This window comes from Triticum aestivum, chromosome 4B (assembly GCF_018294505.1).
Source record: "Triticum aestivum cultivar Chinese Spring chromosome 4B, IWGSC CS RefSeq v2.1, whole genome shotgun sequence".
NCBI lineage: Eukaryota > Viridiplantae > Streptophyta > Magnoliopsida > Poales > Poaceae > Triticum > Triticum aestivum.
Window position 1 is genome coordinate 571,198,440 of NC_057804.1, and position 50,906 is coordinate 571,249,345.

General features: G+C 45.1%; 1 protein-coding gene across 3 annotated transcripts; it reads left to right on the forward strand.

Annotated features, from left to right (window-relative positions):
* Positions 1 to 24,279: 24,279 nt before the first annotated feature.
* Positions 24,280 to 28,867, forward strand: LOC123093320 (uncharacterized). Of its 3 annotated transcripts, none has more exons than XR_006445245.1 (4): positions 24,280 to 24,563; positions 25,578 to 25,738; positions 26,199 to 27,175; positions 27,895 to 27,978. XR_006445245.1 is itself a non-coding variant. In XM_044515250.1 (3 exons), the coding sequence occupies exons 1-3, from the start codon at positions 26,922 to 26,924 to the stop codon at positions 28,772 to 28,774; spliced, it is 402 nt and encodes a 133-aa protein (XP_044371185.1). In that variant the 5' UTR covers positions 25,747 to 26,921; the 3' UTR covers positions 28,775 to 28,801. The 3 variants fall into 3 exon arrangements, 1 of the variants encoding a protein (XP_044371185.1); XR_006445244.1 differs by lacking the exon at positions 24,280 to 24,563 and adding an exon at positions 28,706 to 28,867 and having other exon boundaries at positions 24,570 to 25,738; positions 27,895 to 27,973; XM_044515250.1 differs by lacking the exons at positions 24,280 to 24,563; positions 25,578 to 25,738 and adding an exon at positions 28,706 to 28,801 and having other exon boundaries at positions 25,747 to 27,175; positions 27,895 to 27,973.
* The last annotated feature ends 22,039 nt before the right edge of the window (positions 28,868 to 50,906 follow it).

A 50,906-nucleotide genomic window follows, 5' to 3' on the forward strand; every position in this document is an offset into this window, starting at 1 on the left:
TTCTTCATACATGTTTCCACCACTTAGCGTCTGCACACGACATGTGCTCGGCAGACTTCAAGCGAAAGCCGACGTGGGTGTAGACCACGACCTACCTAAACACCTAAGTCTCTAGTCCAAGTTTATCGCCTATCCAGGTTCCATCCGCAGGGAGTCCGGCTGAGGTTTCCCATACGGCCCCGAATGATGTGTACAGGGTTCCGTGACACCTAACGGGTGCCCGGTATTCCCGGCCACGTACCTACCGCATCACAGCCCACCCCTACGGTCAGCGCTGTCCACAGCCTCCAGTAGGCTACAAACACCAGAAACTACTTGCAACACCTGGACAGAGAACTAGGGTGAATAAGAAGTCGAGCGGGGTCATATTTCAGGGCCCAATGCATGGTAGTAGCTGTATCTTAAATCACACATACAGATCTCAGTGCTTAAGGTCGGCTTCAATGAAACAACCCACCATGTACTCCTACATGGCCTCTCATCGATACCTTTACCAAATCGTGTTCACCACATCACTCTCATTACCGACATAATCATTTCACTCTAGCCCATCACCCAGATGAACCAGACCTGACACGACTCTAAGCATAGCAGGCATAGCAAGGTAGGAACAACACATACATATGGCTCAATCAACTCCTACACATGCTAGTGGGTTTCATCTAGTTACTGTGGCAATGACAGGTCATGCAGAGGAAGTGGGTTCAACTACCGTAGCACACAGCAGTTTGAAACGCGTTGTCTTAATGCAGTAAAAGAGAGCAGGAGCGAGAACATGGGATTGTATCGATATGATCAAATGGTTGGTTGCTTGCCTGATGGTTCGATGCACTGATATGGTTCTTCGCTAGGGTAATCACGGTACTCCTCGGAGGCAGAACCTGCCGCAAAGAACACCGATACACAACCATCACCAAACAATGTGCGACAATATGATGCATGCATGAAACATGGCAATATGAGTGTGTTGGGCTAATGCAACTAAGACCAGAAGGGTTTGAACCAATTTGAACCAAAGATTCAAATTTCAAACTCATACATGGCCCTTTAAAGTGTTTTATCTTGTTCTGCATTAAACATCAAGTTAACTTGTTTAATCATGCATGAAAATAGTACAGATGGATAGATTGGATTTTTCTGATCATTTTTCATATATAACTTGTCTGATTTGGAGTTACAGATTAAAAGTTATGAATTTTTGAAGTTTAAACTATATTCTGGAATTTCCTATATTAGAATAAATCCAGAAATTAATTTATTGCGTCAGCCATGCGTCAGGATGACGTCAGGGTCAACGGGGACGTCCAGGTCAAACCTGACTGTGGGTCCAGGGTGTCAGGGTAATTAGATTAGTTAAAGTTTAATTAAAACTAAACCTATTTAGTTAACAGGGCTGGGCCCCACCTGTCATTGACTCATCGGAGTCAACCAGGGCCCACCCGCGGTCAAACCCAGGTCGGCTGCACCGGCGTTTAGCCGCCGGCGAGCCCGACGCGGCGGCGGAAGTGGTTTTGGCCGTTCCGGCAACCAAACGAGTCGCGGAGGCCATCGGAGTGGAGCTGAGGAGGAGCCGCAGCTCTTGGTGGAGTCCGTTGGGGTCGGGGTGGCCGGAGTTGGCGCCGGCGACGACTTTGGCGGCCACCGGAGTTCGGCCGAAGGCGAACTTGACGCTAGAGGGGTCGGTGAGGTGCGGGGAGTAGCTGGTTAGGTGCTACGTGACGTGGTGAGCATGATGGACACCAAGTTGTGGCCGGAGGGTGACCGGGAGCACGTCGGCGACGAGCTCCGCGGCGGTGGGTGCGGTTGAGCTCCGGGAGGTCACTACACAGCTCGGGAGCAAGAAAAGAAGGGAGGGGAAGATGGCTAAGCTCACGGGGAGTTCGACGAAGCACTTGGTGCGGCCGGGGACGGGCCGGAGCGACGACGGCGTTGAAGGGGATCTCCGGCGACGGCGGTTCGGTCGAGGTCGATGCGGTGGGCTCGGGCCTTGCGAGCGCTCGGGGCTCGGCTTGCTCGAAGGAGAGGAGGGTGGCGGAGCTCCTGGACACGGCGGCACGGCGTGGGGTTGACGGAGGGCGTGGCTACGGCGAGGGGGTGGCGGCGATGGCGTCGGCCATGGCGGGGGAGCGCGAGAGAGAGGAGTTGGGGGAGAATGGAGGTGTCCTGGGGGTTCACGGCGCGGCGTGGAGTTCATCCATCCAGCCACGAGGCGAGGAGGTGAAGCAGGGCGACGGCCAGCTGCGTGGCGCACGCTGCGGCCGCCGTCGGGCACCTGCCTGCCTGCCTGGCCGGCAAGCAGCTCGCTGGAGCGGCGCTGGGCTGGGCCGGCAGGTGGGCCGGGTGCTGGGCGCCAGGTAAGTTTTTGCTATTTCTCCTGTTTTCTGTTTTTTTAATACTTCTGCAACTTTGTTGAATTATTAAAAATACTTAGGCAACTCCTAAAATCACCAAACTACTCCTGGTCCATAGTTGGATTATTTCCAACATGAAACATTTTAGTTTGGAGATATTTGAGCATTTGAAATATTTTATATAATTTTAAATGCCCAAATTCAAATATCTATGATTTAATTCAAAGACCCTAAGATGACCTAGGAAAATGTGCATCACTTTTGGCAGAGGTTCTGAACCAAGACAAAAATGATGGGCATTTTAGAAGGGCATTTCAGGTTCATTGAAAAAGTTTTTAGTAAACCCTAGTTGGTTTCAGAGGGGGCTGGGGGTTCTGTCATCCCCATTTCAGGTTTCTGATGAAAGAATAGACATGATGCAACACTCTAATGCATGAACTAGCTAGGGTGTGACAACTCACCCCCACTCAAAAGAATCTCGTCCCGAGATTTGGGTTCCTCCGGAAGAAGGCGGGATACTCGAGTCGAAGACGATCCTCCCTTTCCCAAGTTGCTTCATCCTCAGAATGGTGCGACCATTGAACTTTGAGAAACTTGATATTATGACGTCGAGTGGTACGCTCGGCCTGATCGAGGATACGAATGGGGTACTCTCGATACGTGAGATTATCTTGGAGATCAAGCGTTTCGTGGTCCACTCCACGGATAGGATCCGAGAAGCAACGCCTGAGTTGAGAAACGTGGAAGACATCGTGGACTCTGGAGAGATGCGGAGGTAGTTCCAACTGGTAGGCAACTTCTCCTCGTTTAGCGAGAATACGAAAAGGTCCAATGTAACGGGGAGCCAATTTGCCTTTGATACCGAAACGATGGGTTCCCTTCAGAGGAGTAACCCGAAGGTAAGCCTTCTCGTCAACCTCGAAAGTCATAGCCTTATGTTTTCGGTCATATTGACTCTTTTGACGAGATTGGGTTGTTTTCAACTTTTCACGAACGATGCGAACTTGCTCTTCTGCTTCCTGGATCATATCCGGGCCAAAGAATTGTCTTTCCCCGGTTTCTGACCAATTAAGGGGTGTTCGACACCGTCGTCCATAGAGAACTTCAAAAGGGGCTTTACCCAAGCTAGATTGATAGCTGTTGTTGTAAGCAAATTCGGCAAATGGAAGGCATTTCTCCCACTCCATTCCGAATGAGATAACAGAGGCTCGAAGCATGTCTTCTAGGATCTGGTTGACACGTTCTACCTGACCACTCGATTGAGGGTGAAAAGCGGTGCTAAAGGAAAGGCGGGTTCCCATAGCATTTTGGAAACTTTCCCAAAATCGAGAGGTGAAAAGACTTCCTCGATCCGAGTTAATTTCCAAAGGAACACCATGGAGAGACACTATTCGGGAGATGTACAGGTCTGCTAACTGACTAGCAGTTATACTCTCACGAACAGGTAAGAAATGGGCTACCTTGGAAAGACGATCGACAACGACGAAGATAGCATTATTCCCTCTCTTGGTCCTGGGAAAACCGGTAATGAAATCCATACCAATTTTATCCCATTTCCATTCAGGAATAGCTAGGGGTTGAAGGGTGCCAGCAGGCCGTTGATGCTCTGCTTTTACACGACGGCAGACGTCGCAATTAGCAATATACTGAGCAATTTCTCTCTTCATCCTAGTCCACCAGAACCTCTGGCGTAGGTCCTGATACATCTTGGTACTACCGGGATGAATGGTGAGAGGAGATTCATGAGCCTCCTTAAGGATCAACTGCCGTAGATGCTGGTTCTTGGGAACCACTAAACGGTTCTCAAAGTACACAACACCATGATCATTTGTGGAGAAACAACTAGCACCTCCGCTAGCAATGTTCTCCTTGATCTTAGATATTCCCTTATCTCGCTTTTGGGCAGCGATAATTTGATCCGTAAGAGTAGGTTTCGCCACCAAGGTGGAAAGAAATCCTTGAGGAACAATGTGAAGGTTAAGCTTCCGAAATTCCTCATGGAGAAGCGGTTGACTTTGTTGTAACATCAGGTTGTTACAATAAGATTTACGACTTAGCGCATCAGCCATGACGTTGGCTTTCCCTGGGGTGTAAGTTATTCCTAAGTCGAAATCTGTGATCAACTCGACCCAACGTCTTTGCCTGAGATTCAAATCCGGTTGGGTGAAGATGTACTTCAGACTTTGGTGATCAGTGAATATTTCGCAACGATTACCGAGGAGGTAATGTCGCCAGGTTTTAAGTGCATAGACTACAGCTGCAAGCTCTAGATCATGAGTAGGATAATTCTCCTCATGTGGGTGCAATTGCCGTGAAGCGTAAGCAATTACGTGTCGATCTTGCATGAGAATGCAACCTAGTCCTTGTCGCGAGGCGTCGCAGTAGATAACAAAGTCCTTAGAGAAGTCTGGCGGTACCAGTACGGGAGCAGAGTCAGGCGTCTTTTCAGTTCCTGAAAGCTGTGCTCACATTGTGGAGTCCACTCGAACTTTTTATCTTTCTTGAGGAGTTCGGTTAGAGGTTTAGCAACTTTGGAGAAGTTCTCGACAAAGCGACGACAATAGCTCGCTAAGCCCAGGAAACTCCGAACTTGCTTGACCGATTCAGGTGGAGTCCAATTAAGGACGGCTTGAACTCGCTCAGGGTTAACAGCAATACCTTTACCAGATATTACATGACCCAGATAGGTCACTTCTGACAACCAAAATTCACATTTAGAAAATTTGGCATAAAGGCGATGCTCTCGAAGTTTCTTCAACACTAGCCTTAGATGTTCGGCATGTTCTTCCTCGTTCTTGGAGTAGATGAGTATATCATTGAGGTAAACCACGACGAATTTATCCAAATACTCCATGAAGATTGAGTTCATTAACCGAAAAAGGTGACTGGAGCGTTGGTTAAACCGAAGGACATGACGGTGTACTCGTATTGGCCATAACGAGTAACAAAGGCCGTTTTAGGAATGTCCCCGTTCCTGATTTTGATTTGATGGTAGCCCAACCTCAAATCCATTTTGGAGAAGACTGAGGATCCAGCGAGCTGATCATACAGGTCGTTGATCCTGGGGAGCGGATATTTGTTCTTGATTGTGACCAAATTGACAGGTCGATAATCTACAACCATCCGGTCCGTACCATCCTTCTTCTTGACGAAGAGGACGGGGCAAGCCCACGGAGATGAACTAGGTCGGATGAAACCCTTTTTCAAGGACTCATCGAGTTGTTTCTTAAGCTCGGCTAGTTCTAGTGGTGCCATCTTATAGGGTCTTCTAGCAATCGGGACGGTTCCTGGAATGAGGTCTATTACGAACTCAACATCCCTGTCAGGTGGAACACCTGGCAATTCCTCTGGGAAGACATCCGGAAAGTCACGGACTACCGGAACGTCCTCAAGGTCTGGCAAAGGGCTGGCGTTAAGAGAATATAACTGTCGCTTGGCTATTCGGGTCAAGACATTGACTATCTTCCCCGAAGGATGGGTGAGTTGAACAGTCCTAGAGAAGCAATCAATTTTGGCATGATGGGCTGACATCCAGTCCATACCCAAGATGATATTAATATCTGAAGATTTGAGAGCTATCAAAGATGCAAGGAAAACAAGTCTGTCGACTTGGATTTCATTTCCATGACTTACCCTGGAGGTTTGCCATCTAGAACCGGGAGTGGAAATTTCCATAGTGGATGGCATGTCACAGAATGCGGTGTTATGCAAGCGAGCATAGTTCTCGGATATAAATGAATGAGATGCTCCTGTATCGAAAAGAACAGATGCCGGGTGGCAATTAACAAGGAGCGTACCGAGAACGACGTTGGGATCCTCTTGAGCTTCTTCGGCAGAGATACAGTTGACATGGCCACGTGTAGCGGTGGCCGGCTTGGCGTGGAACACTTTCCCTGTCGGCTTGCCACGGCCAACAGCTTTAGCAGGTTGATTGGGGTTGGTCTGGGGACACTCGCGCATATAGTGGCCAGGTTCCCCACACTTAAAGCAAGTCACGGAACTGGTGCGTGGAGGAGCATTGTTGGTTGGACCACCATAGGGCTTGGCTGGTGCAAACTGTTGAACGGGGCGAGGCGCCTGGAAGGATGGCCTCGGTGTGAACCTGGGTGGCAGGGCAGTGTTAGGCACCCACACGCGGCGCTTCTGAGGACCAGCACCGGATGAGGAACCCACGTCACGGCCATGCTTGCGTGTTGCGTCATAATCAGTCTGACCAGTCTCAGCACTGATGGCCTTGTTAACAAGCTTCTGAAAAGATGTGCACTCATGCAGACGGAGGTCGCGGCGAAGCTCAGGACTAAGTCCCTTACGGAACCTTGCTTGCTTCTTGGCATCAGTAGAAACTTCCTCAGTTGCATATCGTGCGAGGTTACCGAACTCCCTGCTGTAAGCATCCACAGAGAGTCGGCCTTGAGTGAAACTGCAAAATTCCTCACGTTTACGGTCCATGAGACCCTCCGGAATGTGATGTTCACGGAAAGCCTCGCTGAATTCAGCCCAAGTAGTGACATGGCCCGCTGGGCGCATAGCTCCATAATTCTCCCACCATAGACTGGCGGGGCCTTCAAGATGATATGCAGCAAAGGTGACCTTGTCAGCCTCAGCTACTAGCGCGGAACGCAGTTTGTGAGAAATACTGCGAAGCCAGTCATCAGCGTCGAGAGGCTCGACGGAGTGGTGGAACGTGGGTGGATGTAACTTGATGAAATCACTGAGTGACACCAAGTTATTTCTCTGATGGTGTGCTGTGTTCTGTTCAATACGCTCCAACAAACGGTTGGTCTCCCGCTTGTTTCTCTCGGCTTCCAGCATAACCTCGGCTAGGGAAGGAGGATGAGGCAGATTTGCATTCCTGACTTCACTGCCTTCGGCCTGCTCTTGAGGAGCAGGGTTATTGCGCGTGTTGACCATCCTAGGTAAACAAGACAATGATTTAGTCAGAATGATAAGATTCCGACATAGGATACAGAATGTAAGGAATAACTCGGAATGCAAGATGATCATCCGTATGACATGGTAGATACAGAAACTGCTTCTTTTATTCCATCGTCATACACACCATACAAGGTTTAGTACAAGACCAAACAAGGTACTATTACGGTGAAAAGAAGATTACATCTCATCGGAGGCACTCCGAGCTCCTATACATTATTTTTCTACACCTCCGGAAAGCGGTACAAACTAGGTCATATCCCACGAGTCACGCAGGACGATAGACGACACAGCTAGTACGAACTAGTGATACTACCACTAACTCAGACCGATCCGTAGTAGTCCTCGTAGAAGTCACCTCCATAGCCTGGAAGCTCAACATGATCATCCGGGAACAGACGATCTCGCGGAGCTTGTGGACCATAGGGGCTAGGATGAGGTCTTGGACCAACAGACGGTGGCCTGCGGGGACCGCGAGGTGGGGTGATGCCTCCTACATCACGCCAACCCATCACGTCTGGCAGAGCAGATCTCACAGGATAGAGATCGCGCATATCCGAATATCCAGCTTGCACAGCCGGTGCAAACCGAGTCAAAGTGGCCCAATGGTCAGCACGGGTATTGAAAAGCTCTAGCCTCAAGGCCCGATTTTCACGGTCCTTATCCTCGAGCATCTCAGCAGTGGTGCGAGTCCGTGAATCCTCCTGAGTGGGGTCAGCATAGATAGCCTGGAGATACCCTTGTGCTCCCGGAAGTGATGCTGGCATATACCGGAAATCAGAGTCCCGAAATAGGCCAGTCCTGACTCGCATGATGGTCATCATAGAGTAGGCGGCATCCTGCACAGCCATCTCAATAGTAACCCCGAGTCCATAGGAGCAGTGAAGGGGCTCGGTGGATCCAGGATAAGATGGAAATATCCTGACAGTGCAGAGATACTGGCTTTGATTAAAGTCTCGAAATTGCTCTTCGACCGTGTACTCAGGATACCAACGGTATCCAGCCTCAGTCATTACCCTGACCAACATGGCAGTATGGCCGGGTACATCTAGGCATCGAGTCAGGCGAACCACTTGATTGAGGTCGCGAGTGGCCATCTGAAAGCACAACCATAATGCAAAGGCATTAGAATTTCTAGCAAAATTTCGACAGCATAACAGCTGTAAATGCTCAAAAAGGATTTTGAGACATTTGACAAAGGATTTCATACACACTCAACAACATCATATCAAAGTTCTGAGTCCATCCTAGCAACATAATGTGGTAGTAGAACTGAACTAGGCTTGTATCCATCAAACCTATAAGGTACTACTGATTAGTAACACGTGAACCTGATAGAGAGAAAAGATCCTAATTCCTTAACCCCCGGTGGAAGAATAGACTGACTCAGATCAGAATGTCATAAGATAAAGGAGTAAAAAGAGCCTTACGTTCCAACCCACAAACAATTCCCCTACATATAACTAAAGAATTTCTAGACTCAACATCGACCAGTTTGGCTTGGAGAACCTACAGGCAGTCCGGCTCTGATACCAACGCTGTCAGGACCCCGACTCGATGCCACATAGGTCTAGCATGTAACACCTCATATCACTTTGCGGCCTCACGCACGGTATTCCCACGGGTGTCGTCTTACCTTTGCCCGGGACCGTTTGCGCCTTTTGGCACACGTATATGATAGTGTCGCTAGCATCCATATGATAAGGAGCCCGGGCTGACATGGCTAGTCGTAAACCCAAAGTGGCACAGACTTACAGGGACAGGCATCCATGACCCAGCATCGAACGTGTCGGTCATCAGCAAGTGGGTCCGGGCTGTAGCACTGGGCTAGCAGGACTCCGGTAAACCGGGCTGTAGCGGGCTAACAGGACTCCGGTACTCAATGCGTGACATTTCCCCGAAGGGACAGACACAGGAACGAAGAAGGACACATGCCGGCCAGCCTAAGTGTTCCAGAGCAGTAGCAAGCTACCATGGCTCAGTGGTAACACTAGGAGACATTTCCCGGTAAGAGAGGCTACTAAAGATAAACAACTAGATAGTCAGATCCCACACATACCAAGCATTTCAATCATACACACAATATGCTCGATATGTGCAAATACAACAAGGCATCACAACATGACTCTACGACACAAGTACTTTATTTAAGGCTCAGAGAGCCATACATAACATACACATAGGTACGGGTCACACGACCCAGCATTCAAGTCATACAGTCATACAAACCAGCAGCGGAAGTAACTTGTCTGAGTACAGACAACTAGTAAAATAAAAGAGGCTTGGAAAGCCTAGCTATACTACGTGGTCCTTCACAAGCTCAGGATCACCACCTGGGCCTTAGCCTACTCATTGATGTCAACGTCTACGAAGAACCCATCAGAAGGGGTTGCAGCGTCTTCTGTAAAAATGTAAATTATAGCAACATGAGTACAAAGGTACTCAGCAAGACTTACATCAGATCCTACATACATGCACATTATCAAGAAGGGTTGGTGGAGTTGTTGCAGCAAGCCAGCTTTGACTCTTGGCTAGGCTATCCTACGAGACTCCAACTTGAAATGGTTTTGCGCACACGAGTCCACTACTCACCACTTCAATACACTACCGAGGATCCACCTCCGTCTTCCTACGGAAGAGCCATCCTCGGCACTCACACTTATCTTGAGGCTTTTAGTAGTTTCCATTTACTTGTCTATGAACTGTATAGGCAACCAAGTAGTCCTTTACCGCGGACGCGGCTATTCGAATAGATCATGATAACCCTGCAGGGGTGTACTTCTTCATACATGTTTCCACCACTTAGCGTCTGCACACGACATGTGCTCGGCAGACTTCAAGCGAAAGCCGACGTGGGTGTAGACCACGACCTACCTAAACACCTAAGTCTCTAGTCCAGGTTTATCGCCTATCCAGGTTCCATCCGCAGGGAGTCCGGCCGAGGTTTCCCATACGGCCCCGAACGATGTGTACAGGGTTCCGTGACACCTAACGGGTGCCCGGTATTCCCGGCCACGTACCTACCGCATCACAGCCCACCCCTACGGTCAGCGCTGTCCACGGCCTCCAGTAGGCTACAAACACCAGAAACTACTTGCAACTCCTGGACAGAGAACTAGGGTGAATAAGAAGTCGAGCGGGGTCATATTTCAGGGCCCAATGCATGGTAGTAGCTGTATCTTAAATCACACATACAGATCTCAGTGCTTAAGGTCGGCTTCAATGAAACAACCCACCATGTACTCCTACATGGCCTCTCATCGATACCTTTACCAAATCGTGTTCACCACATCACTCTCATTACTGACATAATCATTTCACTCTAGCTCATCACCCAGACGAACCAGACCTGACACGACTCTAAGCATAGCAGGCATAGCAAGGTAGGAACAACACATACATATGGCTCAATCAACTCCTACACATGCTAGTGGGTTTCATCTAGTTACTGTGGCAATGACAGGTCATGCAGAGGAAGTGGGTTCAACTACCGTAGCACACAGCAGTTTGAAACGCGTTGTCTTAATGCAGTAAAAGAGAGCAGGAGCGAGAACATGGGATTGTATCGATATGATCAAATAGTTGGTTGCTTGCCTGATGGTTCGATGCACTGATATGGTTCTTCGCTAGGGTAATCACGGTACTCCTCGGGGGCAGAACCTGCCGCAAAGAACACCGATACACAACCATCACCAAACAATGTGCGACAATATGATGCATGCATGAAACATGGCAATATGAGTGTGTTGGGCTAATGCAACTAAAACCAGAAGGGTTTGAACCAATTTGAACCAAAGATTCAAATTTCAAACTCATACATGGCCCTTTAAAGTGTTTTATCTTGTTCTGCATTAAACATCAAGTTAACTTGTTTAATCATGCATGAAAATAGTACAGATGGATAGATTGGATTTTTCTGATCATTTTTCATATATAACTTGTCTGATTTGGAGTTACAGATTAAAAGTTATGAATTTTTGAAGTTTAAACTATATTCTGGAATTTCCTATATTAGAATAAATCCAGAAATTAATTTATTGCGTCAGCCATGCGTCAGGATGACGTCAGGGTCAACGGGGACGTCCAGGTCAAACCTGACTGTGGGTCCAGGGTGTCAGGGTAATTAGATTAGTTAAAGTTTAATTAAAACTAAACCTATTTAATTAACAGGGCTGGGCCCCACCTGTCATTGACTCATCGGAGTCAACCAGGGCCCACCCGCGGTCAAACCGGGTCGGCTGCACCGGCGTTTAGCCGCCGGCGAGCCCGACGCGGCGGCGGAAGTGGTTTTGGCCGTTCCGGCAACCAAACGAGTCGCGGAGGCCATCGGAGTGGAGCTGAGGAGGAGCCGCAGCTCTTGGTGGAGTCCGTTGGGGTCGGGGTGGCCGGAGTTGGCGCCGGCGACGACTTTGGCGGCCACCGGAGTTCGGCCGAAGGCGAACTTGACGCTAGAGGGGTCGGTGAGGTGCGGGGAGTAGCTGGTTAGGTGCTACGTGACGTGGTGAGCATGATGGACACCAAGTTGTGGCCGGAGGGTGACCGGGAGCACGTCGGCGACGAGCTCCGCGGCGGTGGGTGCGGTTGAGCTCCGGGAGGTCGCTACACGGCTCGGGAGCAAGAAAAGAAGGGAGGGGAAGATGGTTAAGCTCACGGGGAGTTCGACGAAGCACTTGGTGCGGCCGGGGACGGGCCGGAGCGACGACGGCGTTGAAGGGGATCTCCGGCGACGGCGGTTCGGTCGAGGTCGATGCGGTGGGCTCGGGCCTTGCGAGCGCTCGGGGCTCGGCTTGCTCGAAGGAGAGGAGGGTGGCGGAGCTCCTGGACACGGCGGCACGGCGTGGGGTTGACGGAGGGCGTGGCTACGGCGAGGGGGTGGCGGCGATGGCGTCGGCCATGGCGGGGGAGCGCGAGAGAGAGGAGTTGGGGGAGAATGGAGGTGTCCTGGGGGTTCACGGCGCGGCGTGGAGTTCATCCATCCAGCCACGAGGCGAGGAGGTGAAGCAGGGCGACGGCCAGCTGCGTGGCGCACGCTGCGGCCGCCGTCGGGCACCTGCCTACCTGCCTGGCCGGCAAGCAGCTCGCTGGAGCGGCGCTGGGCTGGGCCGGCAGGTGGGCCTGGTGCTGGGCGCCAGGTAAGTTTTTGCTATTTCTCCTGTTTTCTGTTTTTTAATACTTCTGCAACTTTGTTGAATTATTAAAAATACTTAGGCAACTCCTAAAATCACCAAACTACTCCTGGTCCATAGTTGGATTATTTCCAACATGAAACATTTTAGTTTGCAGATATTTGAGCATTTGAAATATTTTATATAATTTTAAATGCCCAAATTCAAATATCTATGATTTAATTCAAAGACCCTAAGATGGCCTAGGAAAATGTGCATCACTTCTGGAAGAGGTTGTGAACCAAGACAAAAATGATGGGCATTTTAGAAGGGCATTTCAGGTTCATTGAAAAAGTTTTTAGTAAACCCTAGTTGGCTTCAGAGGGGGCTGGGGGTTCTGTCATCCCCATTTCAGGTTTCTGATGAAAGAATAGACATGATGCACACTCTAATGCATGAACTAGCTAGGGTGTGACATTACTTCTACGCGTTGCTTATTTTGCCATGCTATGCTCGTAGACGTGGATTGGGTTTGAGTGATTTCCATGACAGATGTGAGATTGTTAAATTAATGGTTTACTTAAGGTGGCAACTTTAATACACATCTGGGTGGATTGAGGCACCTGGGGTATCCAGTGATTGCCTGTTTTATTTTTGGAAATCCCAGGGTTACCGTGTGATTCTCCTATGGACCGCAACCCAGGCTCAAAGGGAACTGAGTCTATTCATGCTAGAAACTTCCGTGTGCAGCCGCAAGCTATTATGGGCTCTAGCATAGTTGAGTAAGTTACATGAAGCTCTTGAAGAGGTGGATCAGCGGGTAGTGGGTTTGTAGGTTTGGTATGGTCTGCCCGGAGTAGAGAGTTAATGTTTCTGAAAGACTGTGTCTCGGTCATCCGTTTCTCAAACATCATGTAGTGCGAGGAATCAGCGGAGGCGATCGAGTCTTGCGGGGAAAAGTGCGCAAACCTCTGCAGAGTGTACAATCTAATCATGGTTAGCCGTGTCCCCGGTTATGGACAATTCTGAGTATCTAGTACTTGAGTATTCGCATGTATCTCAACACTTCTAATTAATCTTGCTGGGTTGTTAACTATTTTAATTGGGATCATTGAGTTGGGGTTACCTTCTCAAGTGATGTTTCAACCACCATGATAGTTAAATTAAAATTTATTCCTTTGAAGTAGGGAAAAATTGGCTTTTCGCAAAAAACTGTAACCGTAGAGCTTTCCACCAGCCAAATATGCATGTAGTGGTAGTATTATTCTGTTATTGCTCTTTTGTGTTACATTGCCAGCATATTCCATGTGTTGACCCGTTCTCGGGCTGCAATGTATTATGTTGCAGACTTTTCAGACGAGGAGTAAGGTTCGTAGGTCGTTGCCGTGCAGCTCAGCTATGCCGTTGGAGTTGATGGACTCACTTTATCTTCCAAGCCTTCCGCTGTTATCGCATTAGATGGCCTTAAGCCATATTATTGTAACAAGTTCTCTTTTGAGACTTTCGATGTAATAAGTGTGTGATTGCTACTCTATTATAAATCCTTCGAGTATTGTGTGTGTCAGCATTATCGATCCAGGGATGACACGGAAGCACAGAGACTTGACCATCTGAGGTCGGGTCGCTACACTTGTGCTTCAAAGTAGCACCATGATCTTCATAATAGAGAGTCTCCTATGATATCACTTACATATACTAGTGGGAATTTTTCATTATAGAACTTGGCTTGTATATTCCAATGATGGGCTTCCTCAAATTGTCCTAGGTCTTCATGAGCAAGAAAGTTGGATGCACACCTACTTAGTTTCTTTTTGAGCTTTCATACACCTATAGCTCTAGTGCATCCGTTTCATGGCAATCCCTACTCACTCACATTGATATCTACTGATGGGCATCCCCATAGCCCGTTGATACGCCTAGTTGATGTGAGACTATCTCCCTCTTTTTGTCTTCTCCACAACCACCATATTCTCTTCCATAATAGTGTTATATCCATGGCTCACGCGCATGTATTGCGTGAAAGTTGAAAAGGTTCAAGAACATCAAAAATATGATACAATTGCTTGGCTTGTCACCGGGGTTGTGCATGATTTAAATATTTTGTGTGATGAAGATGGAGCATAGCCAGACTATATGATTTTGTAGGGATAGCTTTATTTGGCCATGTTATTTTGAGAAGACATGATTGCTTTATTAGTATGCTTGAAGTATTATTGTTTTTATGTCAATATTAAACTTTTGTTTTGAATATTATGGATCTGAACATTCATGCCACAATAAAGAAGATTACATTGATGAATATGTTAGGTAGCACTCCACATCAATAATTCTGTTTTTATCATTTACCTACTCAAGGACGAACAGGAATTAAGCTTCGGGATGCTTGATATGTCTCCGACGTATCTATAATTTTTTATTGTTCCGTGCTATTATATTATCTGTTTTGGATGTTTTATATGCACTTATATGTTATTTTATATAATCTTTGGAAATAACCTACTAACCTAGAGCCAAGTGCCAGCTTTTGTTTTTTGCTTGTTTTAGAGTTTCGCAGAAAAGGAATACCAAACGGAGTCCAAACGGAATAAAACTTTTGCGATGATATTTCTTGGACCAAAAGCAAACCATGAGACTTGGAGATGAAGTCGTAGGATCCACGAGGCGGCCACAAGGACGGAGAGTGCATCCAGGGGGGTAGGGCGCGCCCCCCACCCTTGTGGGCCCCTCGTGCACTTCTTGACCTAATTCTTTCACCCATATATACTCTTATACCCCAAAACCATCAGGGGGAGCCACGAATACACTTTTCCACCGCTGCAACCTTTTGTACCCATCAGATCCCATTTAGGGACCTTTTTCGGCGCCTGCCGGAGGGGGATACGATCATGGAGGGCTTCTATATCAACACCATTACCCTTCCGATGAAGCGTGAGTAGTTTAACACAGACCTACGGGTCCATAGCTAGTAGCTAGATGGCTTCTTCTCTCTCTTTGATTATCAATACCATGTTCTCCTCGATGTTCTTGGAGATCTATTCGATGTAATACTCTTTTGCGGTGTGTTTGTCAAGATCCGATGAATTTTGGATTTATGATCAGATTATCTATGAATATTATTTTAGTCTTCTCTGAATTCTTATATGCATGATTTGATATCTTTGCAAGTCTCTTCGAATTATCGGTTTAGTTTGGCCTACTAGATTGGTTTTTCTTGCAATGGGAGAAGTGCTTAGCTTTGGGTTCAATCTTGCGGTGTCCTTTCCCAGTGACAGTAGGGGCAGCAAGGCATGTATTATATTGTTGCCATCGAGGATAAAAAGATGGGTTTTTCATGATATTGCTTGAGTTAATTCCTCTACATCATGTCATCTTACTTAATGTGTTACTCCATTCTTTATGAACTTAATATTCTAGATGCATGTTGGATCGCGGTCGATGTGTGGAGTAATAGTAGTAGATGCAGAATCGTTTCGGTCTACGTGACACAAACATGATGCCTATGTTCATGATCATTGCCTTAGATATCGTCATAATTATGCGCTCTTCTATCAATTGGTCGGCAGTAATTTGTTCACCCACCGTATTTTTTGCTATCTTGAGAGAAGCCACTAGTGAAACCTATGGCCCCGGGGTCTCTTTTCCATCATATAAGTTCTCTCTTCCATCATATTAAGTCTCTTTTCCATCATATTAGTATCCGGTTTACTGTTTTGCAATCTTTTACTTTCTGATCTATAAACCAAAAATACCAAAAATATTTACTTTATCGTTTATCTATCTCAATGAGATCTCACTTTTGCAAGTAATTGTGAAGGGATTGACAACCCCTTTATCGTGTTGGGTGCAAGTTTGTTTGATTGTTTGTGCAGGTATTCGGTGACTTGTGCGTTGTCTCCTACTGGATTGATACCTTGGTTCTCAAACTGAGGGGAATACTTACTCTAATTTGCTGCATCACCCTTTCCTGTTCAAGGGAAAAACCAACACAAGCTCAAGAGGTAGCACGCAACGCGTAAGAGGGGTTGTCAATCCCTCCTCGGTATTGAGATAGATTAAATTGTGTGAGATTTGATAAATAGATCTAGCAAAAACACAAAATAAAATAAATGAAGAAAAAGTGCAGCAACATATTTTGGGGTTTTAATATGATAGGAAATAGACCCGGGGGGCGTAGATTTCACTAGAGGCTTCTCTTGAGAAAATAGCATACGGTGGGTAAACAAATTACTGTTGGGCAATTAACATAAGAGCAAATAATTATGACGATATCCAAGGCAATGATCATGTATATAGGCATCACGTCCAAGATTAGTAGACCGACTCCTGCCTGCATCTACTACTATTACTCCACACATCAGCGGTTGTCCAGCATGCATCTAGTGCATTAAGTTCATGGAAAACGGAGTAATGCAATAAGAATGATGACATGATGTAGACAAGATCTATTCATGTAGGAATAGACCCCATATTTTTATCCTTAATGGCAACGATACATGCGTGTCATGTCTCCATCTATTACTGAGATTGAGCACCGCAAGATTGAACCCATCACAAAGCACCTCTTTCCATGGCAAGAAAAAACAATTGGTCAAACCAAACCAAAGTTTTGGAGAAGAAATACGAGGCTATAAAAATCATGCATGAAAGAATTGAGCAAAGACTCGAATAATATTCATGGATAGATCTGATCATAAACTCACAATTCATTGGATCCCAACAAACACACCGCAAAAAGTCATTACATCAAATAGATCTCCAAGAACATCGAGGAGAACATTGTATTGAGAATAAAAAGAGAGAAGAAGCCATCTAGCTACTTCCTACGGACCCGTAGGTCTATGGTAAACTACTCACGCATCATCGGAGGGGCAAGGGTGATGATGAAGAACCCCTTCGTGATCGTTGACCCCTCCGGCAGAGTGCCGGAGAAGGCTCTAGATTGGATCTCATGGTTCTAGAACTTGCGGCTGCTGGAATTGTGTTTCATCGACTCCCCTAGGGTTTTTGGGATTTTAGAGTATTTATAGAGGTGGATGGCGGTAGAGAAGCTTCATATGGGCTCCACTACCCACCAGGGCGCGCTTGGGCCTTTTGGCTCGCCCTGGTGCCTAGTGGTCCCCATGGGCCTCCTCCCGTGCACTTATTTGGCTCCCTGGGTGTCTTCTGTCCAGAAAGAATCTCCAAAAAGTTTCGTGGCATTTGGACTTCGTTTGGTATTGATATTCTGCAAAGTAAAAAACAAGCAGAAAACAGCAACTGGCACTAGGCACTATGTCAATAGGTTAGTCCCAGAAAAAATGATATAAAGTTGCTAGTAAATGAATATAGAACATCCAAGGTTGATAATATAATAGCATGGAACAATAAAAAATATAGATACATTGGAGACGGATCATGGCCATAGTTTTCACTAGAAGCTTCTCTCTTGAAAATAGCATACGGTGGGTAAACAAATTAATGTTGGGTAATAGATAGAAAAGTGAATAATCATGGCAATATCCAAGGCAATGATCATGTATATAGGCATCACGTCTGAGACAAGTAGACCGACTCCTACCTGCATCTACTACTATTACTCCACACATCGACCGATATCCAGCATGCATCTAGAGTATTGAGTTCATAAAGAATGGAGTAACGCCTTAAGCAAGATGACATGATGTAGACAAAGTAAACTTGCGCATGAATAAATGTGGCGTGTCCCTTTCTGTCACTGGGATATAGATCACCGCAAGATTGAACCCATCACAAATAAACGTGTCGTGTCCCTTTCTGTCACTTACGAATGATGACACGACACGTATTTTCCTTAATGGCATCAATACAAATACGTGTCCTGTCCCTTTCTATCACTCGGATATAGATCACCGCAAGATTGAACCCATCACAAAACACCTCTCCCGCTGCAAGAAAAATCAATCTAGTTGGCCAAATCAAATCAATAGATCAGAGAGAAATATAAAGCTATAATAATTATGCATAAGAGAGTTCAGAGAAGATTCAAATAATATCATGGATAATCTGATCATAAACTCACAATTCATCATATCCCAACAAACACACCACTAAAAGTGATTACATCGAATAGAACTCCAAGAACATCAAGGAGAACATTGTATTGAAGATCAAAGAGAGAGAGGAAGCCATCTAGCTACTAGCTATGGACCCGTAGGTCTGTGGTGAACTACTCACACATCATCGGAAGGGCAGCAAGGTTATGTAGAGCCCCTCCATGATCGATTCCCCCTTCGGCGGACTGCCGGAAAAGGCCTCCAGATGGGATCTCATGAGAATAGAAGCTTGTGGCGCTGGAAAAAGTAATTTGGGTGGCTCCCTGTTGGTTTCCCGATTTTAGAGAATTTATAGAGGCGTAATTAGGTCAAACGGATGCACGTGGGCCCCACAAGCCACCAGGGCATGCCTGCCCCCTGGGCGCACCCTGGTGCCTTGTGGGCTACTCCTTCATCTTCTAGCCATCTCCCAAAGCTTCCAGGGTCTCTTATGTCCATAAAAAATTGTCAAAAAGTTTCTTGGTATTTGGACTTCGTTTGGTACTGATATTCTGGAAAACCAAAAACAGGCAAAAAAAGCAACTGGCACTTGGCACTAAGTAAATAATTAGTCCCAAAAATGATACATAGTGACATATAAATGCATATAAAACATCCAAGATTGATACTATAATAGCATGGAAAATTCAAAAATTATAGATATGTTGAAGACGTATCAATGCCTCCATGTCAACTTGTGGTTCACCTTGATGTGAAGTTGAGGCTTCCACTTGAATAGATGAAGTGCTCTCCTTCACCTCCATTGGACAGATCTTGCCAATAGACAAGTCCTAAATTACTTCCGAAGGATCTTTGTCTCCTACATCAATTGGCAATTTCTCTACTTGCGAGCCGTTATATTCATCAAACTTCACATCTACCCTCTCTTCAACTTTTTGAGTGAAGTTATTGTAGACACGGTAAGTGTGAGAGTTCAGTCCATAGCCGAGCAGGTAACCCTCATGAGATTTAGTAGCAAATTTTGAACAATGATGCTTGTCAAAAATGTAACACTTTGAACCAAATACTCGAAAGTATCCAACTTGTGGCTTGTTACCAGTGAGTTACTCGTATGCCGTTTTACCAAGAAGCTTGTGAAGATAAAGTCGATTTGTAGCATGGAAAGCCGTCTCAACTGCTTCTGCCCAAAAGTGTTTTGGAATCTTGTATTCATCAAGCATCGTTCTCTCCATCTCAATGAGGGTACGGTTCTTTCTCTCAACAACTCCATTTTGTTGAGGTGTGTGCGTAGCCGAGAACTCATGAGACGCCTTCTTCATCAAGAAAGGTATCCACATTAGCGTTCTTGAACTCCATTCTGTTGTCGCTTCGAACCTTCTTGATCTTCACTTCAAATTGATTTTGGGCCTTCCTAGCCAAGTTCTTGAAGATCTTTTGTACCTGCGATTTGTCATCGAGAAAGAACGCCCACGTAAACCTTGAAAAATCATCAACAATGACCAAACCAAAAGAGTTACCACCAAGGCTCTTGTAAGCATTGGGACCAAAGAGATCCATATGGAGTAGGTCAAGTGGTATTCTCGTGGCTATAATATAATGTTCTTCACTAGATGACTTCCTCCAACTTGTTTTCCTTCTTGGCAAGCACTACAAAGTCTATCCTTCTCAAATATAACACCTTTCACACCAAGGATATGATCTCCTTTAACAAGTTAATCAAGATTTCACATGCCTAAATGTCCTAGCATTCTATGCCATAACCAACCTTTAGAAGATTTTGCAAAAAGACATGTACGAGGTTGGGATCTTTTAATGAAATCAACAATGTATAGATCACCTCTGTGGATACCGGTAAAGACCATATTATGATTATCTTGACAAAATACTTGGCAATCTACTTTGGTAAACAAGAAATTGAAACCAAAGTCGGCTAGTCTAGATACGTAAACAAGATTGCAGCCAAGATATTAAATAAGCGTAACATTTTGAATAGAGCTATCATTGGATATGGTCACCTTACCAAAGCCAAGTACCTTATCCTTGGAGTTATCACCCAAGGTCACATATTTGCGTGGACCATCCTTTTTAGCAAGCTCATGAAACATGTCTTTATCTCCGGTCATGTGATCGGTGCATCCACTATCAAGAATCCATTATTTTCCTCCGGCCATGTAATCTCGAAGATTTGCCATGAGACTATGATTTCTCATAGTCTTCTCATATTCGATGTCATATTCTTCGTCTTCATCATAATAGTCATGCTCAACATCGGCATCATGCATGTGATCATCACCTAGGGTAAATGATTTGTTAGATTTATGATCATGACAATGTGCAAGTTTGTGGATTCTAATGGTTCTCGTGTTAATGTTGCTAATGGTTCAGGTGTCACCTTTAGCACGCATGAGATCACGAAACTCAAATAGAAATTCATCAAACTTAGGATCACTAGGCTTCATCTTGTGAAAGGCAATGGACTTATGAAGAATTTCATTCAGGTTCTTTAATGAGTAATTCAGAAAGCATATCTCAATGTCTTTCCATAGGGTGTATGCGCATTCAAAGTTTTGCATGCACATAAGCACATTTCTGGGTCAACATCTCATGATAAGATCAATGGTTCTAATATTGTGAAGCATATCAATTTACTCTTCATGAGTGGGATGTAAGGGATCAATAGGAGGCACATAAGGACTTTGAACATTCTTACTTAAGCTAAATTCATCAAAGATAGCAAGCATTTCAATTTCCAAGAGTTATAATACTCTCCATCAAGAATGGGCACTCTACGTCTAAGACTCCCAAAGTAGACACATACATCATCCTCCAATGGTGACAAGACCAAAGCAATGTAGACCAATGCTCTGGTACCAATTGTAGGATCAGAGAAGATAGGTCTAGAGGGAAGGGTGAATAGACTCTTAACCAACCAAAGGTGCAATATTTAATTCTCTTGAACTTTAGGCAGATTTTGGCACTAGTTAAGATAACACCAAGGCTTTCTACACATGCACATCCAGAGATAGAGCAGCGGAAACAGTAAATCATGTAATGTGCGGAAAGTAAGGGATGAGATAGAAATTCAAACGCAATGAAGACACAATGTTTTTTGGCGTGGTTCTGATAGGTGGTGCTATCGAACGTCCACGTTGATGGAGACTTCAGCCCACGGAGGGTAACGGTTGCGCGAGTCCACGAAGGGCTCCACCCACGAAGGGTCCAGGAAGAAGCAACCTTTCCTATTCCACCATGGCTTACGTCGACGAAGCACTAGCCTCACTCAGGTAGATCTGAAGGAAATATGCCCTAGAGGCAATAATAAAGTTATTACTTATTTCCTTATTTCATGATAAATTTTTATTATTCATGCTATAATTGTATTAACCAGAGACATAATACATGTGTGAATACATAGACAAACATAATGTCACTAGTATGCCTATACTTGACTAGCTCGTTAATCAAAGATGGTTAAGTTTCCTAACCATAGACATGAGTTGTTATTTGATTAACGGGGTCACATCATTTGGAGAATGATGTGATTGACTTGACCCATTCCGTTAGCTTAGCACTTGATCGTTTAGTATGTTGCTACTGCTTTCTTCATGACTTATACATGTTCCTATGACTATGAGATTATGCAACTCCCATTTACCGGAGGAACACTTTGTGTGCTACCAAACGTCACAACATAACTGGGTGATTATAAAGGAGCTCTACAGGTGTCTCCGAAGGTACTTGTTGGGTTGGCGTATTTCAAGATTAGGATTTGTCACTCCGATTGTCGGAGAGGTATCTTTGGGCCCTCTCGGTAATATACATCACTATAAGCCTTGCAAGCAATGTGACTAATCAGTTAGTTGCAAGATGATGTATTACATAACGAGTAAAGAGACCTGGCGGTAACGAGATTGAAATAGGTATTGAGATACCGACGATCGAATCTCGGGCAAGTAACATACCGATGACAAAGGGAACAACGTATGTTGTTATGCGGTTTGACCGATAAAGATCTTCGTAGAATATGTGGGAGCCAATATGAGCATCCAGGTTCCGCTATTGGTTATTGACTGGAGACGTGTCTCGGTCATGTCTACATTGTTCTCGAACTCGTAGGGTCCGCACGCTTAAGGTTTCAATGACAGTTATATTATGAGTTTATGAGTTTTGATGTACCGAAGGAGTTCAAAGTCCCGGATGAGATCGGGGACATGACGAGGAGTCTCGAAATGGTCAAGACGTAAAGATCGATATATTGGACGACTATATTCGGACTTCGGAAAGGTTCCGAGTGATTCGGGTATTTTTCGTAGTACCGGAGAGTTACGGGAATTCGCCGGGGAGTATATGGGCCTTATTGGGCTTTAGGGAAAGAGAGAGGAGAAGCTGGGCGCCCCCCCCAAGGCCTAGTCCGAATTGGACTAGGGGGAGGGGTTGCGCCCCCTCCTTCCTTCTCTTCTCTCTCCCCTTTCCTTGACTCCTACTCCTACTACTTGGAAGGAGGGAATCCTACTCCCGGTGGGAGTAGGACTCCTCCTTGGCACGCCTCCTCCTGGCCGGCCTCCCCCTCCCCCTTGATCCTTTATATACGGGGGCATGGGGCACCTCTAGGCACAACAACAATTGATCTCTTGGTCTCTCAGCCGTGTGCGGTGCCCCCTCCACCATAGTCCTCCTCGATAATATTGTAGCAGTGCTTAGGCGAAGCCCTGCGGCAGTAGAACATCAAGATCGTCACTACACCGTCGTGCTGACAGAACTCTCCCTCGACACTCGGCTGGATCGTAGTTCGAGGGACGTCATCGAGATGAACGTGTTCTAGAACTTGGAGGTGCCGTAGTTTTGGTGCTTGATCGGTCGGGCCGTGAAGACGTACGACTACATCGACCGCGTTGTTCTAACGCTTCCGCTTTTGGTCTACGGGGGTACATGGACACACTCTCCCCTCTCTTTGTTATGCATCACCATGATCTTGCGTGTGCGTAGGAATTTTTTTGAAATTACTATGTTCCCCAACAGTGGCATCCGAGCCTGGTTTTATGCGTAGATGTTATATGCACGAGTAGAACACAAGTGAGTTGTGGGCGATACAAGTCATACAACTTACCAGCATGTCATACTTTGGTTCGGCGGTATTGTTGGATGAAGCGGCCTGGACCGACATTACGCGTACGCTTACGTGAGACTGGTTCTACCGACGTGCTTTGCACATAGGTGGCTGGCGGGTGTCAGTTTCTCCAACTTTAGTTGAACCGAGTGTGGCTACGCCCGGTCCTTGCGAAGGTTAAAACAACACTAACTTGACGAACTATCGTTGTGGTTTTGATGCGTAGGTAAGAACGGTTCTTGCTCAGCCCGTAGCAGCCACGTAAAATTTGCAACAATAAAGTAGAGGACGTCTAACTTGTTTTTGCAGGGCATGTTGTGATGTGATATGGTCAAGACATCACTACTGGAAACTGGGAATTTGCCATCAGCTAGCTCTTTGCCATCTGCTAGCTGATGGCAAAGAACGTCTTTGCCATCTGCTTAAAAACAGATGGCAAAGAACGTCTTTGCCATCTGCTTAAAAACAGATGGCAAAGAACTGGCAGACGGCAAAGAACATGGTTGCCATCAGCCAATTCTTTGCCATCTGCTAGTGGATGGCAAATAATCTTTGCCATCTGCCACCAGATGGCAAAGAGGTTGGCAAATATTGTGGCCGTCAAGAGTGTAACGGCGTACCATCCCCACCTCTTTGCCATCTGCCAGTAGACGGCAAAGATTCTTTGCCATCTGCTGGCAGATGGCAAAGAGATGGGGTTACTTTTTTCCAGGTAAAAAACGGTGGGGTTATCCCCTCCCTCTCTCCCCACCCATCCAGGTAAAAAACAAATGACGTTCGCATCTCCTCATCCACGCATTGAACAGCCCCCGTCGATGGCGCTCGGCCCCGTCGCTCCCCCGCCCCGTCGCCGGCCCTCCCCCGCCCTGTCGCCGGCCCTCCCCCGCCACCCTGTCGCCGGCCCCGTTGCTCCCCTGCCCTGTCGCCGGCCGCGTCGCTCCCCCGCCCCGTCGCCGGCCCTCCCCCTCGTCCATGAACCGCCCCGTCGAGGTCCAGGTCCGCGACGGATCCGCCTACGCCGGCGTCTTCCACACCACCTGCCTCGACGCCGGATACGGTGCGCGCCCCCCTCTCCTCCCTCTCTACCGTAGATTTCTTTTGGTCTGGTTCGGGGTTGGCGTCGGGCCCTGGGATCACACGAATGGCGCTCGGGCCGTGATCCGGCTGCTGGGTGGAGATGGTGGATGCCGCGTGCCTAGTGCCTAGTGACACGACCTGGTTCGTCTCTGTTTTTTTTCTGGGAGAATGGGTTGTGATCCGCTTGTTCGTCGACAGGCCCCGGTCGCCGGGATGCCGCTTTTTGTTAGTATTTCTTGCTGGGGCTGCAGCCGAGGGAGATGCATAGTGGATGGCGGCAGAGCGGGTCGGCAGAAGCATGGTCGGAGGCGGGGTGGTGGTGTGATGGCTGGGCGGCGCGTGCATGTGTTGCCGTGTTGGGGCTGTGGTGGCTTGTGTGTGGTCTCTGCTAGGCAATGAGAGATTTAAAGTGAGATGATTAAGAGGTCCGGCGCCTTGAGCTCGCACCCGGCCGTCCCGCGCCGCTAGATCCCTCCGGGTAGCGGCTTCCAGTTGCCTGGCACCGCCCGCTCCTTGACCTCGCGCCCGTTCAGGGGCGCCTCGTGTCATCAGGTGTTGAGAGCTGCAAGTACCTTAAATTTGTCACCACAACCCTTCTCTGTTTCATCCTCATACTACATCGTCATACGCCGCCGTTGACTTCCTGCGGAACCCCCAGTTGGCAGGAAATGACTGAACTCGTGATGCTCTTTCTTCCAGCGATTTCGTTTGCTGGTCTGCTCTTCGCTCTTACTATTTCCAGTATTTTTTTGTATAGCAGTTAGATATTGGAGGTAGCTGTGTGCTATCTATGGACCATATGGTACTGCTCGGAACAACCTGATTGCGTTGCTCCAAGTGCAATTGAAATTCGAACACACCACATTGCTCGGCTGCATTTTATAAGAAAGAAGTTAGGAGAACCATTGACTGATTTCATTGGAGGAATGAGGTACAGTGGTTATATGCATGGTGATTAAATCAAGTTTTTTTTACCTATGCTTCCAACCTGTAGGTGAATTTGTGTTTATGCTCTGTGGCGTTGATCTGTAAATCTTCCGATGCTATTTTGTGCCATATGGGCAAACACTAAGTTCTGAGGAAGAGATGTCATATGTGTACCATATGGACAAACACTCTACATTCTAAAGGACGGGCAGAACGTGCATCCCCTGGGTATGTTTATTTATTTACCATTCATTTTGTTAAACATATTTTAAGTGCACTTGAAATGTTGTTGTCTTGAATAGTACAAGTTCTGGAATGAAAGGAAATTTCAGTACTCCATAGGTTTGGTGATCAATTGTCGTTCTTTTTAATGACGGTAGACATTGTTGGACAGGGAAATTCCCCCCTTTGTCATGTTTTCATGTCAGGGACTATTAAAAATAAATTATACTACCATGTTCTATCTTTATATCTATTACACTGTACTATCCTTGTGATTATAATCACAAATGATAATCTACATAATCCACCATTTGAAACGATTAATAGCTCTTGCCAGAAAAGAGGATGAACATAAAAATATCTTTCTGCAGTTTAGACCTATTTGCAAGGCCCCTTATGTATACATTACCAATGCAGTACTGTTTATTATCCATGATTTTTTATTACTATTATTATTCTCTTTTAGTGAGGAGCTTGATAGGAAGAGATCTCAAGCGCGATCTCAAGCGCACGCACTATACGAGGCTTCAGGAGGAAGAATTCTATGCTGTTCTATTATCTCCCCTTCTAGAACAGTTTTAACACGGTCCCTCTGTAGTTCTTTCTGTATATGTACCTTGCATAGGGTATAGTTCATGGTGATAATTCCATTATATTTTTATCAATACACCACATCAATCTTATAACTAGCTAGAAGAAACGGCATACCTCATGCTCCCATTTGAGTCTTGTGTGCAAGCTCATATTATGAAATGATATAAGCATGCTTGATTCAAGGAAGTTGCTGGTCTGATGTCACGTTATACAACTTGTCCTGCTACATTCCTGAAGTACTAAAAAAATGGAAAATAATGCATTTCCTTCTAATTCATATTTTTATTTTTGATTGTACTACGAATGTATATGAGATTATCATATATTTCGTAGAACGATCGCCCTGGTCGCTGTTTTATTCCTCTGTTAATCTATTTCAAATATCTTTAATCAGAGTCAAAGCATGACATAATAGTTGGGTCTTTACCTGTGTTTTTTCTGCATCTCCATCCAGATTTGTGTCCCAGATCATGGAGGAATTACCCTCTCTGCTGGTGCGTTTACAGTGCATTATTTGTAGTTCTATTGGGAAGACAGTTAGAGACCCCGAGAGGCTGCTGCGAGCTGCTATTCCCCTCCTCGAGCTGGCGGACTGATGATGGAGGACCCGCCCTCTTTGCTGCATCAGCGCCGCCGCTGCCACTTCTGCTTCTGTTGCCCGTTGGCCCAGGGCGGCGCATGTCCTCTGCTTCTAAGGCTTCTTCTGCTGATGGTCTTCAAGGTGCTGCTGCTGCTCCCAAGCTGTGGCTGGCTTCGCTGCTGCAGCACCATGCCGTCTTCAACGACTCACCAACGACGGCAGCTCCTCCGCTTCAGGGCTACTGCGGCATGCGTGTCTCCCTCCTCCAGGTGCACTCATCGGCCTCATTCTTCTGGCCCAAGTGCTCTCCAAGTCTATTATGAGTAGTTCAAGTCTGAATGAGTAGTTCTTCCTTGTTTCTTGGGGGTAATGTGCAGTAATGAGTTGTTCTTCGTTGTTTCTCCAAATCTTGTGAGCTGAAAATCTAGGTTTAGTCATTTTCAATTGTCTAAGTGGATAACATGCTTTTTTAGTTAAGTCGAACAGTTGATCAGTTAGAAATCTATGCTTTCATATTCAGTTAACAAGCTGTGAGGTGAGCTAGTGTTGAACATTCTTGCTATAGATGCATCATGTTGTACTAGATGAACTTGTGACTATCCTGTTGTTGATGAAGTTGTGAGTATCTTGCTGTAGATGCATTAGTTGTTGATTCATCCTGTTGTAGGCTGAAACTTGTGAGTATAGACAACATTTGTAGATGAACATTTTTTGGTGAGTCTACCACAAACATTGAAACTTCCAAATATTTGTAAAAGTTTGGAGCAGCGGAGGGAATATGTTTGCAACTCAATTCTGCAGACATTTTACACTGAAACTTGAGGGAGTTTGGCAAAGTTCTACAGCATGATGACATTCTGCAAACATTTTTTTTACTGAAAATCACTAATATATCAAGTGGTGTCACACTACACTGCTCCACCCTGCTACTGACTGAACTGGTTGTGAGCTCACTAATTGATGCCATTCACTCACTCACTGCTCTCAGGGAGGTTGTGCGGCACCGAGCGGGTGTACGGCGAGGTCTTCGTAATGGCATCAAGTCACCCTTGCCATATGGATCATATGTAAGCTCTTCCTGCTCCTACAGGAGTACATTTTCATGCTTCAAATATGAACCTATATCAGGGGAAAGCAGTGGACCATAAGCAGCATGTCCATCTTTTTAATTTATGCAGATTTAGTAATTATTTTCTTGATCTTTTTGGAACCATTTGTCTCTGAAGCAAAATAATGTGCAGTAAGATTATGCCATTATGTTAACATTATGTGTAGTAAGATTCTGCCATTTTGTGTCTCTGCATTTCAATTGTCAACACATATTGATCTGTGTATTGAACAAAACATATAGGCTATTCTTCGAAAGTTTGAGTATTGATTTCAGAAAGAAAAAAAGTGTCACCATTAATGTATTGATAGTACTGATGCTGATGTTTATTTGGACGCCCCGAAGCATTTATTTATCCTTTTTTGTTGAAATGGAGTCTGTACAAATGGAGTATGGAAATGCATAAATCTGAACTGACCAAATGGTACGATGCTTAGTGTGTAAGATTGATCAATTGATCAAGATTACAAAAGAATGCACACAAGGAGCATTAAAAGGCATAAAAGGAGATTTAATTTCAGGTTGATTGTTTAGTCCATCACCATAGCACTTTTTTCCTAACACTTTCGACAACCATAGCACTTTACTGAACCTGTACATGCACTCCTACTAGAGTACTCCTTCAGTACATGTTCAATTGTAGTCTTCTTATTCTAGTCTTCTTCTAACTTTGTTCTTTCCCATTTTGTAGATTTGCTTCAAATCACGGAAGCTTGGGTTGATGGAGTGCTTGTCTTTAGTTTTTGTTTTGAGTTTGTGAAACTTGCTACCTATGATGAAACTGTGCAATATTGATGAAACTATGTATATGTATGGATGAAACTTGCTACTATTGGTAACATGTGTTGGATATGTGTTCGATATATATATGTGTTCATGACTATTGGTAATATGTGTTGAATATGCTATATTGGTAATATAAATATATTTGTGTTTGATTTTCTGTGAAAATGAATTGATATAAGAAAATAATAATTAAATGGGGCAATATAGGCACTTTGCCATCTGCTGGCAGATGGCTAAGAGCTTTGTCATCAGCTGGCAGATGGCAAAGAGGCCACGTGTCATCTACACGTAAAATTTGGGCTGGCCTATTTGGGCCCTTTGCCATCTGCCAGCAGATGGCAAAGCTCTTTGCCATCTGCCAGCAGACGGCAAAGCATATAGCCTTTGCCATCTGCTGGCAGATGGCAAAGAGCCTGCAGCCTTTGCCATCTACTAGCAGATGGCAAAGTATGCCGTTAGCCTTCTAACGGGGCTAACCCCGTTAAGAGGCTTTGCCATCTGCCAGCAGATGGCAAAGCCACAGGCTCTTTGCCATCAACCAGCAGATGGCAAAGAAGCCTTTACCGGCAGGGTTTCAGACAAACTATTTGCCATCTGCTGGCAGATGGCAAAGCCTTTGCCATCCGCTGACCATGCCTTTGCCATGTGCCATGGCAGATGGCAAAGTGCCAGATTCCAGTAGTGCATGATGCTATATTTTATTGTATGAGATGATCATGTTTTGTAACTGAGTTATCGGCAACTGGCAGGAGCCATATGGTTGTCGCTTTATTGTATGAAATGCAAGCACCTTGTAATTGCTTTACTTTATCACTAAGGAGTAGCGATAGTCGTAGAAGCAATAGATGGCGAAACGACAACGATGCTACGATGGAGATCAAGGTGTCGCGCCGGTGATGATGGTGATCATGAAGGAAATATGCCCTAGAGGCAATAATAAAGTTATTATTTATTTCCTTATATCATGATAAATGTTTATTATTCATGCTAGAATTGTATTAACCAGAAACATAATACATGTCTGAATACATAGACAAACATAGTGTCACTAGTATGCCTCTACTTGACTAGCTCATTTATCAAAGATGGTTATGTTTCCTAGCCATGGACAAAAGAGTTGTCATTTGATTAACGGGATCACATCATTAGGAGAATGATGTGATTGACTTGACCCATTCCGTTAGCCTAGCACTTGATCGTTTAGTATATTGCTATTGCTTTCTTCATGACTTATACATGTTCCTGTAACTATGAGATTATGCAACTCCCGTTTACCGAAGGAACACTTTGGGTACTACCAAACGTCACAACGTAACTGGGTGATTATAAAGGAGTACTACAGGTGTCTCCAAAGGTACATGTTGGGTTGGCGTATTTCGAGATTAGGTTTTGTCACTCCGATTGTCGGAGAGGTATCTCTGGGCCCTCTCGGTAATGCACATCACTATAAGCCTTGCAAGCAATGTAGCTAATGAGTTAGTTACGGAATGATGCATTACGTAATGAGTAAAGAGACTTGCCGGTAACAAGATTGAACTAGGTATTGGATACCGACGATCGAATCTCGGGTAAGTAACATACCGATGACAAAGGGAACAACGTATGTTGTTATGCGGTTTGACCGATAAAGATCTTCGTAGAATATGTAGGAGCCAATATGAGCATCCAGGTTCCGCTATTGGTTATTGATCGAGAATAGTTCTAGGTCATGTCTACATAGTTCTCAAACCCGTAGGGTCCGCACGCTTAACGTTACGATGACAGTTTTATTATGAGTTTATAAGTTTTGATGTACCAAAGTTTGTTCTGAGTCCCGGATGTGATCACGGACATGACGAGGAGTCTCGAAATGGATGAGACATAAAGATTGATATATTGGAAGCCTATGTTTGGACATCGGAAGTGTTCCGGGTGAAATCGGCATTTTACCGGAGTACCGGGAGGTTACCGAAACCCCCCGATGACCTAATGGGCCTTATTGGGCCTAGTGGAGGAAGAGGAGAGGAGGCCTAGGGGCAGCTGCCCCCCCCCAAGTTCGAATAGGACAAGGAGGGGGGCGGCGCCCCCCCCCCTTTCCTTTCCCCCCTCTCCTCCTTCCCCCCAAGTCCTAGTCCAACTAGGGAAAGGGGGGGAGTCCTACTCCCGGTGGGAGTAGGACTCCTCCGGCGCGCCTCCTCCTAGGGACGGCCGCACCCCGCCTTGCTCCTTTATATACGGGGGCAGGGGGCACCCTAGAACACACAAGTTGATCTACGTGATCGTTCCTTAGCCGTGTGCGGTGCCCCCTCCACCATATTCCACCTCGGTCATATCGTCGCGGAGTTTAGGCGAAGCCCTGCGCCGGTAGAACATCATCATCGTCACCACGCCGTCGTGCTGACGAAACTCATCCCCGACACTTTGCTGGATCGGAGTTCGGGGATCGTCATCGAGCTGAACGTGTGCTAAACTCGGAGGTGCTGTACGTTCGGTACTTGGATCGGTCGGATCGTGAAGACATACAACTACATCAACCGTGTTGTCATAACGCTTCCGCTTACGGTCTACGAGGGTGCGTGGACATTACTCTCCCCTCTCGTTGCTATGCATCACCATGATCTTGCGTGTGCGTAGGAAATTTTGAAATTACTGCGTTCCCCAACAGTGGCATCCGAGCCTGGTTTTATGCGTAGATGTCATATGCACGAGTAGAACACAAGTGAGTTGTGGGCGATATAAGTCATACTGCTTACCAGCATGTCATACTTTGGTTCAGCGGCATTGTGAGATGAAGCGGCCCGGACCGACATTACGCGTACGCTTACGCGAGACTGGTTTCACCGCTACGAGCACTCGTTGCTTAAAGGTGACCAGTGGTTGTTTGTCTCTCTCACTTTAGTTGAACCGAGTGTGGCTACGCCCGGTCCTTGCAAAGGTTAAAACATCACTAACTTGACGAACTATCATTGTGATTTTGATTCGTAGGTAAGAACGGTTCTTGCTCAGCCCGTAGCAGCCACGTAAAATTTGCAACAACGAAGTAGAGGACGTCTAACTTGTTTTTGCAGGGCATGTTGTGATGTGATATGGTCAAGACGTGATGCTATATTTTATTGTATGAGCTGATCATGTTTTGTAACCGAAGTTATCGGCAACTGGCAGGAGCCATATGGTTGTCGCTTTATTGTATGAAATGCAAACCCCCTGTAATTGCTTTACTTTATCACTAAGCGGTAGCGATAGTCGTAGAACCAATAGATGGCGTAACGACAACGATGCTACGATGGAGATCAAGGTGTCGCGCCGGTGACGATGGTGATCATGATGGTGCTTCGAAGATGGAGATCACAAGCACAAGATGATGATGGCCATATCATATCACTTATATTGATTGCATGTGATGTTTATCTTTTATGCATCTTATCTTGCTTTGATTGACGGTAGCATTATAAGATGATCCCTCACTAAAAATTATCAAGAAGTGTTCTCCCTGAGTATGCACCGTTGCGAAAGTTCTTCGTGCTGAGACACCACGTGATGATCGGGTGTGGCAGGCTCTACGTTCAAATACAACGGGTGCAAAACAGTTGCACACGCGGAATACTCAGGTTAAACTTGACGAGCCTAGCATATAACAGATATGGCCTCGGAACACGGAGACCGAAAGGTCGAACGTGAATCATATAGTAGATATTATCAACATAGTGATGTTCACCATTGAAACTACTCCATCTCACGTGATGATCGGACATGGTTTAGTTGATATGGATCACGTAATCACTTAGAGGATTAGAGGGATGTCTATCTAAGTGGGAGTTCTTTAGTAATATGATTAATTGAACTTAAATTTATCATGAACTTAGTCCTGGTAGTATTTTGCAAATTATGTTATAGATCAATAGCTTGTGTTGTTGCTTTCATATGTTTATTTTGATATGTTCCTAGAGAAAATTGTGTTGAAAGATGTTAGTAGCAATGATGTGGATTGGATCCGTGATCTGAGGTTTATCCTCATTGCTGCACAGAAGAATTATGTCCTTAATGCACCGCTAGGTGACAGACCTATTGCAGGAGCAGATGCGGATGTTATGAACGTTTGGCTAGCTCAATATGATGACTACTTGATAGTTTAGTGCACCATGCTTAACGGCTTAGAATCGGGACTTCAAAGATGTTTTTGAACGTCATGGACCATATGAGATGTTCCAGGAGTTGAAGTTAATATTTCCAGCAAATACCCGAGTTGAGAAATATGAAGTCTCCAACAAGTTCTATAGCTAAAAGATGGAGGAGAATCGCTCAACTAGTGAGCATGTGCTCAGATTGTCTAGGTACTTCAATCGCTTGAATCAAGTGGGAGTTAATCTTCCAGATAAGATAGTGATTGACAGAATTCTCTAGTGACCATCACTAAGTTACTAGAACTTCGTGATGAACTATAGTATGCAAGGGATGACGAAAATGATTCCTGAGCTCTTCGTGATGTTGAAATCGACGAAGGTAGAAATCAAGAAAGAGCATCAAGTGTTGATGGTTGACAAGATCACTAGTTTCAAGAAAAGGGCAAAGGGAAAGAAAGGGAACTTCAAGTAGAATGACAAGCAAGTTGTCCCTCCCACGAAGAAGCCCAAAGCTGAACCAAAGCCTGAAACTGAGTGCTTACACTTCAAAGGAAATGGTCACTGGAAACGGAAATACCATGAATATTTGGTGGATAAGAAGGATGGCAAAGTGAACAAGGGTATATTTTATATACAGGTTATTGATGTGTACCTTACTAGTGTTTATAGTAGCCCCTGAGTATTTGATACTTGTTCGGTTGCTAAAAATTAGTGACTCAAAACAGGAGTTATAGAATAAACAGAGACTAGTTGAAGGGGAAGTGACGATGAGTGTTGGAAGTAGTTCCAAGATTGATATGATCATCATCACACACTCCCTATACTTTCGGGATTAGTGTTAAACCTAAATAAATGTTATTTGGCATTTGCGTTGAGCATGAATATGATTTGATCATGTTTATTGCAATACGGTTATTCATTTAAAATCAGAGAATAATTGTTGCTCTGTTTACATGAATAAAACCTTCAAATGGTCATACACCCAATGAAAATAGTCTGTTGGATCTCGATCATAGTGATACACATATTCATAATATTGATGCCAAAAGATGCAAAGTTAATAATGATAGTGCAACTTATTTGTGGCACTGCTGTTTGGATCATATCGGTGTAAAAGCGCATGAAGAAACTCCATAAAGATGGATTTTTGGAATCACTTGCTTATGAATCATTTGATGCTTGCGAACCGTGCCTTTTGGGCAAGATGACTAAAACTCCGTTCTCTGGAACAATGGAACGAGCTACTGATTTATTGGAAATAATACATACCGATGTATGCGATCCAATGAGTATTGATGCTCGTGGCAAGTATCATTATTTTCTGACCTTCATAGATGATTTGAGCAGATATGGGTATATCTACTTAATGAAACACAAGTCTGAAACATTTGGAAAGTTCAAAGAATTTCAGAGTGAAGTGGAGAACCATCGTAACAAGAAAATAAAGTTTCTACAATCTGATCGTGGAGGAGAATATTTGAGTTATGAGTTTGGCCTTCATATAAAACAATGTGGAATAGTTTCACAGCTCATGCCACATGGAACACCACAGCGTAATGGTGTGTCCGAACGTCATAACCGCACTTTATTGGATATGGTGCGATCTATGATGTATCTTACCGATTTACCACTATTGTTTTGGGGTTATGCATTAGAGACAGTTGCATTCACTTTAAAAAGGGCACCATCAAAATCCGTTGAGACGACGCCTTATGAACTGTGGTTTGGCAAGAAACCAAAGTTGTTGTTTGTTAAAGTTTGGGGCTGCGATGCTTATGTGAGAAAGGTTTCAACCTGATAAGCTCGAACCTAAATCGGAGAAGTATGTCTTCATAGAATACCCAAAGGAAACTGTTGGGTACACCTTCTATCACAGATCCAAAGGCAAGATATTCGTTGCTAAAATGGATCCTTTCTAGAGAAGGAGTTTCTCTCGAAAGAAGTGAGTGGGAGGAAAGTAGAACTTGATGAGGTAATTGTACCTTCTCCCTTATTGGAAAGTAGTTCATCACAGAAATCAGTTCCAGTGATTCCTACACTAATTAGTGAGGAAGTTAATGATGATGATCATGAAACTTCAGATCAAGTTGCTACCAAACCTCGTAGGTCTTCCAGAGTAAGATCCGCACCAGAGTGGTACGGTAATCGTGTTCTAGAAGTCATGTTACTAGACCATGATGAACCTACGAACTATGAGGAAGCGATGATGAGCCCAGATTCGACGAAATGGCTTGAGGCCATAAAATCTGAGATATGATCCATGTATGAGAACAAAGTATGGACTTTGATTGACTTGCTCGATGGTCAGCAAGCCATGTTAAATAAATGGATCTTCAAGAGGAAGACGGACACTGATAGTCGTGTTACTATCTACTAAGCTCGACTTGTTGCGAAAGGTTTTCGACAAGTTCAAGGTGTTGAATACGATGAGATTTTCTCACTCGTATCGATGCTTAAGTCTGTCTGAATCATGTTAGCAATTGCCACATTTTATGAAATCTGGCAAATGGATGTCAAAACTGCATTCCTTAATGGATTTTTAAAGAAGAGTTGTATACGATGCAACCAGAAGGTTTTGCTAATCCTAAAGGTGCTAACAAAATGTGCAAGCTCCAGTGATCCATCAATGGACTGGTGCAAGCATCTCGGAGTTGGAATATATGCTTTGATGAGTTGATCAAAGCATATGGTTTTATACAGACTTTTGGAAAGGCCTGTATTTATAAGAAAGTGAGTGGGAGCACTACAACATTTCTGATAAGTATATGTGAATGACATATTGTTGATCGGAAATAATGTAGAATCATTCTGCAAAGCATAAAGGAGTGTTTGAAAGGAGTTTTTCAAAGAAAGACCTTAGTGAAGCTGCTTACATATTAAGCATCAAGATCTATTGAGATAGATCAAGACACTTGATAAGATTTTCAATGAGTACATACCTTGACAAGATTTTGAAATAGTTCAAAATGGAACAGTCAAAGAAAGAGTTCTTGCCTATGCTGCAAGGTGTGAAATTGAGTAAGACTCAAAGCCCGACCATGACAGAAGATAGAAAGAGAATGAAAAGTCATTCCCTATGCCTCAGTCATAGGTTCTATAAAGTATGATATGATGTGAACCAGACCTATTGTATACCTTGCTCTGTGTTTGGCAAAGGAATACAATTTTGATCTAATAGTAGATCACTGGACAGCGGTCAAGAATATCCTTGGTGAGGACTAAGGAGATGTTTCTTGATTATGGAGGTGATAAAAGAGTTCGTCGTAAAAGTTACATCGGTGCAAACTTTTACACTAATCCAGATGACTCTAAGTCTCAATCTGGATACATATTGAAAGTGGGAGCAATAAGTTAGAGTAGCTCCGTGCAGAGCAGACATAGAATATTTGCAAAATACATACGGCTCTGAATGTGACGACAGACCCGTTGACTAAACTTCTCTCATGAGCAAAACATGATCATACCTTAGTACTCTTTGGGTGTTAATCACATAGCGATGTGAACAAGATTGTTGACTCTAGTAAACCCTTTGGGTGTTGGTCACATGACGATGTGAACTATGGGTGTTAATCATATACAGATATGAATATTGGTGTTAAATCACATGAAGATGTGAACTAGATTATTGACTCTAGTGCAAGTGGGAGACTGAAGGAAATATGCCCTGGAGGCAATAATAAAGTTATTATTTATTTCCTTATATCATGATAAATGTTTATTATTCATGCAAGAATTGTATTAACCGGAAACATAATACATGTGTGAATACATAGACAAACATAGTGTCACTAGTATGCCTCTACTTGACTAGCTCATTTATCAAAGATGGTTATGTTTCCTAGCCATGGACAAAAGAGTTGTCATTTGATTAACGGGATCACATCATTAGGAGAATGATGTGATTGACTTGACCCATTCCGTTAGCCTAGCACTTGATCGTTTAGTATATTGCTATTGCTTTCTTCATGACTTACACATGTTCATGTAACTATGAGATTATGCAACTCCCGTTTACCTGAGGAACACTTTGGGTGCTACCAAACGTCACAACGTAACTGGGTGATTATAAAGGAGTACTACAGGTGTCTCCAAAGGTACATGTTGGGTTGGCGTATTTCGAGATTAGGTTTTGTCAATACGATTGTCGGAGAGGTATCTCTGGGCCCTCTCGGTAATGCACATCACTATAATCCTTGCAAGCAATGTAGCTAATGAGTTAGTTACGGAATGATGCATGACGTAACGAGTAAAGAGACTTGCTGGTAACGAGATTGAACTAGGTATTGGATACCGACGATCAAATCTCGGGCAAGTAACGTACCGATGACAAAGGGAACAACGTATGTTGTTATGCGGTTTGACCGATAAAGATCTTCGTAGAATATGTAGGAGCCAATATGAGCATCCAGATTCCGCTATTGGTTATTGACCGAGAATAGTTCTAGGTCATGTCTACATAGTTCTCGAACCCGTAGGGTCTGCACGCTTAACGTTACGATGACAGTTTTATTATGAGTTTATAAGTTTTGATGTACTGAAGTTTGTTCGTAGTCCCGGATGTGATCACGGACATGACGAGGAGTCTCGAAATGGTCGAGACATAAAGATTGATATATTGGAAGCCTATGTTTGGACATCGGAAGTGTTCCGGGTGAAATCGGCATTTTACCGGAGTACCGGGAGGTTACCGGAACCCCCCGGTGACCTAATGGGCCTTATTGGGCCTAGTGGAGGAAGAGGAGAGGAGGCCTAGGGGCACCCGTGCGCCCCTCCCCCCCCCAAGTCCGAATAGGACAAGGAGGGGGGCGGCGCCCCCCCCCCCTTTCCTTTCCCCCCTCTCCTCCTTCCCCCCAAATCTTAGTCCAACTAGGGAAAGGGGGGAGTCCTACTCCCGGTGGGAGTAGGACTCCTCCGGCGTGCCTCCTCCTAGGGCCGGCCGCACCCCCCTTGCTCCTTTATGGCGTGTTTGGTTCGTATCCATACCACTTCATGCCTGGCCTGGACAGGTCCCTGGACTCTGCCTGGTGGCTGTTTTGTTCGCATCCACATGGAGAAATTGCGTGCCTGGCCTGGCTGGCCCATCAGTTTGATTAGCCTGGACAAATTAAAAAAAGCAGAAGAAAAGGAGGATGTTTTTCCCAGGCAGTAGGCTTAGCCTATCCCAGGCGTCCAGTTGCGTGTGCCTGGACGTGCTGCAACACGCCTGGCCTTTAATTAGCATTTTTATTCACTAGTTGACATAGCAGCAGGCAACGTAGAATCCAAACAAGGCCCTGCCAGGCTAGCCTGGCCAGGCAGAAAAATGTCGCTTACCAGGCCGATGCCAGGCACCGAATTATCCCAGGCATGGACCCGAGGATGCAATCCAAACTGGCCCTTATATACGGGGGCAGGGGGGCACCCTAGAACACACAAGTTGATCTACATGATCGTTCCTTAGCCGTGTGCGGTGCCCCCCACCACCATATTCCACCTCGGTCATATCGTCGCGGAGTTTAGGTGAAGCCCTGCGCCGGTAGAACATCATCATCGTCACCACGCCGTCGTGCTGACGAAACTCATCCCCGACACTTTGCTGGATCGGAGTCCGGGGATTGTCATCGAGTTGAACGTGTGCTGAACTCGGAGGTGCCGTACGTTCGGTACTTGGATCGATCGGATCGTGAAGACGTACGACTACATCAACCGTGTTGTCATAACGCTTCCGCTTACGGTCTACGAGGGTGCGTGGACATTACTCTCCCCTCTCGTTGCTATGCATCACCATGATCTTGCGTGTGCGTAGGAAATTTTGAAATTACTACGTTCCCCAACAGATCACGACGGTGCTTCGAAGATGGAGATCACAAGCACAAGATGATGATGGCCATATCATATCACTTATATTGATTGCATGTGATGTTTATCCTTTATGCATCTTATCTTGCTTTGATTGACGATGGCATTTTAAGATGATCTCTCACTAATTATCAAGAAGTGTTCTCCCTGAGTATGCACCATTGCGAAAGTTCTTCATGCTGAGACACCACGTGATGATCGGGTGTGATAGGCTCTACGTTCAAATACAACGGGTGCAAAATAGTTGCACACGTGGAATACTCAGGTTAAACTTGACGAGCCTAGCATATACAGATATGGCCTCGGAATACGAAGACCGAAAGGTCGAACGTGAATCATATAGTAGATATGATCAACATAGTGATGTTCACCATTGAAAACTACTCCATCTCACGTGATGATCGGACATGGTTTAGTTGATTTGGATCACGTGATCGCTTAGATGACTAGAGGGATGTCTATCTAAGTGGGAGTTCTTAAAGTAATATGATTAATTGAACTTTAATTTATCATGAACTTAGTCCTGGTAGTATTTTGCAAATTATGTCGTAGATCAATAGCTCGCGTTGTTGCTTCCCTATGTTTTTATATATGTTCCTAGAGAAAACTATGTTGAGAGATGATAGTAGCAATGATGCGGACTTGGTTCGTGATCTGAGGTTTATCCTCATTGCTACATAGAAGAATTATGTCCTTGATGGACCGTTAGGTGACAAACCTATTGCAGGAGCAGATGCAGACGTTATGAACGTTTGGCTAGCTCAATATGATGACTACTTGATAGTTTTGTGCACCATGCTTTATGGCTTAGAACCGGGACTACAAACGTTTTTGAAATGTCACGGAACACATGAGATGTTCCATGAGATGAAATTGATATTTCATACTCATGCCCGTGTCAAGAGGTATGAGACCTCTGACAAATACTTTGCCTAAAAGATGGAGGAGAATTGCTCAACTAGTGAGAAGGTACTTAGATTGTCTGAGTACTACAATCGCTTGAATCAAGTGGGAGTTAATCTTCCAGATAAGATAGTGATTGGCAGAGTTCTCTAGTCACCATCACCAAGTTACTGGAACGTCATGATGAACTATAATGCAAGGGATGACGAAAACGATTCCCGAGCTCTTCGTGATGTTGAAATCGACGAAGGTAGAAATCAAGAAAAGAGCATCAAGTGTTGATGATTGACAAGACCACTAGTTTCAAGAAAAGGGCAAAGGGAAAGAAAGGGAACTTCAAGCAGAATGGCAAGCAAGTTGTCACTCTCGCGAAGAAGCCCAAAGCTGGACCAAAGCCTGAAACTGAGTGATTATACTGCAAAGGAAATGGTCACTGGAAGTGGAAATGCCTTGAATATTTGGTGGATAAGAAGGATGGCAAAGTGAACAAGGGCATATTTGATATACAGGTTATTAATGTGTACCTTACTAGTGTTTATAGTAGCCCCTAAGTATGTGATACTTGTTCGGTTGCTAAGATTAGTAACTCGAAAAGGGGGTTACAGAATAAACAGAAACAAGTTGAGGGTGAAGTGACGATGTGTGTTGGAAGTGGTTCCAAGATTGATATGATCAGCATCGTACACTCCCTATACTTTCGAGATTAGTGTAGAACCTAAATAAATGTTATTTGGTGTTTGCGTTGAGCATAAATATGATTAGATCATGTTTGTTGTGATATGATTATTCATCTAAAACATAGAATAAATTGTTATTCTGTTTACATGAATAAAACCTTCTATGGTCATACACCCAATGTTGATGGTTTATTGAATCTTGATCGTAGTAATACACATATTCATAATATTGATGCCAAAAGATGCAAAGTTAATAATGATAGTGCAACTCATTTGTGGCACTGTCGTTTGGGTCATCTCAGTGTAAAGCGCATGAAGAAACTCCATGCTGATGGGTTTTTGGAATCACTTGATTATGAATCATTTGATGCTTGCGAACCGTGCCTTTTGGGCAAGATGACTAAAACTCCGTTCTTCGGAACAATGGAACGAGCTACTGATTTATTGGAAATAATACATACCGATGTATACGATCCAATGAGTGTTGATGCTCATGGCGAGTATCGTTATTTTCTGACCTTCACAGATGATTTGAGCAGATATTGGTATATCAACTTAATGAAACATAAGTCTGAAACATTTGAAATGTTCAAAGAAATTCAGAGTGAAGTGAAGAATCATCATAACAAGAAAATAAAGTTTCTACGATCTGATCATGGAGAAGAATATTTGAGTTACGAGTTTGGCCTTCATATAAAACAATGTGAATAATTTCACAGCTCACGCCACATGGAACACCACAGCGTTATGGTGTGTCCGAACGTCATAACCGCACTTTATTGGATATGGTGCGATCTATGATGTCTCTTATCGATTTACCACTATCGTTATGGGGTTATGCATTAGAGACAGTTGCATTCACTTTAAATAGGGCACCATCAAAATCCGTTGAGATGACGCCTTATGAACTGTGGTTTGGCAAGAAACCAAAGTTGTCATTTCTTAAACTTTGGGGCTGTGATGCTTATGTGAAGAAACGTCAACTAGATAAGCTCGAACCCAAATCGGAGAATTGTGCCTTCATATGATACCCAAAAGAGACTATTGGGTACACCTTCTATCACAGATCTGAAGGCAAGACTTTTGTTGCTAAATTCGGATCCTTTCTAGAGAAGGAGTTTCTCACGAAAGAAGTGAGTGGGAGGAAAGTAGAACTTGATGAGGTAACTGTACCTGCTCCCTTATTGGAAAGTAGTTCATCACAGAAACCGGTTCCTGTGACAACTACACCAATCAGTGAGGAAGCTAATTATATTGATCATGAAACTTTATATCAAGTTACTACCGAACCTCGTAGGTCAACCAGAATAAGATCCACACCAGAGTGGTACGGTAATCCTATTCTGGAAGTCATGAAAAACCTACGAACTATGAGGAAGCGATGATGAGCCCAGATTTCGCAAAATGGCTTGAGGCCATGAAATCTAAGATGGGATCCATGTATGAGAACAAAGTATGGACTTTGGTTGACTTGCCCGATGATCGGCAAGCCATAGAATATAAATGGATCTTCAAGAGGAAGACAAACACTGATAGTAGTGATACTATCTACAAAGCTCGACTTGTCGCAAAAAGTTTTTTGACAAGTTCAAGGTGTTGAATACGATGAGATTTTCTCACTCATATCGATGCTTAAGTCTGTCCGAATCATGTTAGCTATTGCCACATTTTATGAAATCTGGCAAATGGATGTCAAAACTGCATTCCTTAATGGATTTTTTAAAGAAGAGTTGTATATGATGCAACCAGAAGGTTTTTGTCAATCCTAAAGGTGCTAACAAAATGTGCAAGCTCCAGCGATCCATCAATGGACTGGTGCAAGCATCTCGGAGTTGGAATATATGCTTTGATGAGTTGATCAAAGCATATGGTTTTATACATACTTTTGGAAAGGCCTGTATTTACAAGAAAGTGAGTGGGAGCACTACAGCCTTTCTGATAAGTATATGTGAATGACATATTATTGATCGGAAATGATGTAGAATTTTCTGGAAAGCATAAAAGGTGTGTTTGAAAGGAGTTTTTCAAAGAAAGACCTCGGTGAAGCTGCTTACACATTGAGCATCAAGATCTATAGAGATAGATTAAGACGCTTGATAAGTTTTTTCAATAAGTAGATACCTTGATAAGATTTTGAAGTAATTCAAAATGGAATAGTCAAAGAAGGAGTTCTTGCCTGTGTTGCAAGGTGTGAAGTTGAGTAAGACTCAAAAACCCAACCATGACAGAAAATAGAAAGAGAATGAAAAGTCATTCCCTATGCCTCAGTCATAGGTTCTATAAAGTATGTTGTGCTGTGTACCAGTCCTATTGTGTACCTTGTCATAAGTTTGGCAAGGGGGTACAATAGTGATCTAAGAGTAGATCAATGGACAACGGTCAAAATTATCCTTAGTGAGGACTAAGGAAATATTTTTCGATTATGGAAGTGATAAAAGAGCTCGTCGTAAAAGAGTTACGTCGATGCAAGCTTTTACACCGATCCAGATGAATCTAAATCTCAATCTAGATACATATTGAAAATGGGATCAATTAGCTAGAGTAGCTCCATGCAGAGCATTGTAGACATAGAATATTTGCAAAAAATACATACGGCTCTGAATTTGACAGGCCCGTTGACTAAACTTCTGTCACGAGCAAAACATGATCATACCTTAGTACTCTTTGGGTGTTAATCACATAGCGATGTGAACTAGATTATTGACTCTAGTAAACCCTTTGGGTGTTGATCACATGACGATGTGAACTATGGGTATTAATCATATACAGATGTAAATATTAGTGTTAAATCACATGGTGATGTGAACTATATTATTGACTCTAGTGCAAGTGGGAGACTGAAGGAAATATGCCCTAGAGGCAATAATAAAGTTATTATTTATTTCCTTATTTCATGATAAATGTTTATTATTCATGCTATAATTGTATTAACCGGAAACATAATACATGTGTGAATACATAGACAAGCATAATATCACTAGTATGCCTCTACTTGACTAGCTCGTTAATCAAAGATGGTTAAGTTTCCTAACCATAGACATGAGTTGTTATTTGATTAAAAGGATCACATCATTAGGAGAATGATGTGATTGACTTGACCATTCCGTTAGCTTAGCACTTGATCGTTTAGTATGTTGCTACTGCTTTCTTCATGACTTATACATGTTCCTATGACTATGAGATTATGCAACTCCTGTTTACCCGATGAACACTTTGTGTGCTACCAAACGTCACAACGCAACTGGGTGATTATAAAGGAGCTCTACAGGTGTCTCCGAAGTTACTTGTTGGGTTGGCGTATTTTGAGATTAGGATTTCTCACTCCGATTGTCGGAGAGGTATCTCTGGGCCCTCTCGGTAATATACATCACTATAAGCCTTGCAAGCAATGTAGCTAATGAGTTAGTTACGGAATGATGCATTACGTAACGAGTAAAGAGACTTGCCGGTAACGAGATTGAACTAGGTATTGAGATACCGACGATCGAATCTCGGGCAAGTAACATACCGATGACAAAGGGAACAACGTATGTTGTTATGCGGTTTGATCGATAAAGATCTTCGTAGAATATGTGGGAGCCAATATGAGCATCCAGGTTCCGCTATTGGTTATTGACCGGAGACGTGTCTCGGTCATGTCTACATTGTTCTCGAACCCGTAGGGTCCGCACGCTTAAGGTTTCGATGACAGTTATATTATGAGTTTATGAGTTTTGATGTACCGAAGGAGTTCGGAGTCCCTGATGAGATCGAGGACATGACGAGGAGTCTCGAAATGGTCGAGACGTAAAGATCGATATATTGGACGACTATATTCGGACTTCGAAAAGGTTCCGAGCGATTCGGGTATTTTTCGGAGTACCGGAGAGTTACGGGAATTCGTCGGGGAGTATATGGGCCTTATTGGGCTTTAGGGAAAGAGAGAGGAGAAGCTGGGCGCCCCCCCAAGGCCTAGTCCGAATTGGACTAGGGGGAGGGGCTGCGCCCCCTCCTTCCTTCTCTTCTCTCTCCCCTTTCCTTGACTCCTACTCCTACTACTTGGAAGGGGGGGAATCCTACTCCCGGTGGGAGTAGGACTCCTCCTTGGCGCGCCTCCTCCTGGCCGGCCGTCCCCTCCCTGTTGATCCTTTATATACGGGGGCAGGGGGGCACCTCTAGGCACAACAACAATTGATCTCTTGATCTCTCTGCCGTGTGCGGTGCCCCCCTCCACCATAGTCCTCCTCGATAATATTGTAGCGGTGCTTAGGCGAAGCCCTGCGACGGTAGAACATCAAGATCGTCACCACGCCGTCGTGCTCACGGAACTCTCCCTCGACACTCGGCTGGATCGGAGTTCGAGGGACGTCATCGAGCTGAACGTGTGCTAGAACTCGGAGGTGCCGTAGTTTCGGTGCTTGATCGGTCGGGCCGTGAAGACGTACGACTACATCAACCGCGTTATTCTAACGCTTCCGCTTTCGGTCTACGAGGGTATGTGGACACACTCTCCCCTCTCGTTGCTATGCATCACCATGATCTTGCGTGTGCGTAGGAATTTTTTTTGAAATTACTACGTTCCCCAACAAGATCTTCACGAAGTAGGCGTTCTCCTTACCCTTACAAACTCCTTGGTTCAACTCCATAGTCTTGGAAGCTGCCAAGTGACACCTAACCAATCTAGGAGACACCGCTCTCCAAAAGGTAATAGACAGTGTTGTTGACGATGAGCTCCTTGCTCTTTTGCTTCAAATGATAGTCTCCCCAACACTCAAACACTCTCTCATAGATTTGGCTTTGGTAGGAGAGGGGATTGAACGGAAAGTAACTTGGGGAAGGCTAGAAATCAAGGTTCAAATGGTTGGATTGGAATCTATTATCTCAACACATGAGTAGGTGGTTATCTTCTCAAAAAATGAGTAGTGGAAGTTGTGTTTCGTTCTGATGGCTCTCTTTGAGAGTAGGTGGTGATGGAGGGGTATAAACAAGCAGCACCAAAAATCCAACCTTTACAGGTCTTTTGACCCAACTCGGTGACACCGACATGAAAATCTTGGTGGGACCAACTAGTGCAAAAGACTTGACCATTAGGATTTTCGGTGAGAACGATCATACCAACTTGGTGGGACCGAAGTATGACGGCTGGGGCAAGATCTCGTTTTGGAAATTCTGATTGGTCATCTCGGTGATTCCGAAATGAAGCAACTTCATCACAAAAACTTGGTCAGGCCATCTCGATGAGACCGAGATCCATTTCGGTTGCACCAAAGCATTAGGGTTTGGCATACGGCGGCGTATATGGTTATCTCAGTGGGGCCGGATGAAAGTGTTTTGATGGGACCGAGATCAACTTTAGGGTTTCCCATAGGATGGAAATGGAGAAATCTTTGAGGGTTTTGGAGCAATATCACTAAGCACTTGTTGAGTCATGACCAAAACCTCATCCCCTTTTAATAGTATTGGCATTTCCTATGGACTCAATGTGATCTTGGATCACTTACCAAAAATGTAGAGTCTTGAAGATTTGCCAATCTTTATCCTTTGTATTTCTAAGGGGTCCACATCCTCATGTCCTTTCCATGCCATTGTTGAACTTGTCTGAAACATACTAAAGAAAAGTGTTAGTATAACAATATGTGTGTTGTCATTGGTTACCAAAACCACCAAGGGAGCAATTGTGCTTTCAATCTCACCCTTTTTGGTAATTGATGACAACATACATCAAAGCTTTAAATGAGAGTATAGCAGAAATTATATAAAAGCTTTGAAAGAACATGTAACATGCATATGCTCCCCCTATAAGTGTGCAACCATGCAAGTGATAGTAGCTCATGAAATATGAGTGCACAACAGGAAGGAATGAGTAATGAGTTACATGTATCTTGGCTATATGCATCAGAGCAACATGATGAAATATATACCTCCATGTTCATGATTCTTTCTTGCAAACAATAAAGTACCTGAAAAGGTAAACCCTAAAGTACCTGAAAAGGACTAAGGAAATGTTTATAGTTTATGGAGGTGAGGAAGAGCTCGTTGTACAGGGTTACGCCGATGCTATTTTCCAAACCGACGGAGATGATTGTCAATCACAGTCCGGATTCCTGTACGTCATGAACGGAGGAGCAATGAGTTGGACGAGTTCCAAGCAAGATACAGTGGCCGATTCTATGGGGGAAGCCGAATACATTGCGGCTTGTGAAGCTGCAAAGGAAGGTGTTTGGGTCCGGAACTTTCTGGATGATCTTGTTATTTTCCCAGCCTCGGTGAAATTGTTGGACCTTTATTGTGATAATTATGGTGCCATCGCATAAGCCAAGGAGCCGAGGAATCACCATAAGACCAGACACATAGATCGAAAATATCACCTGATACGAAAGATCGTAAAGAGTGGTGATATAGAGTTATGCAAAATTCACACGGATGCAAATGTTGCAGATTCATTGACTAAGCCACTTCAACAACCCAAGCATGATGGGCGCGTTAGAGCTATGGGCATACGATGTCTATTTGATTGACTCTGGTGCAAGTGGGAGACTGTTGGAGATATGCCCTAGAGGCAATCATGTGTGATGATATTTCCTATGTGTGTATGAATAAAGATAGTCCTTGGACATTATCAGTGATGTGTATCAATAAGTACGTGACTTGTTTGTGGGACTATGAATTGTATGATGACTGTCCTAAAAGGTCCCTAGTCGAAAGGGATGTGTGCACGCGTAGCCGACTAGACTAGCATATGACGCGGTGGATGGCTTGGTCCCACTGGCCATGGAGCATTGGATGCTAACCGGATAATATGGACTCGGAAGGATCTGGTCGGATTAGACATGCTCGGATCCGAGTTGAGATAAGGTCCGAGTCAGACAAACCCGACTATGAGACGCAACAATAAGTCATATGTGAGTCTCTAGTACAACATACGTTTGATGTCATAAGACCTGAGCTGACGCATGTACTCGAGATGGTGACATACTTGCTTTGGGCCGACCAAATGCTACTCTGTAACTGGGTAGTTATAAAGGTAGGTTTCGGACTTGTCCAGACCTATGCTGCCAGACATGGTCGAGCAAGATGGGATTTGTCCCTCTGATCAGGAGAATATACTCTGGGCCCCTCATGTGATCTGACCAAGATAAGCATGGTCATGTGACAATGATTATGAGATAATCCGGTTTGTGGTCGGCATCATTGGAATAAGAAATAGGTTGGGCTATCACAAGGATGACTGTATCGCCTTGAGCCCGACAATATATATCGTGTGGCAAAGGAAACATGAGTGTGACATGTTGTACAGGTTCGCCAACCGGCTTCATTGTCTACTTGGTGGTTGGCACGCCTTGCTAGAGGCCGCTACCAGCCGAGCAGGTCAGATGTGATCGACGTGCGACCAAGACGATTTGAACCTAAGGCATCACACGCTTAAGGAGAAGAACCTGTGAGGTCGAATTCGAATCCACGAGTCAGATGTGATCCTACTCGGACTCTGATCCAGGCCGAACATAATTTGGGCTTTAGGATTCGTGCGAGGTCCAAGTGTTGAGCTCGTGACGGATGCCTGTATATAGTGGGGGTGCCGCACGCTCATTCAATTGATCGCTTCGTTGCCATCACTAGGGCTTTGCATGTGCAACTAGCCACCTCCACTCGCTGCCGGCTATGTGATCGGACCTAGCAGTTCGTCACACAGTGTTCCTCCTACACGCGCAGATACCATTAGAGGCGGTGCACTTGCGCCGCTCTGTCGAACCTATACGTGGGATCCAACGACCGGCTATTTGAAGGAGATCAGACGAGGAGGAGATGGACCCTGCGGACGCGCTGCCCCAACTCTTCTTCCACTGCACTGCATTGCGCGTCTAGTGGTAGCGATCCGTGATCCATCTCCTGTAGCATGTTCATGGTTGATCTACGCATAGGAAAAAATTTATATTGTAGTCGACGCACCCTACCATAAATCCCAACACATGGGCTACTAACGGTGTTATGGCCTAGGGGTGCCTGATTATATCGAAAATTGGCCCATGCCCCCTAGGCCAGTTTATGCCCTAGGCCACCATCCCGACTTATGGCTAACAGAGAGAATACCCAGAAGACTTGGAGTACATGACAAGAAGGCCGACATCTAGGAGGACTCCTCCGTAACCCTAATTGACTAGGATCAGTAATCCTAGACCCCGGTACACATATAAGCCGGGGCTAGGTTGGTCGATAGGTCAAGAACCATAGAGTTGATACTCAATCCCTTGATCGTTGTTGTAAACCCCCTATACTCAAGCAATACAAATGAGTAGTAAGTAATGTTTTACCTCCATCATGAGGGTCTGTACCTGGATAAACCCTCTCTTGTTTCCTCAGCAGCATCTACTCGCCTGACCTTAGGGCATCTCCAATAGCAACTCGCATCCATCCGTGGACATGGGGAACTAGTCCGTGGACAGGGGGAACCAGTCGGCGGACACGGATGCGGGAGGCCGCCATCCAACGGCCAACACTATCCTATATATGTCCACTAGTAAATTCAAATTCAAATGTACTCCGATCCACATAGTGCGCTCGATCAAACCAGCACCAAATCGCATGCCTTATCACAACAAAAAAGAGGCAAATATGCTTAGTTTTTACATGCCCGCATCCAAAAGAACATTAGTCCGATAGTCCGTGCAATTCTGCCCTCCCGGACCGGCAATCCTAGACGTCTGCTCCCCGATCAAGGTGGTGTCGCCGCGCTGCTTAGGAAGCCTCGCCTCTGCATCCGCGTCTGCGTACGCCTCCACTGCGTCCTCATTCTCCGCCGCCGCCAACTAATCTTCATGTTGTTGCAACATCTGGTAGCAGACGGATTGCACAATGATTCTTGCATCGGCGTCCAAAGAGTCCACATTCAAGGTCAACATCTTGGTGTCCACCGCATTGGCGGTGATCTTCAACTTCTCTTCCTCAAGCTCGGCCTTCCTCTCTTTGATCATGGTCCTCCTCTCTTCGAGCTTGAGCTTCTTGTCTGTCACCTCCGCCAATAGTTTGAACCTCTCCGCCTTCTTGTCCTTGATGTACGAGTGCTTCAAGCATGCATTCTCCTTCTTCGCCAAGATGTCCTCGAACCTCTCTGTGAGCTTGGTAGCCGAACCTTCTCGCTTCGCCCTCTCCTCCTCCCACTTCTTCCCCCGTAAATTTCTTCTAACCTTCTTCGGTGGTTCTTGGGTTGGATTGATAGGGTCACCGATTTCTTCCTTGTTGGCTTGGGCACAGTTTTGGCTATGAAAAGGTTCCACTTTGGTTGCCCATTCAACTTCAACCAACAATGCATGACGGTGAAGGACTTCTTCTCCAACTTCTTGTACATCACACAAGCACGAGGAGGCTACAAAGTGAAACATTGTCGACAATGCATATCCATCTAGAGAGAAACAAAACAACACATGTCCGGCTAGTGATCAACAAAACTTTGCATATACGGCTGGTGATCAACTTACTTGCTCGATGAGTTGTGCACCACTAGGCCACCGTGCGATGAGACCTCTTGGATGGCGTACCATCGATGGTTGAGGGATTTCATTCACGACTACGGATGAGCGCGTTGGAGTAGCGCGCGAAATTCTTGTGTTCATGGAACGATACGTGTATGTTCCTCCAAAAGGTTGTGCCCTTTTGCTCTGTGCCATAGATCAGATCAATGCTAGTGTCCAAGCATGCATCGCACAATAGCTCGTCCTCCAGCATGCTGAAGCTTTCTCCTATACCCTTCTTCTTTGAATCGCCAGCTGCATCATCCAGATCATCATCCTCGCCGTCCTCCCCCCCCCCCCCCCTCCGGCCGCTGCTCTCCGACGGCCAATAATGCTGTTGTTGTGTGCCATCGCCGGTCTGGGTGTAGGACTACTGCTGCTGGTAGTTGCTGGACTGGGTGGGATCCGAGTCTTCCACATGTTTGTCCTCATAGCCCCCTCCTCCTCTCTCGTCTTCGTCATGGATGATGTCGAGCATCTCCCTGTCTGTGTTGGACCCTGGCTCCCCCGCTGTAGGCATTGCAGCCAATAGCATGCGGGCACCCATCTGCTCCCCCCCAGCCGCCGTCCGTGCGCGGACGAGCTGTGGCGAAGAATACTCGGAGAAGAGCAGCGTCGCTTTAACATTGACGATGTAAGGCACCGTACCGGCGAGGGTTTCGAGCTGCTTGGCGGCATAGTAGTACCGAGGCTTGTAAGGCTCCCGCCACAACGCCTTTTGTACTATGGGCGCACCCGTCTGGTGGAGCCTGCCGCGATCGCCTCATCCGCCACGACCTCCACGCCCAACGGCACCACCAGGCCCACCGACGACCTACCTCTTCTTGAGCTTCTCCTCTTTTGCGCCTTCGCTTTGACACGGCGTGTTTGCCGCGTTGCCGAGCTGATCTTCCGGGTGAGCGTGATGCTCGGATCCTCCGACACCTCCACCGGTTCCATCTCCGACAGGTTCTCGGACGGTTCCATGCGTCGGCGGCAGAAGGAGGGTGGAATAAAAGAGCGGAAATTGGGCGGAGAGGGGAGGATGGCAGAAGAGAGTGGGGGATTTTGGCGCGGAAACAATGCGAGATGCTCCAAAAGCGCGGGATCTGCCTTCTTTTTGG

Bases quoted from the DNA above. Each gene is read 5' to 3' on its own strand.
- LOC123093320 (XM_044515250.1), top strand. From the start codon at position 26,922: ATGATGGAGGACCCGCCCTCTTTGCTGCATCAGCGCCGCCGCTGCCAC. The intron at 27,176-27,894 runs GTGCACTCATCG...CACTGCTCTCAG, and splicing joins TGCGTGTCTCCCTCCTCCAG to GGAGGTTGTGCGGCACCGAG. The intron at 27,974-28,705 runs GTAAGCTCTTCC...CCCATTTTGTAG, and splicing joins CCTTGCCATATGGATCATAT to ATTTGCTTCAAATCACGGAA.